This window comes from Asterias amurensis, chromosome 10, assembly GCF_032118995.1.
Source record: "Asterias amurensis chromosome 10, ASM3211899v1".
Classification (NCBI taxonomy): Eukaryota; Metazoa; Echinodermata; class Asteroidea; order Forcipulatida; family Asteriidae; genus Asterias; species Asterias amurensis.
Window position 1 is genome coordinate 14,816,199 of NC_092657.1, and position 72,089 is coordinate 14,888,287.

Here is a 72,089-nt window from a genome sequence, read left to right on the forward strand (position 1 = left end):
GCGATGTCATGAAATATTCACTAGCGAAGGGAAAACGGTTAGTGAGCCGGAGTTAACGATTTTAATGCAATAATAAGCTTTGCCCTGGAGCGAGAAAACAACGCAAAAAGGCCCGGCCACACAGGCCCCGATAACGAGAACGAAAACGAGAACGAACACGAGAACGATAAAAATGCACGCTCGCGATTAGTTGAATTGCTCCACGCAGAATACGCCCACGCTCATTCAACCAATCGAGGGCGTGCATTTTTATCGTTTTCGTTCTCGTCATCGGGGCCTGTGTGACCGTGCCTCAAACGCAAAAATTTGCAACCAAATATAAAATATGCAGTCAGCCATTGTACGTACACTGCAGGTTTCGTTACGATAGCTTTAAATGGTCCCTGTAGCCCCTGAAAATAGATCCAAATTCTATGTCAAAATTACCGGGTTCGGTTCAAAAGACCAACTTTCAGATTTTACTTCCTTTACGGCGAGTTGCGTGACCATAATCCGTATCACTTGCGGGGAAAGATACACGGATCTAAAAAAATGTTTTTTTTTAATTTTGTTTATTGTTTACTTTCTTTTATGGATTAACCCATCATAAGCATAACATAACAAGCCTGTGCAAATTTGGGCTCAATCGGTCATCGAAGTTGCGAGAAAATGATGAAAGAAAAAACACCCTTGTTGGACGAATTTGTGTGCTTTCAAATAGGAATACAATACTTGTAGCTTGAAGTATTTTATTATTTTTAGCGAAAAATTACCTCTTTCTCAAAAACTATGTTATTCAGAGGGAGCCGTTTCTCACTATCAACAGCTCTCCAATGCTCGTTACCAAGTCAGTTTTTAAGTTTATGTTTCTTTTGAGTAATTACCAAACGTGTACCTTCCCTTTAAGAGTGACACTTTAAGTTGCCATTCCCATCGGTGTCAATATGTAACCAGGGCAAGATATCATCACAAATATTTACATAATAACATACCTCAAAAATATTCAACATTTTCACCAAAGGGTGTGAAAGTAATACTAATTTCTGCTAAAACAAATACACCTTTTGTTCGGCTTCGGAAATATTTAGTGAAACGCCAACTCAGTTCTGCAATGAACACTGGTACTTTCGTCGCATAATATAAATCAAAAATCTCGTATGGCTGAGCATGCATTAATATCATACTTATTTATTGCAATGGCTCACGTAAACAAGTTCACCAGAATGAAATCAATCCGTCATGACGCTGCAATCTCAAAAACTCCCTGGATTAAATTGGCTCAATCTGCTTCAGGTCACCTAGGGCATGACACAATTATGGATCATTATTACCTATGAAAAATGGAACAAACAATGTTTAAGCTGGCGCAGAATCCTTTCTACTTTTTATTTTTAAAACCAGTGTCCGGGACAGTCTGAATTCATAAAGGGCCAAGGCACCCAGGATTGAGATTCTGGGTCAAATAATTATGACCCAAGTTTGTTGAAGATATAATGTTATGGTTACATATTGTTTACTGTGTCGGTCGAAGTTTCCTTCATGCGTTGATGAAGGAACAGACATTCACAAACGAAAGCTTTTTTATAGTTCTTATTTTGTCATTGAAGGTATGTCTCGGTGTTTCTACGCGACCCCAATTACCCGTCTTCCAGATCGAAAGCAATGGGTTAATTTCGGATGACTCGTAAGTAGTTCTTTACATTCTCAATGGTTTGGGAAAGACCGCCTATAATTTACATCCCACGTTGACAAGTACGATAGTGATTACATGTTAACCAATTAACTGCACCCAAGTGGTTTAACATGATTGTGTACCAATTCTTTGATTCATGTAAATTGTTCCCTAGGGGAGAAGTTGTGGGATTGTGATCAATCATTCCCATCGTATGTATTGAGCCCCGATCAATTCTACAATTATGCTCGACCTGGTTCCTCCTATCAGTTGTTTGGAAAGTGAAACAAGAATCTCTGCTTCTTTTCATCCATGAATTGTCACTTTGCTGACATGCAAATCATTAAACTATACCACCAACTTTAAAGCCATTGGACACTTTTGGTAAAAAGTATTGTTCAAAGGCCCACACTTCGTGTATCACAATATATATATATAAAATAACAAACCTGTGAAAACTTAGGCTCAATCGGTCATCGGAGTGGGTAGAAAATAATGGGAAAACCCACGCTTGTTTCCGCGCGTTTCGCCGTGTCATGACATGTGTTTGCTATAATGGCTTTAAAGGAACACGATACCTTGGATCGGTCGAGTTGGTCTATAAAAAGAGTTTGTAACCGTTTGTTATAAAATGCATATGGGTAGAAAGATGATGTAAACGTAGAATACATTGATCCGCACAAATACGCTTCGAAATTGCGTGGTTTTCATTTTACATCGTCAAAATGACACTGTCGGCCATTTATGTGAGTCAAATTTATGACTCCCGTAAATGGCCGAGCGTGTTAGTTTGCAAAGTAAAAGGAAAACCACGCAATTTCGAGGAATATTAATTTGTGTAGATCATAGTATTCTACCTTAGAACGTTTTTTTTAAACCATTTGCATTTTATAACAAAAGATTTGTATAGACCAACTCGTCCGATCCAAGGCAACGTGTCACTTTATTTATTTTCAATTAGTAATTCTCGCATTGCATGGCCTGTGGTTTTAGTCAAAGATAGACCGGCTTTTCGCGGGAATTTCTTGGCTAAATGCTGCAAGCTTTACCTAGTCGTGGTGTTCCTATTGGTTTTTGTTTGCATTCCCTTTTAGGCATACGACCGAAGATACCCTTCAAAATGCGAAATGCAAAAAGTCAGAGGTGTTGATTACTTATGTACTGTTGATTTAGTTCCGTCGATGCTATGAACTGTCGAGCCTGTCACTTAACAGTCTCAAACTGGTGTAAGATAATTACATACAATTTCTACTTTCTGTTTTAATTTAGTTGTAATGTCATTGTTATCTTTATAAGACACTTTGCCTTACTTGGTAAATAACCATGAACCACAAATGAAAAACAGGTCAAATCATCCGACGTTCTTGTTTTTATTGTATATAATTTATTAATTTTCTGGTGTTTTTTCCCTGTTCTTAGTTTCATTCATGAATGCACACATGTGCCCACTGCTACAATACAAACACTCTGTGTCCCACTTGGCAGTATTTCGGTTCGAAGTCAATGGGGTATTTCTACACTGTCTCGTCATGTCAATACAACCCTCGTCTCGTTTCCATCTTCGAGAGTTCCTGATCCCTCTCCTTTAGAAATCATTTACAAAGGAGGTAATATCGCCGGAACTGTATCCGTGTGGAGTGTGTCTGGCAGCTGAACAGAATGATAGTAGACCCCTATCATAGCAGACGTCAAAGTAAGAGAAGAATGCAACCTTCATTACTGGTGGCGGGGTAATATGAAGCCATCACCGCTGATCACAGCAGAAGAGATTGCCAAATATTTTAATTATATCATTAACATAACAAACAATTAAAATTTATAAGGCGCTATTATATCAAGATTATAGCACACTAGAAAGAAAGAAATATGGAAAAAGGTGTGAGTCTTAAGGACTTTAAGAAAAGCAGATAGAGTATTAGATTTCCTAATGAGATTGTTCCAAATCATTGGCCCAGCCACACTGAAAGCCTTTTGACCCAGAACTTTGTTTGCTCGGGGAACATTCAAACGAGTGATGTCAAGTGGGGACCGAAGAAATCGTGGAGGAGTGTAATGTGACAGTAAAGTGGTAATATAATGAGGTGTAGTTTTGTTAAAGAACATACAAAAAAAAACAAGAAGAGCAATTTTAAAATTGATTATTTTTTAATTGGTAGCCAATGAAGTTCCCTAAGTGAACGGGTAGTATGTTGCAGTGCGTTGTCCTGACATTGTTATTTATATAATTATGTTAAAGACATCTGAAGAAGGTCCGGATCGGATCGAAAGCTAAGGCCATCTACCCTATTTATTATTATGTTAAAGACAGTGTATACTTTTAGTTTTATATACTCTGTGTATCCCAACGTATGAGTTGGCATGTACCACAAACTTACAATAACAATAAAGAATGAACAAACTTTCAAAATTGCCAATAACAGTTTCTCAAGAAGGTAGCTAAGACACATTTATCACACTGCTTTTTGTTCGTTTAGACACGTCCTCATCTACCACAATAGTCTCAGAAAATAGGCAGACAACAAATAATTATTACGCCGGCAGTTCAGAACAGTTTATTTGAAAAGGGACACCAAGCAAAACAATTTACAGCGCCGGACCTCTTGTGGACGTCTCAGACGATGTACCTTCAATTGTGAATCAACAATGAGTAAGTGAAAGGCGAATAATGGAAGAAAATACAGGCAATAAATTGACTTTTTATGTGGACTATTTTTTATTTTTTTTGCATGATGAAAATGCGTTTTATTACGCGGACATGTCAAGCAGTTTCAGTTTTTTCAATCCTCATTGTCTGAGTATTCAATCGAGTATCATGGAGCCAGGGAGAGGTTGACTTAGTACCTAAACATAGATCAGTATCTAGACCAATGAATGTCAAAGGGACAAGTTGCCTCGAATTTTGTGGATGTTCTAGTTTTAAAACATGTTTCTAACGAACACTTTCAGACGCTTTGTGTAGCCCAATGTGCCAAAGACAACGGGTTATTTTACGGGTTGTCTGGGTCAAATCAACGTTGTGGCTGTACATGGAATGAGAGATTTTGGGACGCTAAATTTGCAAATTGTGATCGTCTAGAAAGCTGTTTTGACTTTTACAAGGATGTTTGTTTCTACTGCATTATATGTATGTCTGAAAGATTGCCACATGACTTCTTTAACCAAATAGTAAGGTTACAAAAACACAGAGAGGACGGCGATAACATAAAACTTGAGAGGAGTGAAATTTGAGAGATATTCTGTTTGGAGATCCACGGCGGAAGATCGGCTCCGATTTCATAGAAACTGTTTTCACCATATCCGGACTGGACTTGGTTTCTTTCAGGGGAAGGGTTGATGGGGGCGGAGAATAAACCAACGATATTTTAATGTTATTCATTGATTTTTGTTTCGGATATTTTTTGGTACATCCAAATAAATAGTTCACACTACGATGACGTTATCAAGCGCTAATGACGTCACCAAATGGGCAGGTTCATGATCTATATACTGAGTAATAAATGCTTGGTCAAGTTGAAATGAAGCTTACATGTATTCAAACTGGGATGTGTTACAACAACAAAATGGACGACATTCCGACCACCTTGTTTGTAATTAATACGACAAAACTTAAGTCTGGTTTAATGTTATTCATTGATTTTTGTTTTGGATATTTTTTTATGTTGTAGTGAAAGCCACATATGGTGAGGGACTATACACAAATAAGCAATTATTGCAGTTACAAATAACTGATAGCGATATTCCTCTTGAATCAGCATAGATTTGGGATTTGGAGTTCCACACAGATGCTGTACGTGGTTTAAAGTCACCTGACAATAGATTTTTGTCTTACAATAAAGTATATGTTTCAGTTATGAACAATAACATATTGTTTTAGTATTTGTTTTTAACGATTTATATGTTTAAACAAGTTGTGTGGGGGTGACTCCGCCTCCCCCTTTTTGACGTCAATTGAGGCAGACTTTGCCTCAATCGAACATCGAACACACGTACGTGCAAGTACATGCAAGTCCAAGCTGTGAGTTTGTACGTTTCGATAAAGGTTTTTTCTTGCATTTTTCCGGCAATGTCGACCAGGAGTATTGGATGCAGCAAAACAACTAAAGATGGGGTCAGTTTGCAAGTCTTTTCCAGCGCTGTGCATTTGCATAACGTGAACAAACAAATCAAGTATTGTTTCAACTTTGAGGGCATGTTTTTAGCTTGCGCCAAGCGTCACATCTTGTGTTGGCACTGCATGCGATTCATCGCGCCTCGATTGACGTCACGAACAGCGCCCTCTCGGGTCGGGCTTATTTTTATTTATTTTTTTAATAACATGGAAACTAGTTTTGTTATACCTTAGTTAATTGTTTATTCATATTCCACTCACCAAAACACATATTTTAGTGACAAAAGCTTTATTTTGTCCAAATACCACTTCCAGGTGACTTTAAAGTTGTTGATATAGTTTTATGATTTGCATGTCAGCAAAGTGAAAATTCATGGATGAAAAGAAGCAGAGATTCTGGTTTCACTTTCCAAGCATCTGATAGGAGGAACCAGGTCGAGCATTTTCAGTGGCTCTTGTCATCACAAACAAATCGTAGAATTGATCGAGGCTGACTAAATACATACGATGGGAATGATTGATAACAATCCCACAACTTCTCCCCAAAGGAGCAATTTACATGAATCAACGAATTGGCACACAATCATTATAAACCACTTGGGTGCAGTTTGGTTAAAATGTAATCCAAATCATACTTGTCAACGTGGGATATAAACTTTTGAGCAGCAAAGGGAGGTATTTCCTGTGGAATTATAGGCGGTCTTTCCAAAACCATTGAGAATATGAAGACCTACTTTCAATATTGAAGACATGTATCTGGGCTCGCTCAAGAACATTGAGACATACCTCCAATGACAAAAATGAGAAAAGGCTTTCGTTTGTGATAACATGTCTGTTCCGTACTGTAAAAGTGTTAGTTTCAAATGCTAACTTGATTTCATCAACACATCAAGGAATCTCAAACTAGTACCAGGAAACAATGTGTAACCATAACGTTCTATATTCCACAAACTTGGGTTATAATTATTCGACCTAGATTCTTAGTCCCGGGTGCCTTGGTCATTTATGAATTCAGACTGTCCCGGAAATTGGTTTAAAGGCAGTGGACACTATTGGTAAATACTCAAAATAATTAATAGCTTAAAACCTTATTCGGTAACGAGTATTAGGGAGAGGTTGATGGTATAAAACATTGTGAGAAACGGCTCCCTCTGAAGTGAACTAGTTTTCGAGAAAGAAGTAATTTTCCACGAATTTGATTTCGAGACCTCAGATTTAGAATTTAAAGTCTCGAAATCACGCATCTGAAAGCACACAACTTCGTGTGACAAGGATGTGGTCTTTCTTTGATAGTTATCTCGCAACTATGACCAATTGAGCTAAAATTTTCACAGGTTTGTTGTTTTGTGCATGCTGAGATACACCAAGTGAGAAGACTAGTCTTTCACAATTACCAATGGTGTCCATATCTTTAAACAAAAAAGAAGAAGTTTGACGCCAGTACTCTGCGTCAAGTCTAAATTTGTTTGTTAAATGTTGACTGGGTAATAATGATCCATAAAGGTGTCAGGCCCCGCGAGACCTCGAGCAGAGTAAATTAAATCCAGGGAGTATTTGAGAGTGCAGCGCCATGACGGATTGATTTCTTTCTCGTGAACTTGTTTACGTATGCCATCGCATTAAATAAGTATGATTATAATGCGTGATCAGCCATTGCAGCCACTATATTCTTTGAAAAAAGGGTACCACTGATGCAGCAGAACTGAGGTGGGAGTTTCACTAAATATTCCTGAAACCGACCAGAAATTAGTGTTACTTTTACACCCTGTAGTGAAAATGTTAAATTTGTGTGCGGTATATAATGGTTGTGTATTATTTTTTATTTACATTCGAAACTACAGAGTTATCTCCAGTTTCTTCAAGGTTAACTGTACGTTGGGGGGTTTGCTAAATTGCATTGCGGCAAAATGGGTTGTTTAGACAGTCGGCCGGGTGTTTTATGAAGAAGTTTGGTTCGACGTAGCGTCTATTTCTCAAAGTAGCAAATTGATGTTTCCGCAACATTGAAATTGTTTTCTCTAGGAAGCTGTATTTGAGTTTTGTGTGTATCCTATGTCCTCCATTCGAAGCTCTAGTGCACGTTAACCACTTGAACAAGTCCAATCACGTCCAGACTTGTCCTGTATCGTCTATGTATGTTCTATGCGAAGCACGTAGAGTTGAAAACAACAGGCTTACTGTTGCATTCCGTTTTTAGTCAAACATTGTGTTCCCTCGAAATACTGTTTAAACTACAATGGGATATTCATCTAAAGACATTACTACATACCATTTATACACTCTATGCGTGTACATTCTTACAAGGGGGGGGGGTCATTCTTACTTGCATCTTGAAATTTGAATTGCCAATGACAACGTGATCCAGCTACTAGCATGTATGGCCAGCCACGTCAGTTTCGAGGACAGCCCGAGGACCAGGAGAAAAACCCTCGTGGCTTAGTAAAAAAAAAACAATGCGCAAATCTACTTACGTATTATAGCCTTAATAATTAGCCGGGTTTCATGCCAGTGCCGTGCCACTGAGGTGACAGGAGAGCACTGCACACATTAGCCAACCAAGTGTTACATGCGTGTTTGTGCATGATACACTCAAGAACGGGAACAAGAGCAAACCATGCAGCAACATTGTTAGAGGTTTGAGGGTAATGCAGGCCCTACGTAACCCCTTCAACCTGAGGACACTGCCCGTTCAGTTGCTGCATTGATCCATCAAACTCAACCTCTTTACGAAGATAACACTCTGACGCAAATTGTAGAAAGGAAGTAGAATCAAAGAAACAAAAGTCAGAGTGGAGAACAATTTCCCTCAGGATACAGTGTTGATTGCTGGCAGCATCTTTGAAGGTAGATGCCGTGATAAAGAGCACGTCTTGAAACCCAGCGCAAGTGTCACTGACAGGGTGGACACAGACACACAGTACCTTTCTCAAGAAACAATTTGCCGTAAGCACTCTTCGGCACCTGAATCACCAAAATAACTATATATAATCTCATGATTTATGCTTAACTCCATAAATGGCAATTGATAAAAGAAGAAAAATCCCCTTTTGCATGCAGCTCTGGTTTCCTACATCACATTCTCTTCACAACACTTCGGTACGTACCCTTTTCTTTGTAACTTTCGTTGCGTCCTTTTTTTACAGACTTTCTTTTCCGACATTTCCAGTAATTGTGGAAGGAATGTTTTTATGCTAACAATTTTTATTTTTAGCAATTACCAATAGTGTTCAGTGCTTATAAGTATAGACTTCCATTCATGTTGCATTGACAAATGATTGACAGCACCTCTAAAGGACCAAGCACAAATCTGTTCAGCCTTTCCAATCAGCATAGCAATAGAAATAAGAAAATGTCAACTACGATGAGTGGTGACACAGTTGATTGGATTAAAGACCGAGACATAATACATCAAGGTGAATAGAGGTGCTTCACCTCTTCAGACACGTTTCAAACTCATCACTGTCTTCAAACAAGCCAGTGCCAAAATAGAACATCATTCAGAACATCTTTGCTTCTATATGAGAATGTTGAACCAATATATTCCCGGCTGTCAAAACTACACACCACGCCAACCGGAAATATTGACATTTTGATAGGGTTTTAAATGGCATTGATTTATTAAAGGCAGTGGACACTATTGGTAATTACTCAAAATAGTTATTAGTATAAAACCTTTCTTGGTGACGAGTAATGGGGAGAGGTTGATGGTATAACACACTGTGAGAAACGGCTCCCTCTGAAGTGCAGTAGTTTTCGAGAAAGAAGTAATTTTCCACGAATTAGATTTCGAGACCTCAGATTTAGAACTTGAGGTCTCGAAATCAACCATCTCAACGCATACAACTTCGTGTGACAAGGGTGTTTTCTTCTTTCATTATTATCTCGCAACTTTGATGACCGATTGAGCTCAAATTTCACAGGTTAGTTATTTTATGCATATGTTGAGATACACCAACTGTGAAGGCTAGTCTTTGACAATTACCAATACTGTCCACTGCCTTTAATCATCTTCTATGCGAACTGAACACATCTTGATTCCGTTTAGGCTGCAGGTTTTTTTCACTGTGAGTGGATATCCATGATGACGGTGCGCACGCCGCTGGAATGGTTTGCAAAATTGTCATAGATGGGCAGACTATTCGTGTATGCGGTGTCGCTTTATTGCACTCGTTTATTACAGTTTTCTGGGTGGTGGGGGGGGGGGGGGGGGGGGGCTTGACAGAACGAGCCATTTTGTGAGACGCAATATAAACGCTTATCATTATTATTATTATTATTAGAATGTGCTAAAGAAAGGGGTCGAAGTATTTATTATTTTTTTTTTTTTGCTTAAAACGGGATAACCGAATATAGGATTTGAAAAGTTAACACCGAAAGTCTTCCCTGACTTCAAAGATGACGATGGGTGACAAAGTCGATTAGGTGAAAGAAAAATACACAATACAGTGATCATTAGAGGTGCTTCACCTCTTTAGACATGTTTCAAACCCATTACGGTCTTCAAACAAGCTAAGTTGCACAAAAAACATCAATCAGAACAACATTGCTTTTATTTGAGAATGTTAAGCCAATTTATGCCTCGGTTGTCAACCAGCCAACCGGCAATCCAGCGAACCGGCATTATTGACATGTTGATGTCGTTATAAGTGGTTTATTAATCATCTTCTATGTGAACTATAACACTTCTGCATTCCGTTTCGGCTGCAGGTCTTTTTCATTTTGAGCGAATATCTCTCGCAGGCCGCTGGAATTGTTTGCAAAATTATTAACTAAAGCGGAAGCGACAACCATAGATTGGCAGACTAGTCGTGTCTGCGGTGTCGCTATTGCACTGGTTCATTACGGTTTTCGGGGAGGGGGTGGGGGAGGGGGGGGGTGCTTGACAGACCGAGCCAATTCGTAGCAATCCCTAGAGGGGATCTGATCAATGTTATCGGGATACATCTCAAAGGGAAGCGAGAATGTTTTTAACCAAGAGGTGTTTTCAACAAAGGCGAGGCCAGTGAACTAGATGCAACCAACGACGTATTTACAGACAAAATCTTGACGTTTGTTCATGCTTCTTCTTTTTTTTTCCTATCGAAATTGTGTTGAGGAACTACCATTTGTTTTAATTTTTTTTTTTAAGAGGCAAGGGAAATAACCACTGATGTATTACTTTGTCATTAAATACAGTCGCCATGTGAGTGACACAACTATACGTATCGGACGTCCCCTTTAACTGGTTTAACTTGTCGTTGCATTTATTACTCTTCCCTTACAAAACATTTGACAACCTCATACTCAAAAAAGATGGGTCCTTACAAAAACCATTGCCAACACCAAACAATGACATACACATGCACATAACATTCGCATGTGATTACTTGGATATTTTATGGGCGGACATTTGGAAATGTACAACTGTGTAGACGTATTTTGATTGCGGGATAGAATAATACTCAACAGTACTTAGGATTCCCCATATCAAATTGAGCATACAATTTCAACAATCAATACAAAGTTTTCCGTTTACTGTATAAATAGCTGAATGCACTTGTTTCATCTTCTTCTTCTTTAAAACAGTTTTATTATTATTTTTTTTTATTTTTTTTTTTTTTTTGCATTTTGTACGGGAGTTTTCTTAGTGGAGTGCACTCCATGTTTGCTCAGCCCGAATCAAGTCGTTCATGTTTAACAATGTCTTCAAAAAGTACGATCGAAGTCATTTTCTACTGGATGGGTAATATTCCATTGATTTGTAATGCTATATTTAGCTTAACTCGGGAACTGCCGTATCTTCAACATGATGTAAAAAATTGATATTTGGTTTGAAAATTGTTCGGGCGGTAATGCTGTAGAGCGGCATGATCGTGTTACATGTTTTTATGAAACTCCATATTAAAGTGGTGAACAATTTAATTTGTTTGTATTTTGCTCAGAGCGTGCCTTTTCTGAGCGGGCTATTTAAAGTGTGCTACATCATGAATTGTTAATTCCACTCTCCTTTCAAACTACTAGCACTCAAATAAAACCAACATCCAAACCAGCCCTTGCCAGTTGAACTACCCACCACCCCAGTTAAACTACCACTGACTCCCAACACAATTTTCTTATTTTTCCTCATATAGTATTGTATAAGTTAAAGAGAAAACCTTGAATTCGAGGTGCCTACAAACCAACTCAACGAAATCATTAGCAAATGACCTCATTTCCACCTAGACTGCTTCCTTTCTGTATCCGCAAGAATAAAGAGAGGTACTTGCTATTCAGAAGCAGTGATTTCATTGGACACAAGCATTTCACTGTTTAAACGTGCAGTGACGAGCGCTTTCCATTGCTGTGTTTTGATTGGTCGGGTGATGTGGTTGCAGCTGACAAACTATTTCATCGGAACAATCCAAACAAAGACGGGCAACTTACTTTCAGTCGTCTGCTGAATGCAAAGTCAATACAGTACATCTAGTGTTGGTGTATAATTTGGTGTATAATTTGACCGTGTATTTTTAAAGTGAAATGAATGTAGGTGAAAGGTGAAGATGGACGGGATTGACATGGGCTGTAGGTCGCTCTCTGGCGTTATTCACGAGCCTCGAAATGTGACGTCAGATATTCGTGCTACTTTCCCCCGTCTTTTTTTTTAAGGGGTGTAGTTGTTATCTCCCGTCGGATTAGCTCCTGATAAGTTGTGGCCTCATTCCATGCTCCCTGCTTATAGCCTCCGCTATGACATGACAAGGTGATGGAAAGTACTTCATCGTCCTCGACAGCCAGCGAGTTCAAACTCCTTGAGAAGTATATTGGAGAGCCTTACAGTCTCAGTAGGATGGTGTGATATGCGAGAGTGTGTATTCAGGAAGTGGTCAATGACTGTCGGCTCAATGCGCTCCGAGAAGAACACACTGCAGCTCCCTCGAGATAACTGCCTTTCTGCGCGATAATGTTCACCCCTTCCCATCGATCATCCTTCTTCCGATAATCGATCGGTCAGATGTTCAGGCTAGTTTCCCCGTCTACTTTTAATGTTTTGTCGTCGTTCTCTCCTGTTTAACTTACTCCTGCTTAAAGGCACTGTACACTATTGGAAGTTACTAAAAATAATTGTTAACATGAGGTCCCGAAATCAAACATCTAAAAGCACACGATTTCGTGTGACAATTGTCTTTTTACTTCCATTGTTATCTCGCAAAAACGACACCCAATTGAGTTCAGATGCCACAGGTGTACTGTTCTGTGCATATGTTGAGATACACCAAATGAGAAGACTGGTCTTTGACAGTTACTAAATGTGTCCACAGTGCCTTTAAGTTATAACCTCGTTCCCTGCTCCCTGCTTCGCTCCGCAATGACATGACAACGACGAGAAGTACTTCAATCTACAAGCACTATGCTAGCAAACGTGTTCTTCAAAGTGGTGTTCTGTGACAGATAACTTGGGGCGCGTCCTCGACAAGCAGCGGGTTTGAACTCCAGGAGAAGTGGTACGAAGCTGTCTCAGTAGGATGGTGTGAGATGTAAGTGTGTGTTCAGGAAGTAGTCATTGACTATCGGCTCAATGCGCTCTGAGAGGAACACACTACAGCTTCCGCGAGAGGCCTGCCCTCCTGCGCGATATTGTTCAACCCTTCCCATCGATTCACCTTCTTCCAATAATCGATCGGTCACAAGACTTGGGTATCTCCGGGGGTTGGGAAAAAAGTATTATTGCACGCCCGCTAGTTCCGAATTTGGATATCATTCCACAGTCTCTGCTTGTTTGAAAAACACACTGCATGTTCACGGCAAGTTTAGCCCCATACCTTGTGTTTGCATTTGCGATGCTGTATAGTATTCCTACTAGAAATAATATGTTATTATAGACACAAGTTGCTCGAATGATACAGTACATGCCACACTGAAGTGGTAAACTTGCGAAACGTACACGCGTTTAGTGATCGTGCACGTCATGATATAAAGCAGTTCGTGTTAAAGATTCAACTGCACTAACATTTTGTCTTGGAGACGATTTACCCCAAGTAAGCTCCTAATATTGCGAGTTAATTTTGTTTAATTACTCACAGCCACGTAACCATTTTGTCAATTGAATTGTTTTCATCTAGCTGAACGCCAAAGTTTACTTGAGTTGGAAGTCTTGTGGTATCGGGACTTGCCGTTGAAAATTCCCAATGTGCAACTATTGGATAGTCGGATTAAGGAAAAGCCATAGTTATGGGTTTTATTGCTATTTTGGAGAAACTCTCGTTCTAAGGCTTGTCTATAGTTACAAGTAAAGTGGGTGGGAGCTTTCCGAACCAACACAATCATGAAATACACTTGAATTTAAATGAACAAACCATTCCTTAAGGATGGTGGCTTCACCAAAGAACAATTCATTTCTTTTAGGAGAAAGGAGGCAAAATTTGTGTTTTGATCAAGTGAACCCAAACACTTACAATCCAGAAAACACAACGATTAAAGCATGCGTGATCCATCTCTTAGTAAAACTTGTTCGTCTTATCATACTGTCAAATCAAGACATTAACAATTTAACCTCCCACTGCCGTAGTTTTTATTGATTTTTTATTCTTATTTTCAAAATGGAACCGTTCTTCACAGCGAGCCAATTATGTGGGTGGCTTGGCCTAGTTGTTTCTCGGAACGAGTAAAAAAGTACATGCCAAGTTCAATGCAAACAGAACCACGTTTAACTGTATTGTCACTGACAAAGGGCCGCTGAATGTGATCCGATTTGTATAGATTGATTGTAATACATCCGCATTAATAGCACTGGGTTAAAACCATCTCCAAAACCCAATCCACATTTACAAAGCTGATTGTTTTGAAGTATTTTGAGCACACAGTGTGGGATTATGGATTTCCAAATCGACTAACTCATGAATCTCTTTTCAAATGTATCATTTTTGAATGAGCAGTATCGAAAGTACTTGTATAGGTCACCCTTTGTCTCTAACTCCTTTCATTGAATTAACATATCAGCTACTCATAAAATGAGTTACTTTATTACGCTCGTTATCCATGTATCTTACTCAGCAAAACTTTTAATTAAAAGTGTTTGAACCAAATGAAGCGGCAATCAAATACAAAGTTATAATGCGACTAAAGAAAGATTCAAGTTTTTGTTCTCATTTTTTTGTTTTTAAAGACGAACACATTATTGTTTCCAAAATGGTTTTTATTTCAGTAACAACTTATTATCCAGTGCATACATCCATGTTATGGACATATTATTTAACATTGATGCATGATGCACAGTGAACTGCACTGCAGTAAAGCAAAACTTTAAAATATTTTGTTATAAAGAAAACTGTATTATACATAATTTACATGGTTTTCTTTCAAAGTAGTCAGACACATTGTACATGATGTGTGAACAAATTTAGGGTGAGATGGAATAATAATTTGATAAACAAAATACGCCAACAATAGTCACTTGTGAAACCGGAGAATCTGCAATCTTCTGCATAGCTTTCAGAATGTTTTTTTTTTTTTTTTTTTTTTTCAATTCAGTGGGATGTTTTTCAGCTAAATTGTGGTTGGTATAAGTTCTAAAACAATTAGCCTTTCAGACAGGTTGTTTCCACTTAATCCTTAGAAATCCTGATATACATTCAAGTTCAACTATGACATAACTGGTGATACGAAATTAGTTACCCGTGAGCAAGTGAGAGTAAAACAACTGCTAATTACAATTTAACACACAAACAAATAATAAATAAACACTTACAAAAACATGCGCTGCGCAGGTATTTTAAAATAACTCTATTTTTGTTTTGGTAAAACAAGCATAAAGTTAAATTAACGTAATATTAACCGAAGGAGAAAAAAACCTGGTTCAACAGACCTAGAATTTGTGTTCAAATTACCCAGAAATGTTTCAATCCGAAGCAACACGCGATATACATTTTCATCTCTACAATTTCCTAGTCCAATTTTTACCAACAATTATTAACCCTAAGGAGCCCAAGATCACGGCTAAATGTATGGAAAACTATCGCACGGCATTTATACGATTTGTTGATGACGTCAGATTGCCATCCAAACGAGATGACCTTTAACCTTGCCCCGTCTTCAATTGCATGCTCATTATCACCCACAGGCTGAACAAATTATTTAACTATTTTTACTCTGAAAGTTTAAGGCGTGACCCCCCCCCCAAAAAAAAAAAAAAAAAAAAAAAAAAAGGAGAAGAAAAAAATATATAATGGTATAATATAGAATGATACATCTTCAAGCCAAGTGAGTGTTTGAAGTTCAAACATTATAAAACATTTGCATGGTGGAGCAATGTTCTTAAATTTGTAATCTAACATATTCCGAAAAATAATTGTCACACAGATTAACCGCATGAACGAAATTAATGTTTGTGTTGTTTAAAGGATATAATATTCAACCAAAGACTGTATACAGATTGTTTTCTTCTTCTAATTACATATGAATTGATGGTACCGGCTTGTCATGGTTCGATTTGCTTTCTGAAAGGTCTGAGTTTAATGTGTCTAAACACTTCACATTCATAGTGCGTTTGCTTGCAGATATCTTCTGGCTTTTAGTTCGCTGTTCAGTAATGGACGTATAGAGAGTGTAGAGGTAAGGGTTCAATGACGAGTTGATAGGGAGAATAAAGACCACGATCCAGGCATACATGTCCGGACCGATCACAACGGTGCCAGTCTGTGACAGAATCCCCATCACAATGACCGGCATCCAACAGGCGAAGTCAGTCCCGACAATGACCGCCATCTTGATCGCCATTTTGATTTCCCGTTCACGGTGTGCGGCAACGCGGACCTTATCCGCAGTGCGCTTGACCCTGACGAAGATTGCAATGTAGCAGATGAACACCACTAAGAAACAAACGAGGTTGACCCCGAGAAAGAGGATGATAGAGAAGATCCAAGCTGGCTTCTGCCCCGTCCCAATAGGAATCGACACCGTCTGGCTACCGAGGGGGTTATCAATAGCGCCCTCTTTGAGCAGGAAATCAGTCGGTTTGGTGATGAGCGGTAGACCAATACATACATCAGATAAACCGTATATATCCGAGTCCGAACCACGAATAAAGACCGTAGGTCCAATACTAAGCCCCAGTGCTATTGACCAGAGGAGCAGGACCATAAATATTGTCGACTTCCTCCTTAGCCTCCACCTACTGAATGGATGGACTATACTGATGAAGCAGTCGACACTTATCAATGTGACGATGAAAACAGATGCCTCGCTCGACATGACCGACAACACACCGGCTATTTGGCAGACCACAGTCGACCTCCACTGTTTGGCGATCTGCGAGTAACCCTCCCCGTAGTATACATCAGCCCCTGCTATGATGAGCATGTATACCCCCATCATGAAATCGGACACAGCAAGACCAAGCACCATGATGGACCGGCTTACCCGGGATGGGTGGTTGTGTGATTTCCTATCGCATGACTCTTTTATTCTCTGAATTATTACCACTGCGTTGCCGATAAGAGCACTCAGGCCTAGAACCCACATCGAGACACGTAGTAATGTATTCTGCATCAGACTGCCGCATAGGTTCAATGGAGGTTGTAACTCAGTCGTCTCGCATGAAGACTCCTTGAAGTTCGTTAAAGATTTGACGAATTCACAGCAGAGTCGGTAGTCGTCAACATACCTGTGATTATAAAACAAAACAACCGTACAACAATTGACTAATTTAATAAAATTAAATGCTTTGTCAGCCAGTTTCATCAAAAATCAAAGACCACCCTTCAAAGTCAACTACGTTCTCCTAATTCATTCATATCATCAAAATCTGAATAGTTGTTCCCATTGTTTTTAATTTAAAAACAATATTAGTATTATGTGATCCGAAGGTGAATGCGTTACAGTGTTCACGGACAAATGATTAAGTTTTCATGTATCATGTATCATTTTTTTTTTTTTTTTTTTTTTTTTTTGGGGGGGGGGTGAACTTAGAATTGACTAGAGTGGGATTCGAACCAACTACCTCCGGATTAATGTGCCGGCGCTCTACCAACTGAGCTGTCTAGCCCTATATTGGCGGTGTCCCTATTTTTTCAATATCTTTGTTCGCGGTGACAGTCAGAAGCCATACAACCGTTAACTGCCATGTAGCCAGGGATCACACCCAAATTACGATACAACTTGGGAAGCGGCAGCCAGGGGATCACCTTAAGGGGTTGCGATAAAATAGGGACACCGCCAATAGAGGACTAGTTGGTAGAGCGCCGGTACTTTATCCGGAGGTCGTTGGTTCGAATCCCACTCTAGTCAATTCTTTGTTCAACCCCCCCAAATCATTTCAAAATTTATTCAGTCAGTTTCCCTTGTGGTTTATATTGATGTCAACGATTTTTGCAAGTGCAATTTTAAAAGTTCAGTTCTATTGAGATGATATTTAATATAACTTCACTGATGCAATAATGTCAAAAACTGAACAATGGATGTCTGAAAACAAAACGAAATGTCTCTGAATGACAAAACAAGAAACCGTGTGTACAACAAATAAACAGGTTTTCCAAAGCTAGCTAGGAAACAAAAATGGGGTTTTAATCAAGTTAGGGACAGGCGCGTGAATATCAATGCGTGTTGATGAAACTGAATTTGTATTTCAAATACCAATATGTCATGTGCTTGGTGGATTCAAGCCGGGGAAAATATTCATTTTTCAATAACTCTGGCTGAAATTGAACTGCGAGGTCGACGATCTCGTGAGGGAGAAAATAATATGCCGATTCTGCATTTATTTTCGCCCCCTTCAGATCATCGACCTCGCCTAAGCGATTTAATTTTAAGTGGTTTCAAGACACCTGCTCTAAGGGGAATACCATCTCACCAACTAGTGAAAAGGTAATCAAGTTCAGCTGAGGACAGTTAACTAAGCACAACATTTATTAGAACAGACAGCGACCCTCACGATGGGCAAAATGTGACCCTTGTTAAAGGAACACGTTGCCTTGGATCGGTCGAGTTGGTCTTTGAAAATCGTTCTGTAACCGTTTGTTGTAAAATGTATATGGTTAGAAAGATATTGTAATTGTAAAATACAATGATCTACACAAATATGCCTCGAAATTGCGTGGTTTTCTTTTTACCCTGTCGACTAACACGGTCGGCCATTTATGGGAGTCAAAATTTTGACTTCCATAAATGGCCGACCGTGATAGTTCGCGACGTAAAAGGAAAACCGTTCAGTTTCGAGTGATACTTGTGTGGATCATTATATTCTACTTTTAAAACATCTTTCTAACCATATGCATTTCATAACAAACGGTTTCAAACGCTTTTAATAGACCAACTCGTCCGATCTCAGACAATGTGTTCCTTTAAGTAGGGGTGCCCAAGCATTGTTAACAACGGATGACCTACAGCAAATTGTCTACGGTTGTATTAATCTTTTATAAGACTGTATCAATATGACACCTGACAGACTGATTGGAAGTATTATACAAGATTGGTTGAGCCGACACTGCTCAAGGGCAACAATAATTTTCAACAGTTTCCAGCGTGTAAACCATAATGTACTTTATTTGATGAAATAAGCTGTTGCGTGTCTTTTCCCCATCTTGACTACGTTTTCAGCTTTATGCTTATCGGATATGACTTCCATTTCGACAATAGTCAACAATCAACAATCCATAACATTCCATGACAATCCACAGTACACATTGTGGAAGACATGGGAGTTATCTTCTTCTGTTTTAGATGTGGGTGAAACTCCCTATAATAATGGGGAGGGGTGGGCACAGTTAAACCGGACAGCTGTGTTTGAACTCAAAAGCCATGCAACATTCCATATATCACTTGGAGCGAGAATCGAAACGAGGTCAACAAAGGATAACATATTTCACGTATTTACCCTATTATCACGCATAATTTAAGAGAACAGTATTCATAGCTAAGTAACACATTGTAATTAGTGGTTTCGAAACTTACAATTTCTCCAAGCTGACGAGATCAGTCAGGGCGCCCCCATCGACGTAAACAGGGTAGTCATTTGGCTGATCTCGGATAAGAACCCTGATGAAAAAAAAAAATTAAAATAAAACATGATCTTAAAGGGGCTGTGTCGTCGTCTTAATAAGTATGTGACTGTGAATTAAAGGCAGTGGACACTATTGGTAATTACTCAAAATAATTATTAGCATAACACCTTTCTTGGTGACGAGTAATGGGGAGAGGTTGATGGTATAAAACATTGTGAGAAACGGCTCCCTCTGAAGTGCCATTGTTTTCGAGAAAGAAATAAATGTCCACGAATTTGATTTAGAACTTGAGGTCTCGAAGTCAAGCATCTAAACGCACACAACTTCGTGTGACGGGTGTTTTTTCTTTCATTATTATCTTGCAAGTTTGATGTCCGATTGAGCTCAAATTTTCACAGGTTTGTTATTTTATGCATATATGTTGAGATACACCAACTGTGAAGGCGAGTCTTTGACAATTACCAATAGTGTCCACTGCCTTTAAACTAGGAATTATTATCCAGTTGCAGAACGCAGCACGCTCTCTCAATATTAATTGTTATGGGGAGGGCGCTGTTGTGTGCTACTGGGTGAGAAATAAAATAAATTCAAAATAAAAGCATTTCTAAAGCATGTATTACGCAAATGTTTTAATTTTTTTTCTAATTCTGGCCCTACACCGTTTATCGCACGGCCACGACCCTAACGGCTTTAAACGGCCGTTTAATAACTCGTCGCTACCCTTTTATTTTTCTTATTTGATGCATGCTAATTCATAACAGAGTCAAGGACGCTGGTGTGAAGCCCAACAGTTTAAAATGTTGTTGGATGTGTTTAACAAATCGTTTTTGAGTGGGAATGAAATAGTGCAAACAATTTTGTTTAAACCAAAAGTGGTTTAAAACGATAACAACAATTAATATAAAAAAACAAAACCGTTAAGTGGGAATTCACACAACCGATTCTTTATACACCGATTTACAAACCTTTAATTTAAAGACAGTGGAAACTATTGGTAATTTTCAAAGACCAGTCTTCTCACTTAGTGTAACTCAACACATGCATCAAATAACAAACCTGTGAAACATTGAGCTCAATATTGGTCGTCGAAGTTGCGAGATAATAATGCAAGAAAATACACCTTTGACACACGAAGTTTTGTGCTTTCAGATGTTTGATTTCGAGACCTCAAATTCTACATCCGAATTCTCGAAATCAAATTCGTGGGAAAAAAACTTCCTTCTTGAAACTACGTGATTTCAGAGGGAGCCGTTTTTCACAATGTTTTATACTTTCAATCTCACCCAAATTACTCGTCACCAAAGTAAGGTTTTGTGCTAGTAATTATTTTGAGTAATTACCAATAGTGTCCACTGCCTTTACAACTTAATTATAAATATTACAGTCTTACAAGGTTTTCAAGCTACCGAGACCATGGAAAGCTAGGGATCCAATTTGCCGTAGTGGTACATCCATTGCAATCCTATAAAGTAAATAAACAAACAAATAAACAATCAGGGTTGGTATTGATGTTGTATCAATTCTATTCTTCTCAGATTGTGTTTCCCAGTAAATATACATAGAAACTCCAGATTGTTGACAGTATCTCCAAAATGGTACCTCCTTTCGAAATTAAATGTTCGCAGATAAGTTTAACATCCACAATCCACAATTATATCGAGCGGTCAACATAACTTATTGTCAAGCTGTGAAGTTTGATTGGTCGAGAACCAATCATGTGACGCGCAACAAAAACGCATGTTACATGGCTCGACGGGCCGGGTAACATGAAAAGTGATGATCGTACCCAGCGTTGGTCGATTTCCAGCGCTGTGTACGAAACAACCGCGGGTTCGAGGGAATTGTTTCTTGTTCGTCTGCTTATTAAACAATGAATAGTCCGTCGTAATAATGTTTGAAGATGACAACAGAACTTCGAGAAGAGGAATAACAATTAGACAAAGGTATAACAAAACAATTGTTGCACGCTGTGACTGGGGTCCATGGGTTATGTACACCTTCGAGGGAAAATGGCCTCGCCTCGGGTGCCATTTTCCCCCTCGAGTGTACAAAACGCCGTGGACCCCGTCACAGCGTGCAACAATGTTGTATAATGTACTATATTTTGCCTTTTAAAATCTAGCAAAATGTTCTCGATACCTTTCGCACACTGGTTAAAACAGAGGACAGTGTATGGGGATACTTTGTGTAATATTAATCGAAGTCTTATATAGCGCACGAATCTACCCAAAAAAGGTACTCAATCTGCTGAGTATACACACATTTTCAGAAAGATAGGTTATTGCAGTGATGAATTCTGAGACCCATTTTTTGTAGCATCTTATTAGGGTTTACAAGGTGCTACGGCGGCGCATACAGCACCAACGCACCTCTACGAAGTTTGGCAAAACTATTTCAGCAGAAAACAAGTTAAGGAGTCCGACAACCGTTGGTTTAATTCACACGTAATGATGAAATACTCACATGGTTTCCAAACTGCTGAGCCCAGAAAAGAAATCCGGCTCCAAAGTTTGGATAAGATTCTCTGAAATATCTCTAAAAAGAAACAAATATGGATTATTGATTAAAACTGATGATTCAACATAATACATTGATGCCCTGGTACTTTGATGCAGATAAAGTCCATTACATGGACTGATACTTACGGGAAAAACTTACAAAAAGGTCAAGCTGTGCAAATCTACAAAGGTTTTTGGCATATATGATATTAAAATTGTTGATTTAACGTGGTGCTGGATGCTGTTAAAGGGTGCGTTCGTTTAGCTTCACTGGGTCGACCCCGGTCTGCCCCAGTACGTTCGAATAGCTGCTTTGACGTCATTCCTCGGAATCTACCGGGTCAGCCCCAAGTGCCCTGCTTGTGGAGTGGGTCACTTGGGGTGACCCGAGGTGCATGGCGTCTCCACGAGAGGGCGAGTCAGTGTGATCGTTCGTTTAGCTCTTGTCAGGGGCTCACCCAAGTGAGCTTCGCGGGGTAGACCCCTGGAAGCTAAACGAACGCACCCACTGTCCATTCCATGGACTGATACTGGCAGGAAAACTTACAAAAAGGTCAAGTTGTGCAAATCTGCAAAGGTTCCTGGCATCAGATGAGTTATTCCATTGTTCGCCAAGGATCTGAAAAAAAATATAGGGACATAACAAGAAACAAATTTTGAGTTAGGGGACTACAACTTCGGCAATTAAGCATCTAATTTTATTTTCATGTGTTCGAATTATAAACCTGTTTTACCTCTCCAGTTGTAACTGCGTTTCAAATTCAGAATTTGACAACTCAATTTCGTTTTGAATCGAGACAAATTCCTTTAACACCCGTTCAGTTTAGTGTATCGTATTTTTTTTTTCGTGACACACATGCCTCTCAAGAAGCGTCTGCGAATTTGAATTCTACTCTGATGAATTATTAAATTTAATGATTGTTTTGCTAAATCGAATGACGCCACACTACATTTGACTAATCGTAAAACGAAATCGAATTACCCTTTTCATAAGCATTCAATTTCGCGCGAAATAGAGTAGCTTGGTGGTTACTTAGGCTGCTCGTTGTCGAAATTGACCGAGAAAACCTATAGCAGAAAATACATTGCAAATAAAAAGGAACAATAACATAATGATGAAACTTGTTTCAAGAGGAATCACTAGTTGTTCTAGTTGATCTTGAACTTACAGCGCATTTAAATGTGTGAATCCTTTAAACATTCCAACCTCCAGAGTGGTGAAGTTTCCTCCAGACAGCGTTCTGTAAACAAAATAAAACTAATGTTATAAACAAGGGAATAAAATGGTAGCGACGAGTTCTTACACATCCGTTTAAAGCCGGCAGGGTCGAATTGCCAGGTGATAAAAGCCCGAGCCGAAGGCGAGGGCTTTTATCACACGGCAAAGACCCTGCAAGGTTTTAAACGGACGTGTAAGAAAGAGTGTCATTCGAGTTTCATTCACATTCAAGAATGCACTTTTGTTTAAAACCGTACAAAAATACAAAATACAATTACAGACACTTTGACAGTTGACAATTTGAGGTTTGAAATATCAGTTCAAAAACTCGATTCCAGGCCTAAGTGAATTTGAGTCAAGACTTTATGGGAGTATGATAACCCAATAGAAACATGTCAGACCCAAGCCATCACCAAATGGCACTCGTGTACGTGTTAGCACTTTGGTATGTCAATGTATACAAATCAATAATTGTTGGTATCGGAAGGCAACTTTTAGGGATAAATTTTGCGTTTGGGTGTAATGTTTAGTGTTGTGGCTATAATTGACTAATTTGTCAAGGGCCGTTGCCACCTACTCATGTGGCTGAAACAGCTAGGCCATTTAACCACGATTGCCTCGTAAAAATGGGAGTTAGTAATTTCTGATGGATGTAGGCTCGAGTATCAATCTATAAATTACTATAAATTACTACCTCCCAATTTTAGGAGGCGATAGTGGTTAAATGTCTTGCTTAAGGACGCAAGTGTAAGATGCTATGTCAGATTCTTGGCCAATACGACCCAAAAACTATTGATTTTAAATTAAATAGGTATTTTGATGGGGGTCGAGAAGTTACGAGCTTTCATTTGAGCCATTGCGCGAAAAAGTCCGCCAATTATTAGTAGCAGTGAAATATAGTGCTCAAAATGAGTTTTTGTCGGGTTCCCGAGAATATATCATGTCGTTTTAATTTTTTGTCATGGTTCCTGACCATTAAAAGTAAAAGTTCATTTTTTTTTTTCGTTGGAGCAAGTGATACCCTTTGAAATACCATTCACTCATAAAAATACATTGTTTAATGTTTGTGGCCAACAATCTAAAACAGCATCTTTAAATAACAACACCACGAAGTGATGGAGACGACTTCGTATTTGCCCTATATTTGACACTAGCTTGTCACTGTTCCCATCCACCACCAATAGACGCCCTCAGATTAGTTTACCTACTTACAGTGCTTCCGATATGGGAACGATGTTCTCAATAGTCGTCTCGTTCCAACCATCTTCACATATTACTTTCAGATTGTCCATGTCATCATACCAACATTTACATACATTGGGACACCGTTTATCTAAAGCAACCAGAAACAAAGTGAACACATGAATATAACAAAATAATCGCATCAATATAAACATCATGTGGAAAGGTTTGCGGTAACACCATGTATAACTATCTCTAATAAGTTAGGGTGGTTCTGAAAGGAACCGTTGGTTTCAACTCGACGTTTCGATTAGTATGGTGGCTCTTCTTTTCAGAACCACCCCAACACATTAGAGATAGTCATTTCACGGTGTTACCGCAAACGTTTCCATATCGTATTTCCAACATGCCAAGTTTCAAATCCTACATAATTTTAAACATAATATAAACATAATTATATGCACCTTATAACGAATTCGGCAGAAAAAAATTATGAAAGGAGACGTCTCCACAACTGAATGTCAGTTATGTATTTGAATCTCACAAAACACCCCAAAAATATAAATAATGATTGTTTTGTTACATGGTTGTACCCGCAAGTTCAAACTTAATTATTGTCATAAAAACTTATTATTTTTTTTTCAACACTATGCTTACTTATAAACACATTTAAAAAGGAGCATGTTTTAGTCGAGAAAACATCAACATTAATAATTAATTAATAATCAACGATTAGTATTGTTGAATCAATCAACGTTTAGTAAGTATAAAAAGCTTAAAGGGTCTACTATGTACTTTTTCCCGACACAGTTTAGAGATTTTAATTACTGGGGTGCTGTAGTTTTTGAGAAATTAGTAAAACACATAATTTTCGTCTCAGTTTTAGCATTTTACAACGTATTTACCGGTTATGATTATGGTTTTTGTATAATATCATAACTGGTTAATGTGATTTTACACGCTCAAAAAATGTTTGTTTTCCTGAGACGAAAATTATTTTATGACTTGTTTTACTCATTTCTCAAAAACTACACATCTCAGTTAGTAATACTTGAAGGGAAGCTTTCCACTATCATTGTCTTTAAACCTTGTAAGTTTAATTTAAATCTGTGGAAATTTTGAAAAAGTACCCGAATCCTTTAACTGCTTCTATTCGCCTTATTTGTAAAATTGTGTTTCACAATTAAAAATCAGCATACTTTAACACAACATATGCAACTAATACACATTTGTTTTAACAATAACAATTTAAGCAAAAATACCCATCATATTTATTATTATTTTTTTAATTTACCACAATTTTCTTCATCGTCACCCAGGTGGCAGTCTGGTCGTCCATCACACACCGCAAACTGGTATTGGCACACGGTGGAGTTCTCGCAGTGGTAGAACCCTGGACAACTCACGTTTACTGAAACAAACAGCCAAATGATAATAATAGTTTATAACATTAACGGGATAACTACCCACTTGTTTATGAACAGTTTAAGGGGGAGGTACACGTTTGGTAATTACTCAAAACAAATATTAACATATAAACACTGACTTGGTAACGAGCATTGGACAGCTGTTGATAGTATATAAAACAAATTGTGAGAAACGGCCGCCTCCGAAGTAGCATAGATTTTGAGAAAGAGGTGATTTCTCAATAAAGTAACAAAAAGTCATGTATTTATATTTGAAAGCACACAAACTTGTCCAACAAGAGTGTTTTTTTTTTTTTTTTTTTTTTTTTTTCTCGCAACTTCGATGACCAATTTGAGCTCAAATTTCCACAGGCTTGTTATTTAAATTCACCACTTCCCAGGTTTTATCATGGTTAGGTAGTTGAGTTACAGGTTGAGTTACATGTAGCTTTGTTTATCTTTCAAAAATGAATAATTAAAACATGCTTGAAAATAGTGTAAGACCCGAAAGTTCTCTTACCACACTGGTTTTCGTCTAGTCCACTTCCCTGACAGTCTATAAATCCATTACAAATGGCGCCCTCTAACACACATGATCCGTCATCACAGTCAATCAAAGACTCATCGTGGCAAACATTTTCATCTTAATGAAAACAAGACAAAAAGCAGTATAACAGATAAAATTTAATTGGTTTTCGTAGTATAAATGTCATAACGTGAGCATAATTACAATGACTTAGGGGAAGGGTAATTTAAAATGCAGACAAAACTAAAAAAAAAAAAACTTAATGTTTACGGGTCAATATTGCGGCAGTGGCATTTAGTACCGTTTTTGTCAATAACAATTAATTGTTTGCCCTACTTTTTTGTTATTTCTGTGTTTTGCTTCGTGGCTTTCAAACATTCATTGATTGCATGCTGTTTTACTCAACAGTCATTATGATGTGCTCAGCCCCTTCCTCCTTCCAAGTCACTTCCTTCGTAGGCTACACCTGGCCTTGAGTTTCGTCTTTGAAGGGCAAGGCCTGTTTTCATTTTCACAGGGCCATTCACTTGGATGTTGTTTTAATAAGTATAATTATGGGGAACCTTTTTGAAGGAGCACTAATGTCAAAACAGGGGCAAAAGAGAACATCGTCTCCGTGGCATCAGAGTTCTGCTCTGTTAAATGCAGTGGACACTATTGGTAATTACTCAAAATAATTATCAGCATAAAACCTCACTTGGTAACGAGTAATGGGGAGAGGTTGGTAGTATAAAACATTGTGAGAAACGGCTCCCTCTGAATTGATGTAGTTTTCGAGGAAGAATTTTAGGTCTCGAAATCAAGCATCTAAAAAAAAGCACACAACTTCGTGTAACAAGGGTGCTTTTTCCTTTCATAGTTATCTCGCAACTCCGACGACCAATCGAGCTCAAATTTTCACAGGTTTGTTATATTATGCATACACCAAGTGACAATTACCAATAGTGTCCACTGTCTTTAAGGCCCGGTCACACGTGCCTCGATAACAATAACGAAAACGAGAATGTTAACAACTCACGCCTTCGATTGGTTGAATGGGCGTGGGCATATTCTGCGTGAAGCGTTTCAACCAATGGAATGCAATCTCTTTGCGTCGTTATCGTTATCTTTATCGTTTTCGTCATCGCTGCAGTGTGACTCAGCAAAGCACAAAAAGCAGAACCTAGACTGAGAATATTTATGAGATTGGTACAGATGGTGACCCCATCAATATTCAACGTGTATGCACTTGTTTTGTATCGAGGCCTACCTTGGTCAATCACATTTGATATCTCCAAATGGAATCCTTTGTACTCCACCGTTGAATCTCCAACGAATGAAATATACAGGGAATCCATGTTGTTGAAAACCAGCGAGCGAACTTTGCTGTTACCGTGCAGTGCGAAAGACTGGGCGGTCCCTCCATACGGTTCAAACAACAGAACATCACGAACTGTCTCTGTCAGAAACTCTATGATTTCTATTCGAATTGGCGTTACCCGGTTCTTGGCATAGACCAGCCACCAGCATCCTACACCCGCTGGGTAGTTAAGGGGATAATTTGGCGATTTTAATTCGTAATCATAGTTGATTTCTCTCATGAAGATGTAGGCCTCCCCACACAGCGCTGAAATAAACAAGAACAAACATGAACGTTTAATCCAGTCATCACAAAACTCACTAAATGTTCGTTCCTTCCCCATCAATCCAACATGGAAGCAGTGACAGCACCATCATTCGATGTTTGTGTCAGGCAGTGAACCTTCAAGCGTTGAGAGACATGCGTCCCATCACCACCCATCAAAAACAATACCTTTATGATGATTTTTACTCGCACCATGTAAAATACTGCGTCTTCGTGACCATAAAACACGAACACCTCTAACCACACCCAAGCCAAGCAGTTAGTTTTCTAGGTTAATCATAGTCTTGGTTCAAGACTCTCCTGGATTTGTCACAAAAGGGCCCGCTATCACCCCCAACGCGCTATCAACCGAGAACCGCTATCACAGGAGAGTCTTGGCTCATTCGTTAAATCTCCCCCCAAAATCGGGGAAACATAATGCGCGTGCGTAGGTTTCCCGCAGAGCCCGCCCCCTTTTTTTTTGGGGGGGGGGAGATTTAACGAATGTGCCAAGACTCTCCTGTGATAGCGGTTCTCGGGTGATAGCGGTTCGTGGTTGATAGCGCGTTGGGGGTGATAGCGCGCCCTTTTGTGACAAATCCAGGAGAGTCTTGAACCAAGACTAGGTTAATCATCAAGCATCAATCTGCACGTACGTATTTGTTTTGAGAAATTCATACCTAAAATAATATGAGTTGAAGGGTTTTGATATCTTCTGTATATCTAGTTGTTGGTCGTGACAAGAATCTCTACTCACTGTGATTGAAGTTGTATGTAATACAATTTACCTGTTATTTTTCACAGCTTCGTTGGCATCTAATTTTTGAGAGAACTAAAGTTACAAGTTCAGAGCAATGTTTTCAGAAGAGTCGCGTAAAATAATGCATTTTACAAGAGCTAAGATAATGTCCGTCTCCTGAGACAACATTTTCGTGACATTGTTTATCTCATTGCTCAAATCACTACAGCAAAACAGCTAAAACAAATATCCAAAGGGTAGCTTTTTATTCTCACTTTTTTTTTTAATCGTTGAAGATTAGTGTAAACCCGTGGATATTTTTGTTTGTTTGTAACCAACCCTTTAAATTTGTTGAAAAAAAAGACGACTACATTACGTTTTTACCTGACGAAAAACAGAGAGGCAAACCTCTCTCTGATGTGTTGTTTTGAACGCATAACTGCAGATCCAAAACCACGCAATAAACTTCCCCTTCTTCACATGTAACTGCAAACAAAACAAAGATCATGTTGAAGTAATTTTTGTTTTACCAAAACGGTACCGGTGTCGCAGGAGATGATTAACCCCGAGAGATTCGATTCCCCCATAATGGCAAACACTGGGTGCGTTTGTTTAGCTTCCCTGGGTCGACCCCGGTGTGTGGCGGGTTTTTTTTTCCAGGACGAACGTGTGAAGATAATAACCCACGTTCGTCCTGGAAAAAAAAAAAAAAAAAAAAAAACGTCACACACCGTGGTAGACCCAAGGCAGCTAAACGAACGCACCCATTGCCAAACTGTGTACAAACTTCTTGTAATAGCGCCCTCAGCCTAGTTTCCATTGGGGGACTGAATCTCTAACGGGTAGAATTCCCTGGGACATCGATGTGGCAGGAAATGATGAAACCCGGATGTCCCCCTACCGCAAACCGTGTACACGAAACTTACTCGTATAGCACCCTCCTTTGTTTCATCCTCCATCATCCCGCGTTACTTTCCCATTGGAAACAGTATCTCCGGCGGAGAGATTTCGAGACCTCAAATTCTAAATCTGAGGTCTCGAAATCAAATTCGTGGAAAATTACTTCTTCCTCGAAAACTACGTTACTTCAGAGGGAGCCGTTTCTCATATTGTTTTATACTAACAACAGCTCCCTATTACTCGTTACCAAGTAAGATTTTATGTCAATAATTATTATGAGTAATTATCAATAGTGTCTACTACCTTTAAGGAAAGTAAATTGTGTTGTTCTCGAAGTTTTGCCAGACTAATGAAGAACACAATTGCGCATATCTTTACCTTCATTTGTCTGTTCAACTTGCAGCTTAAAACCTCCCTTCTGGAATACATTATTGGATCTGAACAGTATTGACACTTCATTCAATGTAGAGGCTACGGTGATTGGGTACTGTCCACTGAAAAGTAATGTACGAAACAACATATTAGTATTGAGTTTATGTTAAAGCCAGTGGACACTACTGGTAATTGTCAAAGACCAGTATTCTTACTTGCTGTATCTCAACAAAATATGCATAAAATAACAAACCTGTGAAAACTTGAGCTCGATTGGTCGTCAAAGTTGCAAGATAACTATAAAAGAAAAAACACCCTGGTCACACGAAGTTGTGTGCTTTCAGATGCTTGATTTCGAGACCTCAAATTCTAAACTTGAGGTCTCGAAATTAAATTCGTGGAAACTTCCTTATTTCTCAAAAACTACGTCACTTCAGAGGGAGCTTTTTGTCACAATGTTTTATACTACCAACCTCTCCCCATTACTCATTACCCGGTAAGGTTTTATGCTAATAATTAATTTGAGTAATTACCAATAGTGTCCACTGCCTTTAAATTTAAGACACTGGACACTATTGATAATTGTCAAAGACCATTCGTCCCACTTGGTGTATCTCAACATAATATGCATAAAATAACAAACCTGTGACAATTTGGACTCAATTGGTCGAGATAATAAGGGAATGAATCGCTCTTGCTACTCGAAGTTGTGTGCTTTCAGATGTTTGCTTTCGAGAACTCAAAATCTTATTCTGATGTCACGAAATAAAACTCGTGGGAAAATTACGTTACTTCAGACGGAGCCGTTTCTCGAAATGTTTTATGCAACATATATCAAGAATCAATACAGATAATATTGTTCATCTACTTTCGTCGTTGCATACAATTTCATCTTAAATTTTGTCAAAATAGACAACATTTGTATATGCAAAAACTTGATTGCATTGTTAGACACGTTGGGGGAAACATGTTTCAGTACCATACTGCACAGAGGCTAATGTAAAAAAAATCATGATCTCAACAACAATTAAAACAATTACAAAATGTATTCTTACCCCGAAGCAATTAGGGAGGCGGTGTCAAAATTACGATTGTTACTAATAAACAGCAAATCGTGTCCTTGGTCGATGTCAAAATCCAGGAAAGTTACGACCACGTAATATCCCACTTCTGCAACCACTATGTACTGACACTGTGTACGCTCTGGATAGCGATTTGGCCAGAGCGGTGACGTAATAAATACTGAGTCAAGTTTGGAAACATCAACACGGCCATTAATGCACTGACCTGCAGTTTAAAAGGGAATACATAATACAACTTTATTTTTAGGCCAACGACATAATAATGTGTTCATGTTCATAAGAAATGGTTAAAAAAGATGCCATTAACAGAAGGAGCGAGGGACGAAGCGCAGAAGAATGGAAAATGTCAACATAATGTTTCGTCACATGCCATGACTTTAAGCTAGTACTAGTATTGCTGGAACTGAAACTATAATTATGCTTCCTACCTAAACGTACAAATGGTTTTGTTTCTCTCGTTTTCTTCAAAATGAATGTGCTGGGTTGTTTTGTGTGAATTACCAATCATAAGTTCACGGGACCTATCGCATACCGTCACATCTGAAGGACGAAGCAATGTTGCATAATGACTAAAATGTCAATACTAGGACTTATAATCCACACTTTGCTAACCAACAAAACAGTAGAGCTTGTGTCTGGTGATCTTAGCCGCATGGCAACGGTACACCACTTAAAGCGCTTACCAGGGAAAGACCAGAGACCAGGGAATAATGCACTGTGTTACGGAGACCCATAAGCTACGTGTGGTTGTAATTATCTCAATTTTATAAATGTAAGGGAAAGTTGTGCGGGCATGAATTTACAGACAATGAGAAGGGCCTATATTACAAATTTAAATGTCACATTTCCCTTCCTCATCGAAGATGTTGGTACATTGTGTAACGTAACACAAACGTCAATATAAACCACAAGGGAAACTGACTGTAAATTTTAAAATGTTTTTTTTTGGGGGGGGTTAACCGTTTAAGGTTGTATGGCTTCTGACTTGCACCCCGAACAAAGATATTGACAAAATAGGGACACCGCCAACATAGGGCTAGATAGCTAAGTTGGTAGAGCGCCGGCACGCTAATCCGGGGGTCGTTGGTTCGAATCCCACTCTAGTCAATTCTTTGTTCAACCCCCAAAATCGTAACACAAACGTGTTACAAAAAGTAAATCTATCTTTAAAATTATATTTTTGATAATAATGGTAATATTAAACTTACCCACACATGTTAGTTGATGAGGTGGTGTGGTTTTTGTGAAACCAGTAAAATAATGTCACGAACATATTTGTCTAGTATTAGCATAAGATAACGTCATTAAAGGAACACGTTGCCTTGGATCGGTCGAGTTGCTCTTTGAAAAGGGTTTGTAACCGTTTGTTATAAAATCCATATGATTAGAAAGATTTTTTTTTTTAAATGTAATACATATTGATCCACACAAGTATCACTCGAGATTGCGTGGTTTTTCTTTTACCTCGTCGACAAACACGGTCGGCCATTTATGGGAGTCAAATTTTTGACTCCCATACAGTTCGCAAAGTAAATGAAAACCATGCAAATGTGTGTGGATCATTGTATTCTACTTTTAAAACATCTTTCTAACCATAATATGCATTTTATAACAACCGGTTACCAACGCTTTTAAAAGACCAACTCGACCGATCCAAGGCTAACATTATTTTCGTGACTTGTTTTGACTAGATTTGTTTTTGCTGATGTAATTTGTTATCGCAAATAAAAATTATCCTCTCGAAATCTTTGTCTAAAAAAGGCTACAACACCTCATGAAGCAATTAAGGAAATCTGTCTACCATCATTATCTTATGTGCAAGTTAAACGAAAATCTGTGGAAGTTTTGTATTGTGCTCCACAAAAAGTACCAAGGAGGACCTTAACAGAATGTCTTACCACAGTCGAACTCATCCGAGCCATCATCACAGGCATGGAGGCCGTCACAAAGAGATGACCTGGCCGCACAACCAATGCCTCGGCACGAGAAGTAGTCATCTCCACACGACACTGATAATTAGAATAACGTGACTTCCAAATAAATAAATAAATAAACAGATTTTAAAGACAAATGTTGCCTTGCAATTGGGCTAACTTGTTGTTGAAAGCACTTTTATGAAATGAATAATGGTTGGAAATACATTTGACAGTGGATTGGTGTACCGACACTGTGTGTCATTTGGCTAATAGATTGAACCTTGCAATGCATATGTCATATATTTTATTACCAAGTGACTCCACGAAGTGGATTCGGGCACGGGGTGTAGTTGATGAATGTTTAGGTTCAGCAAGCAATCGCTTCCTCTGAGAACAATGGCAGTCTTTTGATGATTAAAGAAACACGTTGCCTCGGATCGGTCGAGTTGGTCTTTGAAAAGCGTCTGTAACCGTTTGTTGAAACATGCACACGGTTATTAAAAAGTAGAATACAATGATCCACATAAATATGCCTCGAAATTGCGTGGTTCGACTCTGAGAACCAACGCGGATCATTATATTCCTCTTTTAAAATATATTTTTAATCATATGCATTTTATAACAACCGGTTACAAACGGTTTTCAAAGACCAACCCGACCGATCTAAGGCAACGTGTTCCTTTAACCTCTGGTGATACACTTTGAGAAGTAACACGGTCGGCCATTTATGGGAGTCACAAATTACTCCCATAAATTATGGCCGACCGTGTTAGTCGACGAGGTAAAAGGAAAACTCGCTATTTCGAGTGATACCTGTGTGGATCATTATATTCTACTTTTAAAATACCTTTCTAATGTACTTTACAACAAACGGTTACAAACGGTTTTCAAAGACCAACTCGACCCATCCAAGGCAACGTGTTCCTTTAACCTCTGGTGACACACACATAAGTACCACTTGACTAAGGTTTACAACTAACAAATGAGTTCCCACACACCGGGCTTTCACTAACACTTCCGCAGCTAAATGTGTGCTAAAGAAAAAAAAACACACACACACAGAAAGGCTTTAAGTAATATGTATGGGAATCATGTACATGCATATGAAATGCTCAGCTTTTAACAAATCTTTTAAAAGTTGTAAACAATGTCAAATATTTATTGTTGTTATTCAGCCAAAAGTACTGACATCTAAAGTCAGTGTGCCGCTTCAATATAAAATGCATGCTTACCATCACAACCAAATTCATCCTCTTTCTCAGGGCAGTCTGACCATCCATCACACACGGCTGATTGGGGGATGCACTTCGGTCCCGATGGGCACGAGAACTGTCCTTGATGGCATTCTGGAGGTGGTAAAAAAAACAAAAAAAATGACAGATGTGTGGCGTACCTTAAAACAACCAAAATAATACGCATGATTGGCACGCAATGGATTGTGGTTGATTTAAATAGTGCACGCAACACCGGCACAAATAATTAAAAATGGAGCACCGATTATTAAGCGTTTTTAAATGTTAACTAAAGTATAGCTTCCATCTTTGCAAGTTGATTACAGTTGCAATATTCGTACTTAGTTTACAAACATGCAGTGTATAGATTTAATATTGCGCTGAAGCATATTTGCATACAAACCAGTGGGCACCTGGTTTGACAAACTGTTGTTGACGTGTGTTTTGTTGTAATTAAGGGAATAAAAGGGTAGCGACGAGTTCTTACCCGGCCGTTTAAAGGCGGCAGGATCGAATTGCCGTGTGATTAGCGCACGCGCTGTTACTAATAACTATGAATTGCGTTCCGCGTGATAATCTTGCGGGCTTGACACGCGGAAGCCAGCCGGTTATAAACACTGGTCATTATCAGCCGTTAAAACACCCCCACGTGACGCGCTCTTCACCAATTGGAGTTGTAGAGAAATTGTCTAGGATAATTATGAATACTTTGTTTATCAATATATGTACCACACTGGAAACTGACTGGGTACATTTTAAAATGATGTCGGGGTTGAATAAAGAACACAAATACTACAGTTGGACTCGAACCAACGACCATCTACACGTCTATCCGGAAGTCCTCTGTTTGTGCGAGTCCAACTCTAGTAAATTTTTCTTGAACCACACACAGTATTTTTAAGAATAATAAAATACGAACAAAAAAACAAGGTTACTCAGTTTTGCTCCAACAAGTCATCTTATGAAACAACACTTGTTAAAAATGCACGCTTACCACTTTCTTTGTATCGGATGACATTAAACTCAAATGTATTAGTGTACGTATTATTAGGAGAGACCGGAGCCAGACATCCATCCTTCACTATCCACATCGATGGCAATGTAGACGAGATGTAACGAGGATACCCAAGGTGGTAGCTGCGACTGGTGACAATCTCTCGGAGGGTATGACCGCCCTCTAGAGGCCCTTCCCCGACAGTGATGATGCAGTACGGGAGAATGAGTAGTTCAAGCTGTAACCGATAGCTGGGGTCTGTTCTGATGATCCAGATGCACAGGTGACCCGGGTCGGTTTGTATTAACGAATATTGGAGATCGGCTGCTACTTCTATGTGTTCGTTTTCACAAAAACCTGCAATTAGAAAACAATAAATTTCTGGATTTGAGGCATTGTCGCGCGAAATTAAGAATTCAATAAACTTATCGCCATCTGGGTCAATTTGGTGGTTTTGTGAAAAGAACCAATAGAAGTGTATTGGCCAGGACAACACTACCCCTTATCGGGGTTTAAACCCACACATAAAATACCCCGTTCACAAAGCACTACCACTATACTCTACTACAAGAGGAATGTACTTCACCATATAGATAATAATAATAATAATAAACATTTATATAGCGCCAAATCCATTAAAAATGCTCCCAGGCTCCCAGTTAAAAAAAATTAACCACAAAAACTAAATAATTAAAAGGTCCAACATTAAAATCCATAAAGATAGACATATAGACCTTACGAAGAGCATGCCGGTCATCACCGCCATCTCAAAAAATAATCAAGTCGGGGTATGATCGCCGGTAACAACTTAGCAATATGAAGGCTTCACCCAACTTTACAGCTTATACTTAGAAGGTGTTTCTGGCTCGCTGCCACTACGGTTACTGACGATAAGACCAATACCAATGCCGACCAAGCGGTTTCTACGCGATTTCGAAAACCTTACCACAAAAAAGCTCATCTGAGAAGTCGTCACAATCCTTGCGCTTGTTGCAGTGTTGATGCTTTGGAATGCAGTCCCCTGACGCGCATGAGTACATATCACTGTCACATGTTCCTGATAGTGGAAGAGTAAAGGACGCTGATTACTTTAAATAAGTAAAAGTAAGTGTATTATTAGTTTTCTCGGTCAAATTCGGCAATTGAGCAATCAATTTCGTTTTCATGCGTTCGAATTGAAGCTGTTTTGCCTCTCCGGTTGTTTCAAGTTCAGAATTCGGCCATTCAATTTCGTTTTGAGTCGAGTCAAATTCCTTTAGTACTTTGTTCAATTTGGCGTATCGTCATTCGTTTTCGTGACACACACGCCTCAAGAAGCGTCTGCGAATTTGAATGCTGCTTTGATGAACTGTTAAATTGAATTATTATTTTGTTAAATCGAATGACGCAACATTACATTTGACTAATCATAAAACGAAATCGAATGACCCTTTTTCAGTAGCATTCGATTTCGCGCGAAATAGAATAGCTTGGTGGTTAAATTGGCTGCTCTTTTGCCGAAATTGACCGAGAAAACCTATATTACAAAGTGTAGTATGACGTTTTATCTAAATATTGGCGCACATTTACAAAACACCCACAGCAAAGCTATCACAATGCAAATTGATGTTTGGGACGAAGCGAAACCGAGGGGGGATCAAGTTCCCTTAGTTGAAACGTATTTACTACATAATGTTATAGCTTGCACCCATACGCAATGAGCAAAGGTATAATTACCCTGAACATCTGACGTCACACTTCGAGGCTCGTGAATAACGCCAGAGACCGGCATACAAAAAAAATGACGTGCGGTTTAACCTTTGACCTCATTAATTTACTTAGAAATACGCAATCAAAATTTATTGCGAGCTTGAGACCAGTGCACTGGTTGGGAATAATGGGTGCACGTTTTGTCAATATCATGTATCCAATGGAATAACTTGATCTGATAAGCTGATAAGTATTTATCCTTGCGAATAAAGACAGGGGCCCAGTCTACGTATAATCTCCTCACCACAGCCTAACTCATCACCGTAGGTGGCGCACTCTCGCCGATTGTCGCAGACAGACGAACTGTTAAGGCACTGCTGACCAGTTGGACATGCAAACTCATCTACAAGGCATTCTGAAATGAATAATGAACATGAGAAAACACAATAATACAATGTACCTAAATAACATTTGAAGGTTGTAGAAAAAGGTACACTGTTTTCGAAACCTTTAAGATATTCAGCCATACTTTCGTTGCAGTGTATTTGTCCATGTTATCTACTGATAATGACCAAACATGGCAGATGGAGTTTTACATTTGAAACAGCACAGAACTTAATAAATTAACCAATGTGTGAGTACGTGACTAAGTATACCTTAATGAAATTTGACATTGATTTTGTATAATTCTTGTGATAAAGGTCATGTAAAAACGTGATTCGTGTTTGTCTGTAATGCTAGTTTGTTGTTTATGTTATATCCAAAGTGTCAATATCCTTTGACTTTGACAAAATGTATCTACCAAATTAAACAGGCCCAACAAATAAAGCTTACAACTTTGTTTAAACCATTACCTTTAACATTAGTAATTAATAAACTGTAATTGGCAAAGCGGTACAAATGAAAGTTAATTTAGTTTGTAACACTTTTTAAAGGTACTGAATTTGAAAAAGAAAATCTCAAAAACTCTGATTTGGGAAAAGCACTACACAATTAGACTAGTTAACGTACCTGTTACATTATACACCGTCAGCACAAGTCGAAGTTTTTCAAGCCAACCATTGTTGAGGTCAACAAACTCAAGTGTAATCCAAACACCTTCCCCTACTGACAAAACTTCAGTCGGCACAAACGAAAACCTGTCTGCCAAAAGAACAGCATTCTTGACCCCCAATGAAGGGTCGTTGCCGTTCCCAACAGTTAGCGTCACCTCCCATCCTGAGAATGCCTCAACCCCGACTTTGATTCGACTACCAGGCGGCTCCGTAACCTGCCAAAAGCATTCGATTCCCTTATTGATGTTCTGATGTTCAACTTTGCTAATAGGGGATTCTGGTATTGCTTCTGAGGTTCCATGGTAGATGGCAATGAAGGCTGTGAAAGTTCCATTTGGCTCCCAGCGATAACGGCCAAATATCGTCAGTGCCTGGTCGAATCCAAGATCATGGTTCGGGATACCGCATACCTCTAAAGAACAATAATAACAAGTAAAGACAAACAAGTAATACGCGTAAGACAGTGTACACTTTGTCGTTTGTATTTCAAAAATTTGTCCCCCAGAAAGACATGTCTGCACTGTCAAAACTCCCGGGTCTTAAGTAACACTATTTTAGGTACTAGGGGCTTGACCCGTTCTGTGTTTATAACCACATGACCCGTTTCGTGTTTATAACCACGTGACCCGTTTTGTGTTTGTAACCACACGACTAGGTTGTGTGTTTAATGGTGCCACATGAATAGGTCCGGGCGAATGTAGTCGCGACTATTTTTAATTCTCAAGATGTGTTGTGGCAATTTGCGCCGCAAGTATATAGTAAAATTCAAGCTGCATGAAAGGACCGTTTCACCGATGCCTGAATATTTGTGTTTTGCAAGAAGATGATGTTGTCGCGAATAGCCGTGAACGACACAATTTGTTCAACTAAGACTTAGGTTCAACAAACAGGTTGGTTCAGCACAAAAAGTAGCTAAGCACAACGTATGCTTATCGGAACAGGGTTACCAGCTAAATATCATATCACGTGTGCAATTTGTGATTGGTATCATGGTCGTTTCTTCTAAGCAGAAACTCGTTGATGTTTTCTGATTAAGCAGCTCTATGAAATTTTGACCTTGTAAATGTTTCTCTCGACTTACGGCATTTATTTTCATCAGCGTAATCTGAGCAATCTACCGCGCCGTCACAGATGGAGATATTCGGCAGACACTTGCTGTCTGGCTCACATCTCAACTGATCAAAGCTGCACTGACCTAAAGAGAAGGAAATTTGATGATTGTATGAAAACAATGAATGAACTTAGTTAGTGTTCGATATTCTGTTATAGGATTTGAAGCATTGCATGGTGAGGTATCAATTATTTGGTTTGCGGTGGTAGAATTAAGCAAGACAGTTCTCCAAGAACAAACTCTACCTGGCAAGTTTAGATACACACATGATGTTACCGCAAACCAATTAAAAATCTATACGCTGTTTTTTTACGTATTAATATTTATGAATCGGTTTGGATGGGTCACAGTATAGTGCAAAATAAGGCAAAAAGTGTTCAAATATAAACATGTACATTATTACAATATTAAAGCACAAACAATGTATGTACTTTGCATAATATGTATGTATCATAACAAGTATATATTTCAAGTGGTGCATGGGTATGTTCCCCCGGATATGTTGTCCCAAACGTCATCTGGTAGCGCCCTCTTTAAAATCATCCTCCCACAAACCATACTTTCCGGTTGACATGATATTTCCCTACTTTCTGAATCTCCTGGGATCAGATACTTTTGCCACACAAGTAATGTCTTGATCTTACAAAGGTATTTGTCACAGTAAATTAATGGCACTTTAATCCGGAGGTCATTGGTTCGAATACCACTCTAGACAATTCTGTGTTCAACCCCAACAATCAGTAAACTAATGGGCAGACAAGTCTTGTCTTACCAGATATTGTGCTTGATCGCATGGAGAGTTTTAGTAGTGGCGAATTGGTGTATGCACCGCGGTAACTGCACGACGCGCCAATCCATACGGTGTTCCCGCTAAAGTAGTACGTGGTACCGTTTTGCTGCAGTGGGGCAAGTGTGACTCCCTCAGAAGCAACGATATAAGAGCCGTTTCTTTGAAAGGTACCGAATGATAGTTCCTGACCGGGTCTGAATCTGACGTTCTCTACATCAATGTAGATGAATGTTCCTATGGGGCTTGTGAGATACCATCTGCAGTCAAACGGTAGATAGTCCACTAATCTGAATGTGAAGGGTGTTGGTTGGCTGATAGTGAGCTGGGACTCGCCGCAAACTCCACCTGTGTGAACAAAACAATTGTGGTTTAAAGGCAGTGGACACTATTGGTAATTACTCAAAATAATTAATGGCATAAAACCTTAAAACATGGTGACGAGTAATGGGGAGGGGTTGATGGTATAAAATGTTGTGAGAAACGGCTCCCTTTGAAGTGCCATTGTTTCCGGGTATGAAGTAATTTTCCACGAATTTGATTTCGAGACCTCAGATTTAGAACTTGAGGTCTCGAAATCAACCATCTAAACGCACACACCTTCGTGCGACAAGGGTGTTTTTTCTTTCATTCATTTCTCGCAACTTCGACGACCATTTTGAGCTCAAATTTTCACAGGTTTGTTATTTTGTGCATAAAAAATGTTGAAATACACACACTATGAAGGCTTGTCTTTGACAATTACCAATAGTGTCCATTGCCTTTAAGAGTGTTGTAACCTTTTGGCAAAGTGCTTTCTACCAATTACGATGGGTGCGTAGAAATGAAAAACAAAGGAATCACACGATGTCTCAAACAATTAGAGTATTTCTCGAATGCTAAAAGAAAGCCCCTTTCTTCAAATATTACTCTCACCAATATTTATAAAAACAAGTTGTTGTATGTTAGTGCATTTCACAATAACTGTTATACATTGCGCTTTACAATGGTGTCATTGTCAAAGGGCCATATAACCGTCCTTAAATATTCGACACGATGTTATCTGCCCTAAATTAGCCAAACTTAAAGGGTCTATGTAACTTTTGTTGGACAAAAAACACAATGTCCACAGATTTACATTAAATTTACACAGTTTGAAGATTGTGACAGTAGAAAGCTTCCCTTGAAATTTTATTTCCTGAGGTGCTGTAGTTTTAGAGAAATGAGTAAAAGTAATAATTTTCGTCTCAGTTTTAGCATGTAAAAACGTATTAACCAGTTATGCTATGGTTTTGGTATAATATCGTAACTGGTTAAGGGGATTTTACATGCTGAAATAATGTTGGTCTCATGAGACCAAAATTATTTTGTGACTTGCTTTACTCATTTATCAAAAACTACATAACCTTAGTAAGTAATATTTCAAGGGAAGCTTTCCACTATCATTATCTTCAAACCCTGTAAGTTTAATGTAATTCTGTGGACATTTTGAAAAAGTACACAAATCCTTTAAACAGATTATTTTTGTCTTACCTAAGAAGAAAAGGTAACCGTGTATATATACACGTAAAAAAAGAGAGCAAAACAAGTTGAACAACAACATTTTCAAAATCTGAATACATCCTCAGGTGTGAAAATAAAATCGAGAAATTGGAAGTGAGGTGGAACAATTGTTCCAGTATGTGTCCTATTGAAAGTCCCAAAGATTAAAGGAACACGTTGCCTTGGATCGGTCGAGTTGGTCTTTGAAAAGCGGTTGTAACCGTTTGTTATAAAATGCATACCTATGACTACATATCTTTATATATATAAAGATATTTATAAGGGAAATATAGTGATCCACACAAGTATTACTCGAAATTGCATGGTTTTCCTTTTACCTCGTCGACAAACACGGTCGGCCATTTATGGGAGTCAAATTTTTGACTCTCATAAATGGCCGACCGTGTTAGTTCACAAATTTAAAGGAAAACCACGCAATTTCGAGGCAAGTATGTGTGGATCATTGTATTCTACTTTTAAAACATCTTTCCAACCATGTGCATTTTATAACAAATGGTTAAAAAAACGCATTTATAGACCAACTCGTCCGATCCAAGGCAACGTGTTCCTTTAAACCTTATTTACAAGTTTGGAGTCCATGTTTTACCACTGCACCATACATTCAATACTGCACCCAAAAAAGAGAATGCCTTTTAAGCAGCGGGTTACACATTTTGTTTCACAAAATAAGGAATTTGTTTTGTGGGGGAAAACCTTTCGAATAATTTCTTTTTGATTCAAATTATGAATACTCACCGCAATCGAATTCGTCTGATAAGTCATGACAGTCGTCTCTGCTATTGCATATGAATCTTTTGAACAGACAACCACCTCCAGTTCGACAGGAAAATTTGTCTAGCGTACATTCTCCTAAAACAACAAGGAACGTGGTTGGTATATTCAAAACGCACATGGTCGATTGCCCGCGACATGCAGAAATCTAAACTGCCTATGGGCAAAGGGATGCAAACGATTCGAATGCACGAACTATTGTGTTTTTATGGGTGCGTTCGTTTAGCTTCCCTGGGTCGACCCCGTCATGTGGCGTTTTTTCTTTCCAGGACAAACGTGTGCAGATAAAAAAACGCCATACACCGGGGCATACCCAGGGCAGCTAAACGAACGCACCCAATATTAGTAAATATTATGAGTTGCATATTATAGCGCTCTTCACATCCAAATGGCTTCTCAAAGCGCTTCCAACATTATTACCTGTGGTCACTTGGCCTAAAATTTTCCCTAAACCATTGGTCTATGTTTAAACTGTCTTATTATGTTGACTGTAGTCAACGTACAAGTGGACTTTTGTCACTATTGTTTCGGTAACCTTTTCCGTTTTTTTTTTGTTTTTTTTACCACTGCTTGTTTACTCATGTTTAAAAAGAAGAATGTCCAGCTTAAACATATAAGATCATGATTTATTTTATTTCATAAAGAATGGAAAACGCATTGGTTGTAGGTTATGGACAGTTATGTGCACTTGCACTTACTGTTACGCTAGGCAATCGGATTTGATTAATTTAATAACAACAATAAATGTACTTCTGGCTACAATGACAAAGTACATGGTAGAATATGGAAATAAGGGAAGATATTTTGCCGATTAGATTATAGTGCCATCGGTAACGGTTTTCACTTGTTTCAAAACTGTATAAATAAAAAAATAATACTTACCGCAACCATATTCGTCCTCCCTCTCAGGGCAATCGGCCCATCCGTCGCAAACAGCGAATTCGGGCAGACATTTTGAGCCCGAGTTGCAAGAAAATTCATCTTCTTCACATTCTATGGAGTGAAACAAAGTTTTAGTATGTTGAACACGGCGCATCAAAATTGGTGCAAATGCACACACCATCTTCGACCAAAATGACGACACACTTGACTAGGGTTTGTTGAGACCTTCCAACAACATTTCTAACTGTTTCTTAATCATCCTGTTATGTGCGCTAATTGTCATGTTTGAACTGAAACAGTGAAACGAATAAGGTGATCAGTTTTATATGAAGATTATTCATGGAACTATACATGGCTAACAAGTGCCTGATACAGCCAACATGTAAACATGTGACATACAAATAGGCCATGTGAAAGACAGTGGACACGATTAGTAACTGTCAAAGACTAGCCTTCACAGTTGGTGTATCGCAACATATGCATACAATAATAAACCTGTGAAAATTTGAGCTCAATCGGTCATCGAACTTGCGAGATAGTAATGAAGGAAAAAACACCCATGTCACACGAAGTTGTGAGCGTTTAGATGGTTGAATTCGAGACCTCAAGTTCTAAATCTGAGGTCTCGAAATCAAATTCGTGGAAAATGACTTATTTCTCGAAAACTATGGCACTTCAGTGGGAGCCGTTTCTCACAATGTTTTATACCATCAACCTCTACCCATTACTCATCCCCAAGAAAGGGTTTTGAGTAATTACCAATAGTGTCCACTGCCTTTAAGAGTCAGAATAACGCTCACACAACTCTAACAATAATATGCTAATTTAACGCACATAAAGTGTAAATTAGAGTAGAAACAGTAATGGTCACTTAAAAAAAGATAAAAATAATTACAACTGGTAAATATTTCCTACCTTTCACAACATATTGAATGATATCAATCCTGGTAGTCATCACGTCAATATAGTCCGGTGTATTGTCAGGTACGGTAGCCGCACAGTTGTCCCTCAGAACCCACACCGTGTTGCCGCTAGACGTATAGTAACGCGGGTACGTCCCGTGAAGCCATCTACTTGATGTGAGTTTCTTTATGATGGTTGCGTCATCAAGCACGCCCTCACCGATGGTTATATCACAAAGTGGTACTTCAGTCAATGCTAGTTGAACTCTTGACCCGGGGTCAGAGGTTATGAACCAAAGGCAGGTAGCGCCGCCATTGTTTTGCTCGAGATAAAACGATGTGTTATTGGTTACTCGAATTTGCTCGTGTTCACAGTGTCCTAAAACAATTGAAACATTTTTTAATAATTACATTACACACACACAAATTCAAAGTTTTCACAACAATTTTGAAGGGACACTTGCCTTTAAAGACAGTGGACACTATTGGTAATTGTCAAATATTTAGATTTCACAGTTGGTGTATCTCAACATGTGCATAAAATTTGAGCTCAATTGGTCGTCGAAAGTGCGAGATAATAATGAAATAAAAAACACCCTTGTCACACGAAGTTGTGTGCTTTCAGATGCTTGATTTCGAGACCTCACATTCCACACTGGAGGTCTCGAAATCAAATTCGTTGAAAATGACTTCTTTCTCGAAAACTACATCACTTCAGAGGAAGCTGTTTCTCACAATGTTTTATACTATCAACCTCTTCCCATCACTTGTAATCAGGAAATGTTTTATGATTATAATTATTTGGATTAATTACCAATAGTGTCCACTGCCTTTAAAGATTGGGCTATGTTTATGTTACAAAAGGCGTTTGTTTGGGACACAGTGGCTGACAATCATTTTTCAACGTATATGTTTCACCCTATTTACAACATTGTCTGCCATTTTGCGGAGTACACTTTTTTAGTTTTAAATGTGTCATACATTTTGTTTTAGAAGCATACTAACAGCCTCGTTACAATCTTCTTGTAAAACATTTTGCAAACTAAGTTAAATTCCTTAAGTTTACATTGTATAGCCAAGAACATCTTGTAGGGCAAAGAGTCAGTATTATTATTTGTTACAACAAATAAAGGCTCTGGGGTGGATTTCCCAAAGAGTTAAGATTAGTTTTATCTCGACTTAGGACGAGTTACTTGTCCTAACTTAGGACAACCCATACGTTTTTAATATATCCTAGTCCTAGTCCTAAGTTAGGACTAGTCCTAACTCTTTGTGAAATCGACCCCTGGACACTCTTGGTAATAAATTGTCAAGACCAGTACTCTCACTTGGTGTATCGAGAAAGACTCTGCTGGGGTCAAAACGTCAGGCCATTAACTATTTTTTGCATCCCAACAAACACGTGACAATTTGGACACATCTGGTCAGTAACAAGAGTCAATGGCAGAAAAAAACACCCGTGTTGTATATCTTTTTGTGCTTTCAGATGCATATTTTAAAGGCTTCATGCCTGAAGTATTTCATCATTTCAGTGAACAATTACGCTTTCAGACGTTAACAAAGGGACAAATTGTGGAGAGGCTTAAGGTCTGAAACTTGTTACAATTTGAGAGAGAAACTGCCTCTATCTCAACAGCTTCGTTACGTTACTTCAGAGTAACTAACAATAGTGTCCAGTGCATTTAAAGGGACACACCGGCCGAATTGGGCTATTTGGGCTACTAAATAGACTAAGAAATGAATTCAACGGGTTTCCAGGAATGAAGAAGAACAGTCCCTAAAATAAATCTTCAAATTTGGCCGTTTTTAAGCACTTTAAAACAAAAACGAAGGTCGCGTGATTGTTCTAACCAAAAAAGTGGTACAAACAATCACGTGACCTTCCGGGCTAGTTTTACTTCCAGCCGTCTAACAGTAACTTACCAAACTAATTTAAATCTTTTTTGTATTCAAAATTATTAACGAGTAACTGACGAATAAGATCACGTATTCAAATTATCGCTACAAAATGTAAATAATGGTGAAAAATCTAACGTCAGATTCGCATTCAAATTGCATAAACGGTGAGCCAGTGTGTCCCTTTAAAGAAGACTGCATAAGTACTTAAGTAATAAAATTGCTTCCTACCGCATAAAAGTTCATCGGAGAAGTCAGTGCAGTCATGGTTGTTGTCACACTGAAGATACTTCGGTATACATTCACCTGATGAACATGCATAAGAGTTGTTATCACACCTACCTGTGGGATTAAAACACAGACGTAAAAAAACGGTTATTTTTAAAATGTGTACACTTGTTGTGATCGCATTGTCAGTCCCCGCCCCCCCCCCACACACTTGTTGTGATCGCATTGTCAGTCCCCGCCCCCCCCCCCCCCCACATACACCCCTAGAAACAAGTACCACAATGTTTAGCTCAAAATGTTGTCTATTCTGACGACAATGCGTGTGAGTTACAACTCTAGCAAAGAACATTCATTAAAGGCAGTGGACACTAATGGTAAATTACACTGTGAGAAACGGCTCCCTCTGAGGTGACGTAGTTTTCGAGAAAATGTAATTTGACTTCGAGACCTATGGTTTAGAGTTTGAGGTCTCAAAATCAAGCATCTGAAAGCACACAACTTTGTGCGACATATCTTCTTTTATTTCTTTGTTTCCCACAATTATTATCTCGCAACTTCGACGACCAACTCACTGAGCTTAAAATGTCACAGGTTTGTTATTATATGTATATTAGGAGATTCACCAAGTAAGAAGACTGTTCTTTGACAATTACCATTAGTGTCCATGGGTCTATAAGTCCACATATTGTTATAAGTCCCCACATTCGGTGGAACTAATTTTTACCAAAAGTGTTTGCACCAAGCAGACGTTTTGAAGATTTTTGTTTCGAATTTGGATAAGAGGAAAAACTGTTTTATAATTGAGTTGATTGTGTTGTTAATCCCTATTCAAGAGTTCAAACGATCATATTTACCGCAACCCAACTCATCACCGTAGGCGGCGCACTCTCTAATGCCGTTGCAGACAGATGCTGGTGCCAAACACTGTTGACCCGTCGGACACGTGAACTCATTGGTGCCGCATTCTAGAATATAAACAAACAAAACAAAATAGTTTCAATAAAGCAAACGAAAACATGGTATTGTATACTTGAATATTATTACCCATAGATTAATTCACTAAATGTCGTCGTTGTCGTTATTTTTTACTGTTTCTGTTTGTTGTGTTGTTTTGAATGTCGTTATTGTTGCTGTTGTTGGTGTTTTTTTATTTTTATTTTTTTTTTTTTAATATTTTATTTTAAATTGAACTACATGGATTATTATGCTGGCTTTTTGTCCACAATTTGTCCCTTTGTTAACGTCTACTTTTGTTAAGTCTCATTACTGTTTTAAGTGCTGGGTGATTGTTTGTTGTTTGGATTGTTTGTAATACTTACTCATTTGCTATTGTGTGTTTTAAATATTTAACCTTTAGCTCTTTTTAAATGATGTTTTTATTTGTATAATGTACATGATCTAGTGCAATTCAACCGTATCGGTTGTCATATACTGTTCATTTCTTTGTAATGTTTTTCTGAAATAAACCAATAAATATGTTGTTATTGTTGCTGTTTGTGTTGTTGTTGTTTTCGTTGATGTTGTTGCTGTCGTTGGTGTTTGTTGTTTTTGTCACTGTCGCGTTTACGACATCCATGTCGCTGCTGCTGTCGTGGCCTCTGCCGTTGATGTTGATGTCGCCGTTTTCCCCCGTTTTACCTGTTACGTTGTAGACTGATAAAACGATTCTCAATTTCCCCAGATAGTCAGACCTCATCATGTCGAACTTTAGCGTCATCCAAACATTGGAGCTAACTGATAACACTTCAGTTGAAATAAAGGAATCTGGTTTCAACACAGCGTTCGTCGCAACCAAAGAGGGCGCCTCGCCGTTCCCCACCGCAAGCTTCACACCAAACCCGGCAAATTCGATTACTTCAACCCGAATTCGAGCACCGGGTGGTTCGGTTGCTTTCCATATGCATTCGATTTGACGATGACTGTTCGGGTGTTCGATACTGCTTATGGTTGCATTTGGAATCGATTCTGAGGTACCGAGATAGCTTGCAAAGTAAACAGTGTACACCCCATCTGGTGAGGTAAAGAAACCACCGATGATTGTGATTGGCTCGTTGAAATGAAGGTCGTGTTTTGCAGCGCCACACATTTCTGCGAAGAAGAAGATTAAATGAAAGGACAAATTGACTACAAACCGAACACATTTCATGCCAGAGCCTGAATCGGTTGAACAAAAATGTATGAACAAATTTGTGGGTCTTATCATTTTGAAATTGTACACGATTATCTGGTTTATAAAAATGGTTGCATGGGACTTGAAGAGATCGTCACTATTTGACTTTTTAAACCAGCTAAATTCAAACCAGATCGACTGTAAACTAATGGGTTTAAACAACGCTTTATATTTTGGTGATTGCTAAAGGCCAGTTTTGACACTTTAATTTGGTTTAGCAAAACATGCTTCTGAAATTGTTATTTGGGCATCATTTAGTCTTTCAAATTGCCAAAATAGTGCGAAAGCATTTTTAGTTAGTGTGTAACTGGTTACAAGCTAGGTCCACCGGGGTTTAACAACAAATATTGTTGGTAGGATTTAAAACTTTGCATGGTGGAAATAATATATAGAAGAGTTTGCGGTAACACCATGTAATAACAATCTCTAAATGAGTTGGGGTGGTTCGGAAAAGAATTGTTGGATTAACTCCTTAAAATATTGTTGGCCATACAGAACATCAGTCGTAAAATTGTCGACGTTAAATACGGACCTGGGCATAAAGCACAAATACAATCAAAAATGGTCGTTTCTTGAACTTAATTGCATCCAAATCCGTTTATTGGATCCATAATTGTAACGTGTCTGAGGGATTACAATCAAAACACAACTTACATAACGATATCAAAATACTTAAACGAACACGTTGCATTGGATTGGACGAGTTGGACTATACAAAGCGTTTGTAACCGTTTGTCATAAAATGCACATGATTGGAAAGATTTTTTAAAAATAGAATGCAATGATCCACACAAATGTGCCTCGAAATTGCACGGTTTTCCGTTTATGTTGCGAACTAATACGGTCGGCCATTTATGGAAGTTAACCATAATGGCCGACCGTGATAGTCGACGCGGTAAAAAGAAAACCACGCAATTTCGAGGCATATTATTTTGTGTGAATCATTGTATTCTACTTTTACAACATATTTCTAACCATATGCATGTTATAACAAACGGTTAAAAATGCATTTTTAAAGACCAACTCGACCAAACCAAGGCAAAATGTTCCTTTAATAAGACGTCATTCAAACGCCAACCTGCTCACAGAAAAGAAGAACAGGCTAGAAGATGGCAATGAAAAAAAATTATACACCTTTCCACCATCAGTTTTGTTGAGTTATGTACTTATCCCACTTAATAGAAGTAATGGCCTTCGGCCAAATTTAGTACAGTCTTGCATAACAAAAAGAGAGAAAAGGAAGTCAGAGTAGACATAATAATAAATAATAGCTTTGTTCTTCCACACCAAAAGACCAAATACATTTAAATTGTTACTGCACCACTTACCGCATAGTGTACTCTCATCCACGTAATCAGAGCAATCTGCCACACCATTACACACAGAGCTATTAGGTAGGCACTTATTGTCAGGTTCACATATTAACTGACCATAGCCGCATTGACCTTCAAGAAAAATTATTACCATTTTAATGGGTTTCGATGGTTGACAAAGTTCTTGTAAGTTACAGTGATATTCACATTAGCTGGGATGCCTTGCTTAGTTTTAGCATGCTAAGCATGTTGCAACCTTTGACAATTTTGAAGGAGCTTGGACAGTAACATCCTGTGCATCTTGTACCAGTTTTACAATCATGCGTCAATTTAGCAAGGAACTCTTGCTAAATTACTCTCGTGTAAAAGGGGCTTTAAAGCGAAAACTGTCGTGAATATTTAATTATTAAAGGGACACGTTGCATTTGATCTGGCGAGTTTGTCAATAAAACGCCTTTGCAATTGTTTGTTTGGAAATGCATGTAGAAAGATATTTTAAAAGGAGAATAAGATTATCAAAAAAACTAATAACAAACAATTATTTGAAATTGCGTAGTTTCCCTTTTACTTTGGGAACTAACACGGTCGGCCAATTTATGGTCCAATAAAATGTTGGTCAAAACAGAAATAAGACCACTTACCTCGATTAGCTTCAGAACGGATACTCATCTCCAGAGGGCGCTGTCCATGCATGTAAAACGGACAGGAAAACATCACCAAAATGTTACTCCCACCGAAGAACAACGTCAAACCACCCAAATTGGTATCTACGTACGTATAGTTAGCCACCATGGCAGACTTGCTGTCATTCACATTCACATCCCAAAATGACAATAATTGTGGGTTTACCAGCGAGATGTCAAGCAAGTCCACATAGATGAAGGTGTCTGTGGGGCCACTCATTAACCAGACACACTCAAACGAATGGAAATCTGGTATGCTGATTGTGAATGGAGTTGTTCCGCTTATACTGACGTTTGGGCTACCGCACACAACTCCTACAAGACATAACAAAGGAAGCAATCAAACTCGTGCGTTAGTCTTTAGGTTATATTTGGTAAATTTCAACAAGCTTCACAATGTATGTCTCTATCTGCGCACTGTAGACCCTGTTTGTCAGTTAAAGGCCGTTGACATTATTGGTAATTACTCAAAATAATTATTAGCATAAAACCTTTCTTGGTGACGAGTAATGGGGAGAGGTTGATAGTATAAAACATTGTGATAAACGGCTCCCTCTGAAGTGACGTAGTTTTCGAGAAATAAGTAATTTTCCACGAATTTGATTTCGAGACCTCAGGTTTTGAATTTGAGGTCTCGAAATCAAGCATCTGAAAGCACACAACTTCCTGTGACAAGGACATATTTTTATTTCATAGTTATCTCGCAACTCCGACGACCAATCAAGTTTAAAATGTTCACAGGTTTGTTATTGTATGCATAAGTTGAGATACACCAAGTGAGACGACTGGTCTTTGACAGTTACCAATAGTGTCCACTGGCTTTAAATCTTTAGCTTTGTTAGTGTCGAGAAAATGTTTGTGAGGGTAATATTACAGGAAATTGGATTGACAACTAAAACCGAAGTGCGTTTTGTAACGGCAGCTGTTTTACTTGTTTTGTGTGCAAATTAATAATGTTTAAAGACAAATGAAAAAAAAAAAAAAATAAAATAAAATAAAACATTTTATAACAAAATATCGTAGAAGCAGTTTACATGTATGTTTATTTTGGTTTTACCCGTATGATTAAAACTACCTCTATGCTACCGGACAATCTCGGTGGTCTAGCTGGTACGACACTGCTCTAGAAATACAAAGGCCGTGCGTTCGATTACCACATGAGTAACATCCCTTTGATTTTGTTCACAGTACTCGGGAAAGTACTAAGGATACTTTGCTAACACACATCGGTGTAATATGGGTTAAAACCAGAACGAATTTGGTTTGCTATTCTCGATGTGGGCCCAATTTCACGAAGCTGCCACGCATGAAAGTTCGCTTAGCATGAAATGTCTTCCTTGATAAAAATAGGGATTACAAACCAAATTTTAGTTGTGGCATATTGCCTGTAACTGGTTTTTGGCTGTCGTTTGCTCATCCTGAAAATCACGTGGAACTTGGTTGGTAATCCTGTTTTTATAAAAGGCAACAATGTTAGTCTGAGCAACTTTTGTTGTACATAGCAAATTCTGTGAAATTGCTCCCTGATTTATACACGTACTTGTGTTGTCCGGAATAACTTCAAAGTTACACGTCATGACCAGCCCATCCAAGTTACTGCCGGTCACAAGAAGTTGTAGGTTGTCGCCTGGTGAGTAGAACACATCCCGATAGCCTAGTGAGACGATAGGGTTCAGGTGATTGACCAATACCCCATCGCTGTAGATAAAAAGATAAAAGACCACACCGTTGCTTCGCTGGAAACGACAGACGGCGCTCATCTGCATTCCTTCTGGGGCTCTGATGTCCCAGCAGTAGTACAGGTAGCCAGGGCTGAACCAGTAGCCTTCAGAAGCTAGAAGGGGGTACGTACTCGACGAGAGAAACTCAGTGGAGTTTGTGTGCGGCAAAGTGACGTTGTAACATTGGTCTTTTCCAGCTGTAAAAACAAACAATCAACACTCAATGTTATAACAACAAACATCTCAAAATTACCAAATGGGGAAGACAATAATTTGTATTCTTTTAAACACTAGGAAGCAAACATCAACATTTAATCAAAATGGGGAGAATAAAATCCCTACATGATCTTAGCAACATTTGTATTTTTATAGCTGTACAATTAAAGCTGTATCTCATAATTCAAATTTAATCGAAATTAATTCCATCAAAATAGACTGAGATGATTAGCTTTATTGATTGCACCTCCAACACAAGTAACAAGTAACGGTTCTTGCAGGTATGTTTGCGGTGTCTACAGATGACTTCTCTTTGTTCTCCCATTTTTATGTTTGTATTTTTTTTAGACGGCCCCATTGGTTTTGTACTCAAAATCTACCGAAGACCGTCCCCGGTGTGACTTTTTTCCCGGATCTCTTTTGCTTAAGTCATTGGTTATCAATAGTAGTTATGCCTACACGTAAAAGCTCAGAATCGAGTATAGTCTGAACATCTGACTCACGAGTAACGCCATACACCGGTCATGCCTGCCTGCTTGATGTACCTATAGCATAGCATCCAATTATTCACGGACATGGAATCGTAGTTTATACAAATGCATGTACAAACGAACAAGTTTAATAATAATAATAATAATATCAATATAAACCACAGGGGAAAGTGACCAACTGAGCTATCTAGCCCTATATTGGAGGTGTCCCTATTTTGTCAATATCTTTGTTCGGGGGTGCCAGTCAGAAGCCATACAACCATTAACTGCCGTGTAGCCAGGGATCACACCAAAATTACGATACAACCTGGGAAGCAGCAGCCAGGGGATCACCTTAAGGGGGTGCGACTTTCTGTTTCAGATATCAATATTTCAAAATTTACCCAGTCAGTTTTCCTTGTGGTTTATATTGATATCCTCGATCCATAAAAATAAAAAATAACAACAATAAAAACAGCCACACAAAACTAAAAATGCAGTGCGTGAGAAACACGAAATCATCAACTTGACAAAAAGAAAAACACAGAAACAGACGTAAAACAAAAAAATGTTTTGATGTAAAAAGGAAGCAAGTCATGAAACCCAAAGTAAATTAAGCAGGGCAAGTAGTGGGGCGAGTTTGCCTGCTCTATATGACCCAGATGGCACTGCGTAAAACATGAAGCTGACTTTTGATTGCACTTGTAATCTGTGTATATTTGGTTTGCGGTAACACCATGTGTGTATCTACTTGCCAGGTAGAGTTGTTTTTAGGGAACTGTCTTGCTTTATTCTACTGACGCGGAGTAGATAATCAGAGATTTGGGAGACTTCTCAGTTCTGAAAAGAACTGTCCTGCTTTGTAACTATTACCAGGGCGGATGGTATAGAAAATAGACTGGACTGCTACTTTAGCTTATATGATCGTAATTAACTGTACTGCCGCGGAGTCAGTTCTGAATTGGTCTCAACGTTTCGACTAGCTTGCTCTAGTCATCGTCAGGAGAATTGTAATCTGCTTATTGCATTACATACCAATTCAAGAAAACCAATTACTGTTAGAAGAGCATAGCTGTAGGCCTAACCATCTCGACTCTACGAAAATCCAATTTAAGAAGATCAGCATATATAATTACGGATAATGCTTTTATCACATTCCTGGTACGTTACCTTTACGTTACCTTGTGAAACTATGTAGGTCAATTATTTTAGTGTGCAATAGTGTCAACTCATCAAGGTGGATTTATTTCTTACGTGATTCACGTAAGGGCTGTGCCCGAATATCAAACTGGTGATTATCCAGTTTTGTATTTCATTCATGATTTGTTTCATACACGAATTATTAAAGACAGTGTACACTATTGGGAATTGTATAAGAAAAAAAAAAAGAAAAAAAAAAATCAACATATGTATAAAATAACAAACCTGTGAAAACTTGCGAAAAAAAATATATATATATAAAGATATCGAGACCTCAAATTCTAAAATTGATGTCTTGAAATCAAATACGTGGAAAATTCCTTCTTTCTCGAAAACTACATCACTTCAGAGAACTGAAGTGATGTAGTTGGCCGTTTCTCACAATGTTTTTTTAAAATCAACTTACCCCGATCACTCATTACCAAACGAGGTTTTATGCTGATAAATAATAACTATTCTGGACGTCAAAAACAAAATGTTGTGGACTTGTTTTATAAAACGAATGTATTGATGTGTGCATTTCATTCCTAACTCTTAAAGGCAGTGGACACTATTGGTAGTTACTCAAAATAATTATTAGCATAAAACCTTGCTTGGTGACGAGTGATGGGGAGAGGTTGATGATATAAAACATTGTGAGAAACGGCACCCTCTGAAATGCCATAGTTTTCGAGAAAGAAGTAAATTTCCACGAATTTGATTTCGAGACCTCAGATTTAGAATTTGAGGTCTCGAAATCAACCATCTAAACGCACACAACTTCGTGTGACAAGGGTGTTTTTTTATCTCATTATTATCTCGCAACTTCGACGACCAATTGAGGTCAAATTTCCACAGGTTCGTTATTTTATGCATATGTTGAGATACACCAACTGTGAAGGCTAGTCTTTGACAATTACCAATAGTGTCCACTGTCTTTAAAACCAATATGTTATAATTCACCTGGATTACACGCCCACGAATCCTCATACCCGTATTCAGGATTAACCTATTATTTTGAAGTCAATCTAGAGTAAAATGTAGAAGAGAATCCAATATTTAACAAGTTTCTTCCTAATCGAAGATAATGCTGCCGCGTTGGCGCCTAGTTACACTGCATTATAGCGTATCGCTCAGATGTAGACCTCAGTAGAATCGTGTAGGCCCTATTTAAAGATGCTATGTCGGATTTTTTTGCCCCAAACATTAAAACAAAATATTCGTTCCAGAATGATATTATGAGAATTGGAAATCGAACTTTATAGTGATGGGTACTTCGGACATATCTCTTTGAAGAAGACCTAATTAGCTTTCCAATCTGTGCCATCGGCCTATAATGTTAAAACTCCTGGAGACTTCTCGATCTGATGAACGTGAAAGTCCAGCAGAACAAAAGATGTGAACAATCAGCTATACGTGTGTAGAGAAACGGTGACAATTAAGGCTTACAGGTGACGATGGAAAAAGTATTAAAGGCAGTGGACACTATTGGCAGTTGTCAAAGACTAGCCTTCACAGTTGGTGTATCTCAATTGTGCATAAATTAACTAACCTGTGGAAATTTGAGCTCAATCGGTCATCGAAGTTGCGAGATAATAATGAAAGAAAAAAAAACACCCTTGTCACACGAAGTTGTGTGCGTTTAGATGGTTGATTTCGAGACCTCAATTCTAAATCTGAGGTCTCGAAATCAAATTCGTGGAAAATTACTTCTTTCTCAAAACCTATGGCACTTCAGAGGGAGCCGTTTCTCACAATGTTTTATACCATCAACCTCTCCCCATTACTTGTCACCAAGAAAGGTTTTATGCTAATAATTATTTTGACTAATTACCAATAGTGTCCACTGCCTTTAATGCTAAAAGTCACGTTCATGTATGTATAACTACTACAGTGACCACATTGTATTTTGTTATACAAATGAATGTAACATTGGTTCTTTGAGCCCTGTTTAATGAAAACCAGGATACGAAGTGCCAGAAAGGCTCCTATTTTAGATATCGTTGTCCATTCTACTAGAAAAATAAGTAGTTTCTTGGCAGAATTATCATTGATGTCAAAATTTATGTTTGCATGGCTGTGAACTTTAAAGTAGTAATTTAGGCACACGTAACATCTTGAAAACACTGAAAATGCTTCATTTGGAATTTAGAGTTCTAAACTTTTTTTACGTGACATGTTCACCAACCAAAAGTTTAAAAGCGAAGATTGGAGCGAAACAAAGACACGTTGATATTTCGTTAAGTGTCATAAATGCTCACAAAGAAAAAGGATTTCACAAGTTGAGACATTTGTAGGCCGATTAATTTGTTCGTAGTCAAACAATATTTTGTCAAAGTATGGTTTGATTCAAATCATTTTGGCCACTCGCGACAACTTGAATGCACTCACCACTGTCCATATTCAATTTATGTTATTTAAATTTCAAATAAAATAATGTAGGCCGACAAATCCGTTCTAGATCAAAATATGTTTGTACAATTACGTTGAGTAGCTGTGACATGACTTTCAATTAGGCTATTTGTGATGTATCGAATGCACTTAACTTTGCTCATGCTCCACTCTGAATTTGTTTCTGCATTATATATTGATGTAAACTGTTTCCAAATGAAATAATATATGAGGATTTGCGAGAAGCAACAGATTCATTTGTAACTGAAAATTAAGGATCTGATAATTAGGGGCAATTCATCAGCTCATTGCTGTAATATGCGTTTCACTGTGTAATACTCATGCCTATTAATATTTGTTGTTATTTATTATATAACTGACATACAAATCCCTGTCATTTGATTGGTGGAACTTACTTCACGTGACATTCACTATTACTGCCATCCGCACCGGCGATCAAAAAGACCTATACGCCCATGGGGAATAGAATTTCCCATTCAACAGTTAGGGTCATGCTTATTCCCAGTTTTTGAGCAGTACAGCGCTGCCGCGCCGCTGCTAAAACAAAGGAGCACCTGTGCAAAAGGCTGTGATCCGATTTGTGCATTGTTGCCGCTACGCAGTGCTTTATGATTGGTTGTCAGTAATTAATTTGTGTGATTTTTCATAATGTTATACTTTTTAAGTACATCAAATGACGAGGATCTATAATCAGTTATATAAAACAAATATTGAGTGGCTTTGATTCGTGGTAAAATTTGGACTGTTCCATTTCACTCGGCTTCGCCTCATGAACTGGAACAGTCCAAATTTTACCTTGCGATAATATTCCTCCCGTTCCACTCCGATTCACTCAATATTTGTATATTAACAACGACAATTCCTATAATGAACGATTTGACTTACAACACAACTACAGCGATTACAACATGTGAACAGGAGACGAGAAGAATATTACCAGTTATAGTAATATGTTGAATGGATACCTTATTGAGAACCCCTACAGAAGACTGATTGAAACGGAAATCTGTATCCCATCCATTGCTCCGGTCTGAGGTGGGATTCGAACTAGGGTCAACATATTTAAACAAAAGGGAAACACTCAACTGAATAAACCTGATCCCCCAAATGACGTGTCAATCTTGCTTTGTCTTAAACCGATGTGTACCGACGTCTAGGCAGATAATAATAACAAACGTATTTGTTCAATGAGAGCTGCGTTGCAAGTATTATCAACAGAAACCCTAATGGCGTTGTACTTCTCCCAGCCCGATCCTACCCCCCCCCCCATTGCTTCCCATCAACTTTAGTATGTTTCTGGTTGTAGCAACCATAATTGCCCATAGTTGTCGGTTGAATGGACCGTTGGTTATTCGCTGGACAATGACCAAAGCAGTTATTGGCGATTGTCGCTTAAATGAACTCCAGTCCTAGTTACAAGCGGTCAGCTTGAATTCGGCACGTACGGACGTGCCAAAAAAAAATTTTTCAAACAATTTGAATGCAATTTGTATCACGTTATTGTGCAACAAAAGGCTGGATTTTTGTACTAGCATTTGTGGAGTTAACCATAGAGCAAGCACGTAGACAACGCTGAGACTGCTTTTTTCAAAGTCAACACTAAACACAAACAAAAACAAGAACACGATACAATAATATATATGTTATTAGTATTGTTATGTATGCCACCTCAATACAAAACAAGGCACTGGTAACGATAATTAAAGTCCAACACGAAAACGATGAAGCTAAAAAAAAAAAGTTACGGAAAAAAAAAACGTTTGGTATTTATTACAAACTAATTCATAGATAAATTATTTAAATAATCAATTAGTCAATAAATCAATGTGGGATGAGAACGATAATTTGAGTATGTAAATATTATTTGAATATTTTAGAAATGGAGTGATTACAAAGATTGAAGGTTTGGTCTACAGGTGTGTCCAGCTTTTGGGTATCGACTGTGGATCTGTGGACGTAGAAACGCCTCTTTTATACCTATATTTGAACACCTTAAATTCTGCAAGATATGAGATAGATTAAATCAGAGGTAGTCAGACACATTGTATAATAAACAAATAAAAAAAATGAAAAAATATTTAAACATTCCAAACCAGATCGTGTCCACAACAGGCTACTTACTGTTACTGCGGGCTATGAACAGCGATGGGTTTTCGTTCAACGATAACTGCTCGATGTACTATTATAATGTACAACATATATTTATATGGGATTATGAACAAATTTAAAACGGAGTTCCTTTCAAACAAAACTTGTTCATGTATAGCTGTGTGTGAACGTGCGTAACGCACCCCGTATAGAGCTGATAACAATCAGGCAAAAGTGTTCCAATTTCGTTAAGTATGAGAAAAGTGTTCCAATTTCGTTAAGTATGAGCTCAGTGATTTTAAAAGTCCATATCAGTAATGAATCAGATAAAAAGGCTTATTCTTCCTGATGTAGTGTTACAGTCATGAAAATAACCATTACGAATCTAGAAATGGGTGGAATGGGTTTCGACTAGTACCGTAATCCCATTGACTAAATCACATTGTCAATAATTGTGTTTCAGAATTGTTTTAAAGGCAGTGTGGACACTATTGGTAATTACTCAAAATAATGAGCATCACAAAACCTTTCTTGATTGCGAGTAATGGGGAGAGGTTGATTGTATAAAGCATTGTGAGAAACAGCTTCCTCTGAAGTGACGTAGTTTTCGAGAAAGAAGTAATTTCCCACGAATTTGATTTCGAGACCTAAAGTTTAGAATTTGAGGTCTCGAAATCAAGCTTCAGAAAGCACACAACTTCGACGTGTGACAAGGGTAACTTTTCTTTCATTATTATCTCGCAACTTCGACGACCGATTGAGCTCAAGTTTTCACAGGTTTGTTATTCTATGCATATGTTGAGATGCACCAACTGTGAAGACTGGTCTTTGACAATTACCAATAGTTTCCACTGCCTTTAAGGGGCCTACCTGTAAATATATGATAGTAAGGACTTCGTATGGTTTTCTGCAGTCACCAATCAGTCACAACATAAGAAGTATTTAAGTTCATGAAAGTTCATCGGGCTGGTAAAATATCAACTTATTAAATGATTTCTTTTGACAAAACACAGCCAATACTAACGGTATTTCCGTTTACGTCAAACGATAATTACTTGAGTATTGGCTGTGTTTTGTAGAAAACTCGTTTCATAAGTTAGTATTTAAGCTAGTTCACACTGAAATAGCATTGGGATTTATACAGTATCAGTATCGGCAAACATCATCTAAATCAAATTGAGGTAACCGTCTTAATCTTTCATTACTGACTACTTGACAAAATTAACCACGAAGGCTTATTTTGTTTAACCCCACATCAGTACCAAATCAGATACACGTATGGGTCTTCCTTAGTAGTGTTATAGTCACCAAAGTAATCTTTTGAAACCCATATATTAATGGATTGTTTTTAAGCTTCTAAAAGCTATTTCAATAATCCTTTTAACTTAATCACGAGTTGTCCATAATCGTATTCAAGAGTAATGATACATAATGATCGTAGATTGTGCACATCTTTTTGCAGTCGCACATCAGTTGAAATTGTCTTGAACCACATCAGTATTATTTGTCAAAACCTTTGTTTGAGTGACTCGAACGACTATTTAAATTCAAGTAATGCCACACTGAACTAACATTAGGCTTATACAACGTGCAACTTCAGCAAATATCAGCTTAATTAGAAAGTAATATTTGTCATACACTTTCGATAAATGAAGTTACCTCAGACTACAATGTTGATGAAGGGACTACAACTAATTTGAAGTGCGTCGTTATATTTATCAAGGAACACTTTCGATAAATGAAGTTATCTCAGACTACAATGTTGATGAAGGGGCTACAACTAATTTGAAGAGCGTCGTTCTAATAACCAAGGACAACCACCTTCAATGTTTGAACTGTTTTTCATTAATATATCTTATGCAGTCTCCAACCGGTCTTAATGAGTATGAAACAAGTATAATAATATTGTCAACACAAAACATTTTTAAAAACTTGGTGGTGGTGGGGGGGGGGGGGGGTAACGTGCTTGGAATGCCAAATGTAAGTCAATTTGATTTGGACCCCCCGCCCGCCACACCCCACCCTCTCCCTCTGCCATGTCAATCAACCGTGGCTACGCTACTGTACCAAGATTAATCGTCTGCGTTGTTCAAATTACAAAGCAACACAGTTTAGGGTTGAGGTACTTCAGCGCTTTTGATCAATTCATACTATTGTTGCATTAAAAAAACCTTATCTAGATAAGAGAAAAGAAGGGTAGCGACGAGTTCATAAACGGTAGTTTAAAACCGGCTGGGCCGTTGCCATGTGATAAAGACCCGAGCCGAAGGCGATGACCTTTATCGCACGGCAACGACCCTGCAAGATTTTAAACAGTCGTTTAAGAACGAGTCACGTCTCTTTTGTTCTCATGCATCTATGCTTTTTTGGTTAAATGGCGTATTAAAGTAAGACACTATGTAAAACTTGTTAGTTTCCGACGTGCTTGAGCTCTGTACGTCCGTCTGTTGCATTGTTTTGACTGAAACGACAGTTTCCGGATCCGTCCGTGCGCGTACAGTCTTGGTGCAAGACGTTCTCGTTTTCGTTTCACAGACAGCGTGGCCAACTCACCGACAGCGCCCGCATCGCCCGTAACAAGAAGCGAATCGTCTTGCACAAAGACAACTGCGTAGTATCCGAAAACAACTGGTTTATGAACAGAGCTACAAATGGTCACTATCAGCCGTTTAAACACCCCCAAGTGTACGCTATCCACCAATAGAAACAATGAAACTGTCTGAGGCATTAATGAATTACTTGTGTAGACGCACAGTTGTGCAAAAAATCGTTCACCGGCGGTTGCCTTGCGTTATTTCCCTAGAAGGCAGGGAGCAAAAAAAAATAAAATCTGATTATATTCCGGGGTTTTGGTATATGCTTGTATTTTTATATACACGCAAATAGATATATCCATAATATTTTAGCCTATGTAGACAATACTAGAAAGAAACCAACTAAAAGTAACGCTTACAGGGAAAATGTACATTATTTTTGTTAGGCTCCGTATCAAAATAGGCCAACGCGTTGGCAGGCGTTGTAAAAATCAAGTTTGGTAATTTATTTCCACAACGCGTTGTTTGACGTTGCAACGCGTTGTAAACTGAGCTCATTAACTCTGCCTGTTCCTGTTAGTTTAAATAACAAAAGGAGATGTTTTTGATATTTAAAGTAGGCCCGTGTGCTCTGTGGGACATCGTACGGGTGACTGAGTCTAAAAGGAATCACACTCTACGCATGCTGCCGTGAGGTGTAGGCTGACAACAAAAGAATAAAATGCCACACCATTTATCGTATACAACAGACCAGTGATAGTGAAATAACGATTCCTAAGTTGTACCTGCAATAAAAGGAACGAAATTTGGGTATTTGAGTGTCTGTATAGTTTTCACTTTGTCTCATCAAATTACTGATGTTACATTAAAAAGACACACGGTTCTGTACACAAACAAATCAAAACAAATACATTCCAATACTTTTGGTTCAGGTGTGGCGGTTTCAACTTTCCGCCGTGTTCAGTTTTCCGAATGACCAAATACGGTAACATTACGTCATGCGATGCCTGCGCACAGCAAGCAAAAGTAGTCAATTTTTAGTGTTGTATTGAGTCATCCGTTACCCTCCGGAAGCTGTCATGGCGGCGTCCACAAGTACGAGCGGCGAACGCGTGGATCGTATGAGAGAATTTGGTGTGGCACAAGCAGTGTGACCTGCTTACAGTTGTACGCATGAATACGTGTAAAGATGGGGCAAGAGAATGTGACTAAACAGAAAAGATTCGTAATAATAAACAATTTGGGGTCACTGAGAGAACTACAATACTCGCCAGGGTACTCGCGGCTGTATTTTTGTCTGGCTACGTCACCCGGAAAACTGAACACGCCGGAAAGCTTAAACCGTTCCAACAACGTGGTGAAATGTCCGGCTACGTCACCCGGAAAACTGAACACGGCGGAAGACTGAAACCGCCACACCGGCACCACTTCGCCCACCTTACATTTTGTGTTGTTCGAAATACATGTAGCAATAAGAAACTGAAATAGTCACCACACTCTCTGGAACCATTCGATTGTGCTTATCCTTTACACTTAACAAAAAAGTAAAGTAACCCGTATAATTTCAAAGTTTCGTAACACCACTAAATATCTTTTTTTTTTTTTTTTTTTTAAATCAACTTAAACATTTTCTTTTAGTTGTCTTTGTCCGGAAACTAGGCCTACTTTGCGTACAGAGATATTTCCAGGCGTTCCTTCTGCGTATAGGACCCCGGTTCATATCCCGCTGGGGAGACTTTGTGACTGCTCAAGTTTTCCCAAGATTATTTATCTGTGAATGTTTTTCTCGTATCTGAAATTGGAGCTTCTATTCTTACATTTACTTAGTTTTGGGTCATGTGATTGTTATTTGTTGGGTTTTATATGGGTCACGGTTGGTTTGGATTTATATATTTTTTTTATTTTTCTTTATTTTTTTTTTATTTTTTTTTTTGGGGGGCGGGGGTGTTTATTTAATTTTTATATTTTGTTAGGGGGGGTGTCTAGAGCAACGGCAGCTTGCAAAATAAACATTAACTTAGGCAATACTAACACTAACTCATAAAATTAAATATATTTACCAATAGCATTACCTTAACAAAAATGTAGATTGTAACAAACTCTGTAAATATACCCCATTTGCTGATACATGGTTATTCGCTTCACAAACAAATTGAAAGACACCCTGTAGTTGACACGAACTGGTTTAAACATTTTAAGTAAGAGTACTGTTCCTCTTATCCATCTACAAAGTCGTTCATTTTTTCGACCTATATCAAATATAATAATTAAATTAATCAGCATTGTTTAAAAACATAAAAGAAGGCTTGTCAATACAGACAGTTTGTTCACTCCTTGAGATCCGTACGAGATTGTTCAAGATACACGTTGCCCATTCACGAGAAGTGTATGTTCTTATTATAAATGAAACTATATTTCACATGATACAAGCTCTTTTTGTTGAGTTTTAACACACCCTTACCCTTCCCATCCCCAAACCACATTTGGCTATATTCCGACACCCCTATGTTCCGACACCCCTATGTTCCAACACCCCTATATTCCGACAACCGTAAATTTACAGCACTATGCCCACCTGAATCCAGCTTAATCCATGTTAAGTTTTATGAGTTGTCGGAAAAAATAGTGTGTAATTACTAAAAATGTTTGCCTTTGTCATTGAAAGTTCAGAGTCCTTGTAATTGTGCAGGCTGGATTAATTAGCTGTGTATTACACTGGTCCAAGGCTCTCTACACGAGCAAGCACCGGTGTCGCATGCAGTTATATCCTCTATGCAATACTATCCGGAGGACATTGTTGCATATGCAATAATGTTCGCCGGACACATTTGCATATGCAGTTGTGTCCGCCCCCGTGCAAAACCGTCCTTGCAGTAAATTAAACGTCCTTGGTCGACGGAACACGTTCGCCATGCTTTTACAAGCTATAGTGCATGTCATGAATGACATGGGAAATGTTCGGCCGTTGGGTATTCCTTGCAATCATAAAATACGTGAATATATTTCTGCTGCATGTATGTAGGTTCAGCTCGCTTACGCGCGCACATACATGTACATGTCCACTGGACGGTTTTTGCATAGCCCCGGACACGATTGCATATGCAAAAGTGTCCGGAGCGGACAGTATTGCATGGCAGACATAATTGCAGCTGACACCGGCCCCGCTCTGAATTCACGTAATGCATAGATACTATACTGCACGGTATATAACAGTTGCGCGACCGACTATAAACCGGCCATTACTTAGTTTCAGCATGTTGATGTTAAGTTTCTGCATCACGAGCACAATCATTCATACTATCCGTTGCTTAGTATTAATTAAGGACGTAAAGCAGTGAAAAGTGCTGGTTTACTGATGTGCGTGAGTTCGTAATGCCGGCGACTCGACAATATTATATTAAGTCCCAGTGGGTGGGGTGGGGGAGAATTGGTGACAATGGGTCCAAACTACCCTTCTCATCTAAGGTGCAAATGACGAGTGGGGAGAAAACGAACGATAATGAAAAAACAATCCGCGAAAGGGAGCAGAAAATTTAATTTTCTGCTCCCCAGTTTCGATCAATTACTGTAGAACAACCATGAAGTTTAAGATCCCCGTTAAAACCTCTGTGATTTAGGTGTGTTTATTTGTCATAAAAACAGGGGCCAATTTCATAGAGCTGCTTAAGCAAAAAGTTTGCTTAAGCACGAAAGTACTCACGCTTATTTTACACATGTTACTGGCCAAAACGTCATGCCATATACATTGCTTGTGACTGGTATTTAGCTGTTGTTTACTTAACATAACAATTGAGTGGAGTCTTGACCAGCAATCTGATTTTACTAAGCAATAATTTTTTTGCTTAAGCAAAATTTTGTGCTTAAGCAGCTCTATGAAATTGGCCCCAGGTCCGATGCCACAACAAAGGGGTCCATACGTCATCTTCACTAATGAATTCAATGACATTAGCCAACCTTGATATAAAGACCACCATTCTGTCTCACCATTCAGAGTCCATATTCATGAAGTTTGCAACACAAATCTCACCTATCATACTAATTATATTTAATCATGTCTATCCCGGGGTCAACTTGGACTCGTCCTAGAAGATATTACAAACTTACGCCACAAGTCAAATCACCGCTTTCATTCGGTTAAATGGAATCCTGTCATTGGTTGTGAGCAATGCATAGCCAGACAGACTGGTCCCATGTCTTTACAGACAAGGATATTTAATTTAAAGGCAGTGGACACTATTGGTAATTGTCAAAGTCTAGCCCTTACAGTTGGTGTATCTCAACATATGCATAAAATAACAAACCTGTGAAAATTTGAGCTCAATCGGTCATCGAACTTGCGAGATAATAATTAAACAAAAAAACACCCTTTTAGATGGTTGATTTCGAGACCTCAAGTTCTAAATCTGAGGTCTCGAAATCAAATTCGTGGAAATTTACTTCTTTCTCGAAAACTATGGCACTTCAGAGGAAGCCGTTCTCACAATGTTTTATAACATCAACCTCTCCCCATTACTCGTCACCAAGAAAGGTTTTATGCTAATAATTATTTTGAGTAATTACCAATAGTGTCCACTGCCTTTAAAGACCCAATTCAAGGAATGCCAATATTTCTTTGGATAAACGTGCAATGACGAAAGTTTTCTGAAGTCTGGTGTTGTGTTTGTCACTTTTCACTTTCGGTCGGCATGTGCGTTTTGCATCGTGTGCTGTGTACATGCAATACATGTAAAGCATTGCAATGATGCTTTATAATGGTGTACATGTACGTAAGATTTAACCGCGAATCTCCACGTGAAACAAATGAGGGGTTAAATGTGATTATTGGCGGTGAATGACGTAGGCTCCGGGTAGATCTCTTGTGTAGTTTATACTAACCTCGATATTTGACGTCATCTACAGGCTAGTAACCTACAGTTGATGCAAATGGTACTTTTATAAAAAGTAAACTTGCCTTCAACACGCGCCGAGGTTACACATATTATTGTTGATCCATTAATTAGCATTCCTTGGCTACGCTTAGCGAAGGGTTTCATCTCATATCAAGATGGTGCCCGTTTACGTATCTCTGCGTTCGGAATGAAACTGTAGTTCCGGGGCCGAGGGAAATGGCACATTTCTTGGTCATCTTACCCTGACATTTGTTTTTATTTTAACCAAACATTATCATTCATTTAAGACTCTACATCAGTGCAAACCCTTTTTGGGTGATTTTGACAAAATATTGTGGGCAATTTTGACCAAGTAAATCGTGAACGATTTTCTGCGCCCGGAATTCTGTAAAAAAAAATTACCAGAATGTGTTATAGTTGAAACATGCTTGCCACAGTGCCCAATTGCATGGAGCTGCACAATAAGCAGATAATTATTCTTCGCTACTTTGCTACTACTCAGAGAAAAAAATACTTAGGCCTAAGACTTGGTGTTTTGGCGTAATGTTATTCTGGTAAACATCATCATTGTGCATAACTTTTGTGTTTTTAAGAAATAACATAAACACAACATAAATAAATAAATAGGGATACAAATTTGTGAATGTCGAAGTGGCTAATAAAATAATGAAACTCAACTTTAAAGACTTATCGTTTGAAATGATTAAATCCAAACTATGTTGTCTCTTTACCTTACTATATACAGACAATGCGTTATTAAAGACACTGGACACTATTGGTAATTGTCAAAGATCAGTCTTGTCACTCAGTGTATCTCAACATATGCATAAAATAACAAACCTGTGGAAATTTGAGCTCAATCGGTCATTGAAGTTGTGAGATAATAGTGAAAGAAAATACATCCTTGTCACACGAAGTTGTGTGCTTTTAGATGCTTGATTTCGAGACCTCAAATTCTAATTATGAGGTGTCGAAATCAAATTCGAGGAAAATTACTTATTTTCTCAAAAACTACTCCACTTCAGAGGGAGCTGTTTCTCACAATGTTTTATACCATCAACCTCAGTCTCCCCCTTACTAGTTACCAAGTAAGGTTTTATGCTAATTATTGTTTTGAGTAATTACTAATAGTGTCCACTGCCTTTAATTAAAGTATTTTTCACAACAAAACTAGTTCTTGTTCGACTGTAGGTTATTTCAAAGCAATCCTAGACCGATTCAACTTCGGAAAAGGGGGCAATGTATTCATACGAATATAATATTACTGTTGGCTAACCTAAAAATCAGCGGGTTCAACATGTAACCCTAACCCTAACCCTAACCCTAACCCTAACCCTAACCCTAACCCTAACCCTAACCCTAACCCAGCTCGTCTTGTAACAAGAACAACCCGTTCATCCTATACAACACCTGCTTCAAATATCTTCACTGACCCCCTCTTCGAAAGCTTGTCTGTTAAGTAATCATTCCTTCAATATTTTGCCCTTAGCTACATTAATTGCCTTATTCTTTTTCTCTCAGTCACTTAACCATGATCTGCGACCTTCTACATTGTCTAAACTCATTGAGAGCCATGTTCCAAAAGAACATTAAGGAACATGATATTTGATACAGCTGCTCTTTATTTGTGAATTTTTCTACATCCTTATATTCGAGAATCAAGGTTATTCGATACTTTAAAATATCATCTCAAAACGCAACATTGATTATACTCAACTTTTGTAAGGCGCATTCGATTGAAATTTGCGCGAATAAAATTTGGTCTAATTTACTTTTAATTTTTTTGATAACGAGCTAAACGAGATCTACAAGGTCATTATTATTATTATTATTATTTTTATTTATTTGTTGGTAGTCCTTTTACACATGGGCCCAATTTCAAAGAGGACTTCTGGGCCCAATTTCATAAAGCACAAACTTGCTATGCATGAAGTTTCTTCCTTCAGAAAAACAAGATTACCAACCAAATTTTGACGTGATGTTCAGAATAAGCAGATACCAGAATGCAACAAATGAAAATTTTGGTTGGTAATCCAGTTTTCGCAAGGAAGAAATATTATGCTAAGCAAATGTGTGTGTTAAGCAGCTCAGAAGTCCTCGTTGAAGTGGGACAAAATTGCAAGTCACTAGTCATTATTATTATTATTATTGGTTTATTAAAAATGCAAACATGGCGGCCAAAAAGCCGAATTGCGGATGCATATAGTTATACAAAGAGTAAAAATACAATAATTAATACTATAAATCTATTAAAATTTAAGAAAAAAGCATTAAAGTTAAACATACTCATAGTACACAAGGGAGCACATATAAAATTTTACCAAAAAGGCACTACAAAAACCCAAAAGACGAGAAAAGACATAAAAAAGACATAAAAACGAACAGTCTCAGGCTATACAATGGCATTAATTAATGCTCTTTCAGAGCGAATTTTCAAACGAGACTTAATCGAACAGCAGACACAAAAGGGGCAGCATATTCTATTGAAAAGGTTTTGTGCTTGTAAAGGGAAAATTTCAACAGAGCTTTGACTGAACCGCATCAATTCAAGAATGAATGAACTCAATCATCTCTTTACTCTTCACTCAAGAAACTATATTTTTTTCCAAAAAATGAAATACCCCATTTCCCCCCTAATATCGATGTGTGTGAAACACTTTTTACTCGGTTCTTTCCAGAGCTTTTTGAAAACAAGTCAAATCACTCTGGAGAGATTCGAACCCACGAATGTTGCTTTGGTAGAGCAGGTCCCTTTAAAGCGAATTTAAGCAATCGCACAGCATCTGTAAAAAGCTTAGTCCTGAAAATTTAGGCTCAATCGGTCATCGGAGTCGGGAGAAAATAACGGAAAAACCCACCCTTGTTTCCGCACGCTTCGTCGTCGTGTCATGACATGTGTTTAAAATGAATCCGTTATTCTCGATATCGAGAATTGATAGTTGTTCCAATGTTTTCTCAAAAAGTAAAGCATTTCATGGAATAATATTTAAAGGGAAGTATTTCACCATTACATTATGTAAAGCCTGTAAGATATTTGTAAACCTGTGAACTTTTATTTTTTTGTTCTGTTCAGAAAGTATTCAACGGCTTTAATAGGAACCGCACGGTGATATGCGCTATATAAAAAAAAAATGGTTCATATAACAATTTTGTATTATAGACCATCGAGCTTAGCTCCAAGTAAAGAGGCATTTCGAATAATTACAGCAGCGGCAACTGCAACGAGTGAAAAGGTACGTTTTTGGGTAAGGCTACATAAATTAAAGACACTGGAAACTATTGTCTTCTCAACATATGCATAAAATAACAAGCCTGTGTAAATTTGAGCTCAATAGTCCATCGAAGTTGCGAGGTAATAATGAAAGAAAAAAAAGCCTTGTCACACGAAGTTGTGTGCTTTCAAGTTCTAAATACCTCAAGTTCTAAATCTGAGGTCTGGAAATTATTAAAAAAATCGTGGAAAATTACTTCTTTCTCGAAAAATACTCCACTTAAAAGGGAGCCGTTTCTCACAATGTTTTATACTATCATCATCTCCTTATTACTATAGTTACCAAGTAAGGTTTTTGATAATAATTATTTTGAGGAATTACCAATAGTGTCCACTGCCTTTAATTGAGCTGTTACCCTTCCACACATAATATTATGCTCCGTTTGTCCCATAACTCTGTGAAAACAAATCCACAGGGAAGCGCTGAGATACAGTGCCGAATACACATTGGTGCATGGGTATGAACCAAATTAATTTGCAAAAAAAAAGCACATTGCATTAAAAACAAATATTAGTCCTGCGTCTTGGTTTACCATAGCAAACGAGGACAGGCCTGATTGATGTTTTCATTATGCCGACCGAGAATATTAAAAAATATTAGCGAAACTAGGTCAAACTTGACCCATGCTCTCCTTGTATGATTCAATCAACTCCCATCTTGAGCTATCTGCCATTAGTCAAATAAACATGACGGTGGTGTTGTCATACTTAACATTGTAATTAAAGGTACACATTGGTCCATGAAATACGTTTGAAAACCGTTTGTTATAAAATGCATTATGGTTAGAATTGTTTTAAAAGAAGAAGATAATGATCCACATCCACACAGATATGCCTAGTAATTGCGTGGTTTTCATTTCAATTTGCTAACTAACATGGTCGGCCATTTCGCGGAGTCAAAATGTTATTTGAATACACAAAATGGCGTGCCTTTTATTTCACGACGTATAAGAAAATACGACAAAAACGAGCAATTTCCAGGAATGGGTGTGTGTAATAATGTTATTTACTTTTAAAACATCCTTCTTTCAAAATGCATTTTATAACAAACGAGTTTCAAACGCTGTCAATAGACCAACTCGACCGATCATAGCCAACGTGTATCTTTAACTTGCTCTTAACTCATTCAATAGAAGATCAATACACCATAATTGAAATGATAACAGGTTTCTCTAAGTGTCTCTTGGGTTGCCATGACAAACGTATCTGGATTGTGCTATCCGCGTGCCGCCAATGGCCTTGTTAAAACTAATGCCAACAAAAATAATAATAGGCGACATTTTACGATTGCAGAGAGGCTGTTCGATGAAACAATGACTTCTACTTCAGTATTGCTGCGGTAACAGCATGTGGTATGATAAACTTGTTGGGTTGATAATGGCCATTTGATAGCCTGTCTTGGTTGATAGGCATATTTAATAATAATAATAACAAATTCTTATGCATTTCACAATAAACCGTATCAATGCGCTTTACATTAGTCCCCTGGTCATTGGGCCAATAAACATCCCTTTAATCTTTCTCAGCTCCCATTAGGGAGTATACAGCCCCGAGCTGCCGTGGCGCTCCGAAAGCTTTTCATTCACAATATCAACCTCTACCCTCGCAGGTACCCATTTATACCCCTGGGTGAAATATATATTTGTAACCGTCGTAGGGACTCTATACTTGCTCTTTACTTGCGAAACATGAAATTCTTAGATTTTGTTTTTGGACACCCACATGCGTACAATAAACTCTCGAAAACTGATCATTATAGTTTTTAAGTTGTTTTACAAGATTGGTTGAACTTAAAATATATTATTGATCTTACGTGATATACGAAGCTGTTGTGATCAACGAAATTCATACCAAAAAAAAACAATAGTAACGAATTAAACGGCTAAATCCTTGATTTCATTCGGTTGTAATTAATTAAGAAACTTGCCCAAATGAACAGCACGTGGGCAATAATACTTTTAACGTTTTTTTTATTTTATTTGTGTTTTATTACACAAATTTAAATAATCATAGTCAGCAAATATTACCCAGATGCAATGAAAGCAACCACAATGCTCAGTGGCGCTTTCAAAGTAATACTAAAACTATAATCTCTTTAAACACAAAGTAATCATCAAAATTACTGTGAAAGGTATGCCAATCATTTTAAATCAACAACAAATCACGAACAAACCTTATAAGTATATTTAATGGCATTATTATGCAAGGTGTTTTAGCCCATCTCAAGCCATAGTATTGCACATTGTATTATCAAAGGTTAAAGACACTGGACACTATTGTTAATTGTCAAATACCAGTCTTCTCACTTGGTGTATCTCAACATATGCATAAAATAACAAATCTGTGAAAATTTGAGCTCAATTGGTCGTCGAAGTTGCGAGATAAGAATGAAAGAAAAAACACCTTGTCACACGAAGTTGTGTGCTTTTATAATAATAATGGTTGATTTCGAGACCTCAAATTCTAAATCTGAGGTCTCGAAATCAAATTCGCGGAAAATTACTTCTTTCGCGAAAACTACGTCACTTCAGAGGGAGTCGTCTCTCGCACTGTTTTATATTATCAACCTCTCCCTATTACTCGTTACCAAGTAAGGTTTATGCTAATAGTTATTTTGAGTAGTTACCATGAATATCCACGGCCTTTAAATACCGACACTAATGCACTAATTGTATTACTATCCATTGTTTTGTAAAGGCATCCCAGCCTACAAGCTTTGCTCTAATGGGCCATGTCTCCATACAGTCTACAGTCTTGGAAAATCCTATTGTTGGTAAATGTATGTTGTGTTTGTATGGAAATAAATGTTGATTGATTGATTTGATTTGTTTTGATTTGATTTGGTATGAAATGGTCAACAGCTGTTAGTGTAATCGGTTGATGCTCAAATCCTTTTCTCC

The 72,089-nt window shown here is 38.2% G+C and overlaps 1 protein-coding gene across 1 annotated transcript; it reads right to left on the minus strand.

The window, feature by feature from the left end:
* Positions 1–16,163: 16,163 nt before the first annotated feature.
* LOC139942722 (uncharacterized) lies at positions 16,164–35,492 on the minus strand. Its single transcript, XM_071939519.1, has 16 exons — positions 35,381–35,492; positions 34,387–34,500; positions 33,137–33,247; positions 31,212–31,443; positions 30,163–30,278; positions 29,269–29,370; positions 27,792–28,148; positions 26,537–26,659; positions 25,905–26,021; positions 24,641–24,761; positions 23,379–23,450; positions 22,757–22,828; positions 22,175–22,246; positions 21,102–21,173; positions 19,662–19,745; positions 16,164–17,376 (listed from the first exon to the last, which is right to left on the minus strand). Exons 1-16 carry the CDS (start codon positions 35,475–35,477, stop codon positions 16,164–16,166), a joined length of 3,075 nt encoding a protein of 1,024 aa, XP_071795620.1. The 5' UTR covers positions 35,478–35,492.
* Positions 35,493–72,089: the final 36,597 nt, after the last annotated feature.

What these genes read in the sequence shown, in the direction of transcription:
- LOC139942722 (XM_071939519.1), bottom strand. Translation starts at nt 35,477, where the DNA reads ATGTGGATAGTGAAGGATGGATGTCTGGCTCCGGTCTCTCCTAATAAT. An exon ending in AGTTGAACAGACAAATGAAG is followed by an intron (nt 29,371 to 30,162) that starts GTAAAGATATGC and finishes TTTTGTTTGCAG; the next exon opens with TTACATGTGAAGAAGGGGAA. An exon ending in ACTAGACGAAAACCAGTGTG is followed by an intron (nt 26,022 to 26,536) that starts GTAAGAGAACTT and finishes TGTTTGTTTCAG; the next exon opens with TAAACGTGAGTTGTCCAGGG.